Here is a 61469-nt window from a genome sequence, read left to right on the forward strand (position 1 = left end):
AATCATTGCTCTAATTCTTTTAATTGTTTCTCATCATTTACATATGTGTATAGATGTGTGTGTGTATATTTTTATATACATAATGTCTGTATGTAAATACATACAGTACAGGTAGATAAGATAAAACTGCATTCTAACCAGAGAGTCAGCTCTAGCCAAAATACCATGCTCTCTTTGTGCTTCCTACAGTAAATCAGTGGCCATTTAGATCAGGTGCTATGTATGTATGGTGGGTTTTCTCTGATACAACCAAAGTCATCACACCAAACTCAATTCCTGAGTAAATTCACCAATGGGCAAGGCATGTAGAATTGTCTTCATTTGTTCTCATTGCTGAAAAAGTTCAATGGCAGACCTACATCTGGAACTAATTGGTAGATAACTGCTTGTGTTTTTTAAAAAATGCTGCTCTGTTTTCTATGTTAAAATGAAATCAATGTACGTTCCAAACTTAGAAATGCAGGTATTATTTTTTTCCTCAATAAAAGTATTTTTAAAAAGAGGACTGTGTCAACACTCTTTTAAACTATACTGCATGAATAGAGAAAACAGCATCTTACCTCTGTTTATCAGAAGTGGATATCACCTCAGTCTCCTCCTGGGATTACTAAAAATGGCATCAGCTGTCACATCTGGCCCAGCCACTCTGTGATCTTGAAAGCGAAGTTCATGACTACCATTGTCCAGCAGCTACCATTTCTCAGATCCAGGTCTGGCATTTAGGTTATCTTAATAGCTATTGTTTAGCAGACAACAAAAGGAATCACCTTTACTTCACCAGATAGTAAAAAAAAAAAAAACAACCTTCAGAATTCATGCAAAGAACAGGTGCAGAGGAGGAGCCCTCCCCTTACTGTGCTAAGGAAAGAGAGACGTAACAGCTACCCTTAGAGCTTGCATATTTATTGAACAAATCTAAAATAGCTAAAATACATTGGGTACTTGTAGTGCATTATTAAAGATCACATTGTTACAAAAGCCTGCGTTTTCAGCAGTACACAACTGCAACTATACATAAATGCCACAACTGCTGAATATTCTTGCTCTATATACAGCACAGTAGATGTATCTAATCTATTTGAAAATAAAATATACAAGAAAAGGGATACAGAAAGTGGAGGAAGAAAAGAAATCTAGGAAGTGCAGTGCATGCATTGGTTAACAGTCAGAAGCTAAAACAGTTCAGAACAAGGCCTGCCCTATAAAAGGAAGAGCTAAAAGACAGAATTATATAAAAAATTAAGGTGGGCTTTCAGACTGTGTCTAACACAACAACACTCCATGAGTAGATGATACTGTTAAGTTTTGTGTTTTGTCTTGTTTTGCATTTAAAGTAGTCAGGGAGCAAGAACAAAAATGTAAAGTCTACATGTTGACTGTGGAACTGTACTCTTTCCCCTTTAGGACTTCTTCTAGAAATTTGATGTGTTTTTCTAACTATATCCCCTATTTTATGAATTTGAAGAGGACATGAAAACTTGTCCCTTTTCTAAAAAAAAGGTCTTAAAAAATAAAAAAGACAAAAATAAAAAGATATTTTTGAGAGGTTGGTGGAAAATTATTGCTCATCTTTCTCCATTAGGTGGATAGGAGTCAGAAAGAGGATTTTATGTAAATTACAGTTTTGTGATTGCTCCCACTATAACTGTATGTTTGTGAGTGGACCCTTACAGGGAATCAGTTCCTCACTTGTACACTATAAGTAGTTTCTTACCTACAGCACTGAATAAGAAAGCCACACTGAAGACACAAGTAAACAAATCAGTCCAGTCCAAAGAACAACATTCAGAAAAACAAAGTACCAACACCTTCTCAGAACATGGAAATAAAAAATAACTCCATCAGAGCTACCTTGCCAAGGAGCATATTTAAAGTCCAAAATAGCACCATTCATCAGTGTCTCAAATCCCGTGGCAGCATCACAATCACTTACCACAAGGAAACCATGAGTTTCATACTACTTCTATACATCAAAAGAGTACATGGATAAAATATTGAGATACACAGACAAACAATGAAAATAAACTACTAGTCTTGTTACATCTAAATGAAAAAAAGGGGGACTCTCAGCCTCTGCAAGAAGCAGTTTGGAACTGTGGAAATGGAGAGAGAGGTTTACCTTTTGCATGTGAGCAGTGGAGTTTGAGTAGTGGAAGACACTGCTGTGGTAGAACTAGGCCTGAGGGCCCACCTGTAATGTTTGTAAACATGGATTCACAGTGTGAAATTCTGAGAGCTTTTGCTTGAGTCAGAATGTTAAAAACTATTTTTTATGGTACATATTTGTCCACTGTTATTCTCTAAAGCAAGGCTCAGAGTCCCATAGTTTCTTCTTACACTTGATGATTTACACAGAAACAATTCCCGATATATGACACCATGACCTCATAAACTCCATACACCATATGTAACACAAATGGAGAAATTATGACTAAAAAGAGCAGAAGTGTTTGATTTTGGTGAAATGGTGTCCGTAGCCATTTACTGGAACCAGGCTTGCCCCTTCTGCCTCACTTTTTTTCTTGCGATTTACTTCTTTTGAGATGGGGAGACTTCCCTGCAGAAAGGAAAAGCAGGATTAGCTGTGCTTCAGTGAAGCCTCTTTCACTGGTGGGGCCCTCCTCCAATCCTACCTTTCCATAGTTCCCTAGCTTTAGTTCAGAAGTAAACATCTACTAAACACTGCTGGATCGATTGTAAATACCAATGCCACATGCAGCAGAGGATTGTTTAAAAACCAGCCAAGCCTTGCAGCATCTGAGAAAAGCTCTTCATCTGGGGATAAAGGAGTGTGCTCCAATACAGCCAAAATGCAGAAGAGTTGAGCCAACAACTGTCCTCCACTGCTGAACTGGAGAATTTAGACATCTGTTGCAGCTGGGGAGACCCCAACCCTCCCAGTAATGTTACAGGGGAAGAGCCACACAGAGTGACAATCTTTTCACCTCCAGCTGTACATCCTTACACTGTTCCTTAAAATTATTTTTCTCACTCCTTCCCAACCAAGCCATTTCTGTGCCCTTCATAATAGCTGGGACAGGTCACATCTAAACCTACACCTGCAGATGGTGTGTGTGCAATAGTTCTGATATACAAATATGGCTGAAAATGATCAATTACCTGTGAAGCACAGAAGGCAGACACAATGTTTCAGTGTTATGAGTTCAAAACTCATAGCTACAAAAAACAAATGGCACCAAGCCCCTTTGAAAATACAACTCAGTACCAGCTTGGGTACCCAAAAAACTGATGCTAATAAGTTTACCTATAAATTTCTATTATTACCTATAAATTCATTTGCTTGCTTTCTTAAACCCCAAGCTCTAATTTACAGTTCCACTTGGCCTACAACATAAAAATGCATCTCAGCTATGAAAGGTCATATTATTATGAGAATCTTTTACGGTGTAGACCTCTCATCCTTTAAACACTATACAGCTTAAACAGCTAGCACATGCTAATAAGTGACTTCATTGAAAACTGCACTCTGAAGACTGCTGTGTGTTACTTGCCCCTAGACAAGTAAGGAGATGGTGTGCCATATCAGCCAGCTGCCTCAGATAGATTTTTATTAACCATACTTAACCATTCATTGGCTGAAGTCTATGCCTATTCAGCAAAGCATTTAACTTTTTGTTTCAGTTTAAGCCTCAGAAGGAAGCCTAAAGACTATGCCCATGCTTAAAGTACTTTGCTGACACTACATCACTATGGGATCGTAAAAAAAAAAGATTGTTTAGCTAGTAATATATTGTAAATTATGGCAAAGATCTGTGGGGTTTGTGATCAAAAGATCTGAACTGAAGAGGTATTTTATTGCTTTTATTCCTAGGACATGTTTGTCATATAAGCAGAATGCTTTCAGTTTGTGTAAGAAGTTGAAGTTATCTTCTCCATGTTCAATTTCTCTGATTTGAGAGTTGTGAGTTTCTGAATTAAGAATTAAAACCAGTTTCAGAACTACCAAGAAAGTGCTATTTTCAGCAATTTTCCTTTCCTGGCTCTTCAAAGCCGTAATTTTCACTGGAATGTCTTTATTTGCTACATTTACTTGTTCTGGGAATGAAGCCACCCCATGGCTCTCCCACTGTCTTTATCAAAATTTACAGGGTAAATTCTGCTTTCAGGTAGATGAACTCCCCAAGCCCCAGGGTTCTGCGGTACACACAGCAAGGAGCAGTTTTCAGGCTGAACACAGAGTAAAATCCTTTCCTAGGGACAAATGGTGTCTTCTCCTGTTTGGGCATCAAGAAATGGAGAAACTGAGCAGACTTCAAATGCAGAAGGGATCTGAAAATCAGGGGAAGAAATATGAGCAGAAACATACCTTGCCTTTGCTAGAGACAAATCAGGGATTTTTTTAAGAGACAATTTCAGAATGAAAATATTACATTTAAATTCTAGGGCTGCACAAACATGTTTCTTCACAGGACTTTAGAAAATTCCATCCTCATGATAATTTTTTTTTTTTTTTCTATATTTGTTACTTGTTTATCACTACAGGATGTGAGAAGAAAACCATAACCTTACACATACAAACAGGCACACAACACAGACCAAAGGTCTGGGCAAATTTCCAAAAGCATTGTGTTGGGCAGTTCCTTTCCAGCTGTGAAAACAATTTGAGTCCTAAAATTCTGCCATACAATCACTAGATAAAAAGTCCTATATGACCCTTCTAGGTCTGGAAATAAATTGTGTTTAAGAGATGTATCCTTCTGTATTTGTTGGTCGCATGAAAACAAAAAAGCATTTTTATCTGAAATAAGTTTCAAAAAATCTTTTAATTTCACTTTATTCTTTCAGTAGTACAAGCTGTTTAACATTGAGCTGTAGGACTGAGCACAGTCTGCAATCTTCTTCAGCAATTTCCCTGATTAATTGTATAGGATGTCTGAAAAAATATAGATTCCAAAGACACCCTTTTCTGTTAAGGCTGATACTCTGCTGGAAGCTGCATTGTGTGCAGCTTATATTCAAGTTGCTTTTGGAGATCAATCATAAAATAAAATTTGGACCCAGTTCTAAAAACTGATCCTTGTAAGCATATGCCAAATATCTTTTGAAGAATTATATGAAGGCTAGAAAAATGCATTTTATTTAAATAGCAGAAATACATTCACTTTAAAGGAAAAAAAGTGTAATACTTTTTGACCAGTTGAGAAACAATTATCCCTTTTATAAAACTTTTTTTTTTAAGCTATATATAGCATGAAAACATAGTTATTCATAAATCCGGTATAATGCAGCAGTTACTAACTATGCTGTACATAGTTCACAGCTTCATCCCATTGTGTCAGGAGCAACTTCGTTTAATGATTAATGACAAGTTACTGAAAGCTGCAAAGTTAGAATTTTGAATAACAATCATCTAGCCAACACAGAGCTGATTCATAAAATTAGCAAATTAATATAAATATGACCACATATTGCACATTCATTGTAATCTGGCATTGCTATCAGCATACTCAGCTGAACTTTTGAAATACGTTGAATGTTAAGAATGGCAGTGCTGCAGTATATGTTAATTTAAAGATTGGCATGCTGGCACATAAGCCTTCAAAGAGCAGGCTGCAAATATCCCAGTTATAAATTTCAGAAGTCACTTTATAAAGAAAAAGTGTGAAAAATATAGTGGTAACAAGATGAAATAGCAGTTTTGTGAACAGGGAGCTGAAGCCTAGATAATAATTGAAACATATCCAAAACAATTTTCCCTCCTTTACTTACCTGCCATTTTTTGGCCAGATTTTGTGTCATTAATGTAAAGGAAAATAAAAAATAAAACATATACATTCTGTGGTTCTGAGTGATTGTTGCATTTGCCTACTCAAATTTCACATCCAGATTCACATTTATGAAAGCAGCAATGGTAACAAAACAAAATCTTACAAATCTGACAAGCCACATCTTCTGTATTTGTGCTGGGGTACTTGTTAGACAAAAACTGCCATGCTTTGATGCTTGTTACTCAAGCCAGGTAAAGCACAAGCAGTAAACTTAACAAAAGAAAAAGAAAACCACACCACTTTCTTCCTCTTCCTCCTCCTGCATTATCACTGACCTTTTCATCTGCACTGCTAAGAGAATTGCCAAAATCAAGCATTCAAAACTCAGACATCCAGCTTGTAAAATTATGAGACAGGCTTAAAAAAACATGAACTCCTGAAAATTAGCATGTTTTCCTTCTGGAATGTAGCCAGCAAGAGTCCATTTTCTGCAAGCTTGAAGGCTAAAAACATCATTTTAAAATGAAAGCTGAAATCTCCAGTTAACTGTCTGGCTTAAGGAGCCAGGGCTTTAAGAAAAACAGAATGCCATGAGACTTGTGATGAAATCATGACAGCTGGGTACTCTCTTGAAGCACTCATAAAATAACATCCACTGAACTTTCACTGTGGCATACTTTTTGTTTTGTTTTGTTTTGTTTTTTTAGGGTGGGGGGGTTCTTGTTTGGGGGTTTTCTCACACCCCAAAACTTTCATCTCAGTTAGTTGTTTATTAGATGAAAGAAATTACATAAATAACTTTACCTTTGGAAATCCCCCATCCAATCGGCTGGTGGGAAAGATTTTCTGGCTTACCCAGATCATTGACCTTGGTTGATAAACCTGTAGTGACACAAATATATACAATTTTTTACTAACAAAGATTCATTAAATGCAATCAACTGGTTTTCATGTGACAGACAGCATTACTAAAATGGAGATCCTAATGCCAGTTGAGCTTGGCACAGAGTTGTGTTTTATGCTCAGTACATATTTTTGAGTACCCATGACAACAAGATCTATCCCTAGAGTATTTCAACTATGGGGTTTCAACTATATATATTTCAGCTATAGGATTGTTTATGGCAATCTGCATTCAACAGGCTTTTTTAAAGGACTATAGGATGATTTTTTTAATTTTCTTTTTAAATCTCTTTAAGAAATTCTGTGTAAGAAGATGTCCATATTAATAAACTTACTGAGGATATTATACCACATGCCCATTCTCTTCTGCAAGAAGTCACTGGCAAAAGATTAACGAAGTTTACTGCCTTTGCTGATGATTGCAGGAGACAAGGGCAACACAACTTTGATAATCCTTTCACAATGAGCTGGGAACTAGAACTTACTATTTCCAAGATCATTGACACAGCTATAATTCTGTGTTAGCAGCCTGTATTTTGGACATCAAAGGAATTCTAACATGTTATAAAAGGCATACTGTAAAATAACTGGCAGCAGGATTTAATGGTTAAGGTACTGCCTATGACTGTTAGGGAAAAATTTTCCTATTGAAAAAGGGTAAGATTCAAAGCTGGCCACTGACTACAGTGGGAACTTAGAGTGAATATTTGCCAGGTTAATACATCTCAGTTACGGTGAATCTGAGCTGGAAACCGTCTGTGCTCCATTTCCTCAACTTCTGGATGAAGACCAGAGCATTTCTTCCTCTCGCTCTCATGAAACACTGAAATATTTTGCAGAAGGTACAAGTTACACACAACAATGCAGACCTGAAATTCATTTTCATGCTGGATTTTCCTCCTAGGACTTCGGAGTTTTGTGACTTGAATGCTGCACAATCCATGAATGTCAAACTGTCAGTGTTTTGAGCTCAGCATTATAAATTACACCACTCAAATTTGTTTGTACTTTGGGAATCAAAACTTGCCTTGTCACTTAAATTGCTGGTGGATGAGCTTTACTTACCTGCTTACTACAGTATTGATGTTGAAATCTGAGGAATGTTTTCATTTCTGTGGAGTTGCGTGTTGACTATTGTCACAACCGGACTAGATGTATCTTAGAGAAATTGAATCATCTTTCCAAGAGAAAATCCTGAATTCTACTATAAAGTAGAAAATTCAAAACACAGAGCCTAAGGCAGTGCCTGTTCTGATATACTCTCCCAAGATTTTCTGCAGTACAGATCACAGTGCTTTCTGCTGATTAAAGCATCAGGTTTTATTGTGTATTTTAGATTACTGTATCACCTCAAACAGGACACTTAAGCTGTCTGGGTATGGTTGACATAGCAGCACATTAATTACACATCAGTTAATGTTCACATTGAACATTTGAGGCACCTGAATAAAAGACACCAAGTAACCCCTGAGCTCTCTTGTTGCTGTTTATAATCACTGATTACCCATCCTGCAACTATGCTTTGATTGTACTGTGTAGTTATAATTTTGTATGAAAAGTTATGGTGGAAAATAGTGATAGCAGTTCAGCTCTACCACAGGACATGCATGCTCAAACCAACAAAGTATACAAAAATGTGTATTTTCCTGTAGGAAGGCAGAATAAGCATCGGAATAAAGTATTATTCATTATGAGATGTATTTTCCATGGAATCTGAGATATATTCTGATTACCCTGTAGGCCTTGTCATCCTTATTAGTAATTTAATAGGAATAAAATAAGCACCTGCAACTAAATGGCAATTAAAGGACCCTCAACTTAAATTCTAAAGAATTTAGAGGGACTGCAGTTTGGGGGTTGATTTTGGAAATGGGGTAGGAGGAAAAATGTTTAAATTGTAAGATGCACTCACAACTAAGCTCCAGGGGGAAAAAAACAACCAACCAACCAACCACACAAACAAAAAAAACAAACACCAAAGCAGACCTTTATGACTACGAAAAAATGTGCAAAACACCCCAGCTATCTTTCACAGTACTTTTCTGTGGAGAAAAAAAACCAAAACACAGTAATGTCCTATTTTCTTAGTATCTCTTAAAAAACAACTACTGTGGCCAATATTGGTAGATGGTAAACACGTGGATCTGCTCGACAGCAGTAATTTTCTGATATAATTGTACTAAAGTCCTGAATTGGCAGCAAAGGATTTTTAAGTATCTGCCTTGTGAGCAATGCTGAAAGGCTGGGGAACCATGGTTTGGATCCTGGCTAAGTGGAGGAAGATTCTGCAATGGAAAGAAAATGTCCACTCAGGAATTATTGCAACTCACCAGGAGAAGGAAAAAAAAAAAAAAAAAGGAAAAAAGAAAAGAAAAGGGAGAGAGAAAATAAAAATAAACCCATTAAAAAAAAAAAAAACAAACACACCCCCCCCCCCCCCCCAAAAAAAACAAACAAACCACACCAAAACAAACAAACAGAGGATGTCTTGTCAGGGTACGTGCTTCATAAAATACAGAAATTACTTAGATAGTCAAATCTACTGGTAACTAGGGCATTAGAAAAACACAGCATGAACTTTTAGTCAATTACAGCTGCTCAGAACAACTTATATTAAAGTTGCAAAATGAGCTACAGAGAGAAAAAGTGGAAAGCAATGCTCCATTGAGGAGCAGGATGTAAGACTTACAACATTCCAGCTGTTTGCATGAAGTAAACACTTCTAAATAAATGCTTCCATTGATACACACCATATTTTCATTTCTTAGTACTTCCTGTGTGACTATTACGAGAATACAGGCTTGGCTTAAGAAATGAAAGCACGCGGATTCAGAACAGAATTACTGTACTTTAGGATGGACTGAAAACTAAAGTTACTGCAAGTCTATATGATGGATAAGAGTCATCTGATGACTCAAATGGATAGCCTCAGTATTTGATAATCATTAGGGAAAAAAAAAATCAAGCTAGTAAACTTCATCCATAAATTATCAGAGTGGATCACCTCTAAACATCCAACTGGCAGCATTACCATCCTTGGAAGCATTCCTTCCTGGCAGAGCATGTGATATGCAAACCCATTCACTCCCACCTTGAGAAGTCAGGTGGAAAAGAAACCCACTGATTTGGGAAGTGCCATCTGAAGCAGTGTTCTACAACAGCAAGCAATTTTGCCTGAAACGTCAAGGACAACTTAGAATGGGGAATTATGATCTATGAAGAATATGCTTTCAATTATTTTGCTTCTGTTCTCTTGAAAACATACAAATAATAAAAACTGAGATTAAAAATCAGAAAAAACTAAGGTGGAGAAAAAGAAATGCCTAAATAGAGTAAATAGCATTTACCGGCTCTTTCTGGATCTTACAGAACTACTTACTGTTACTAAACCAGAAAGATTTCTGCAGTAGACCCTTCTTTTCCCCTCTGCCCAACAAACCAAGATACTTTACTGCTAGCAAAGGCTCTGTTTAATCAGCATTTCAAGACTCCAAGGCCTATTCCTCCATTTTAAGCCTCTGTAACAGTAATAGTAGGAGAGGACAAACTTTTGCCCAGCTTTAAAACAGATGCATAAAATAATTTGAACAGACCTGAACTAAATCTACCTTATCAGTCACATTAAAATGATAAAATTCTTGCTACCCACTCTTCATTCCTACTCATTAACAGCATTTTTCAAATATTTAGATACATCCATCAAAACAAACAAAATTAAAAAAAAACACAGAAATTTAAGGCATTAAATTAATAAAATGAACAAATTCCTGTTAATCATCCCCAAGGTTATTACAGTTAAGAAAACAGCAAGAAAGACCACAGAGTTACTTTTTTGCTGTTGTTTTTCCATGTGGATGACAACTGAATTCCTGTTCATCAAGTCTCGTTCAAGACTTAACAGGAATTAAATTCAACTGCAGTCTGGATTTCCAAAATACAAGAGGAAGACCAACTGCCCTGAGAACATCAGCAACCACCTTTTGAGAAATTTCAGATAATTTCTTTATTATATAAACCAATTTGGGGTGGGGTGGGAGGGAGAGAGAAAACAAAAAGGAAATTATGACAACTACCAATTCTGAATAAAAGGTTACCATCTCCAGTAATTCTATACTACCCTACCTAGGACAGCAGAAAAGAAAAAGAAAATAAAACCAAAAAGCTTTACTGTATGGATTAGCAGTCTAACGGCAGACACAGATGTCCATGTGCTGAGGAAAAGCGGAGTAAAATGATACAGGTTTGTGCTACAGAGAATGAAAGGGGCATGCTTTCCCCCTCTGCAGCACTAAGACTGTGCTTGGGCTGTTGTAAGGTCTAGTAGCCCTTTGTGTCTGTAGTGCCTAATCCACCATGTTCTCCTGGAGATGGGCTGTATAGCTGGACAAATAGAGCTGTGTACCTGTATTTCTTTGAAGTACTTCGGGAATTTTTCACCACCATTGCTCTGTGTTGCAATGACACAAATCAATGGTATTGCAGGCCATAGAGGAAAAGTTGTATATTATTTCCTTTGAAGCTGGTCTCAGCATCATTGGAAGTGTCCAGAAGAATTTCTTTGAAATGAAGCCCCGATGCACTTTCTTTTGCAGTAAAATACAAGTTTCCTTTTAAGTGGAAACAGTTATAACTGTTCAATTTTTTAAAAAGTTTCTTAGTTACCAGCTAGAGTGTTAGTGCCTTTTCCCAGCCCATTCTGCCTATCTCTATCCCTCAAATGCCTCCCACTCCAGGAAAACATTCTCTTTGTAACCAGTTACCCACCATCACAATTCGGAGGCATAAGCAGAAAATTTTACTGCACTAGTGCTTGAAGACCAACTAAATGATTCTGCTAAAAAAAGCTAACTCATTTTAAACAAAACCAGAAGGAAAGTTTGTGCTAGGATCAATATATTTACTTAAGTGCAACTGGTAAACTAATGCTTCCATCTGCAGTTGTTTAATGCTGTTTGGGGAACATTTTGAAAACATGCAATGATAATGTCCGCTGTGTTCCAAACGCAGTTCACAGGATTTAATACATACAGCAACTGTGAGCTGCATGGTTGCTGCTACACAAATTTGGTTGGGTGGCAGTCTGCTATCAATCTACTTTGTCCTGTGATTCTTCTGGATAGGCCAATGACAGGCTACATCGAATGCTCATCATGGCTCCTTATTTCAAAGAGCCATTGAAGTTCTGATGAACATCTGGTATCTTTAAGAAGCTGTACTCACGATCAAATGCTGTTGTGATGGGCTGACTCTGTAACAGGCTCAGCAAAGAAGCTTTCCCTATTGAAACATCAGAAACCACAACTTGCCCAAGTTAAAATGCAACTTAATTACCTTGGTTTAATTATTCAAAAATACTGTGAACATGTGGTTTAGCAGGTGTGCGGCCTGCCAACTTTGTGACTTTGCTTTTTTTGTGTGGCTGTCCCATCACAAGTCTGAGCCTCTTGTTGAACTACAGTAACAGTTATCCCAAATAACCTGTCTTCGTGTCTTCAGTACACTGTCAGGGCAGCAGATATTTCTACCTCTTCAGTTTTCCACATCCATGCAGTGGTGTTCAAAATTTGAGAGGGTGGGCAGGCATGAGGAGGATCATTTACAATCATTTCACTTGGATAATACCACACAGCAAATAAAGGTAGATAAATGATTTAAGAGAAATGATGAAGATTTATGCAATCGTTCTCCTCCTGGCTGGGATTGCTCCAAGTGGCTCACCTTCGTGAGGTGATGCTTTACCTGTCATTACTGTAATAATTAACATATGGCAGTGTATCAGAACACAGCAGGAAAACTGCACACCTGAACTTGCTTTTGACTTTTGTGTATCAGCATCTGTTGCTGGCTCTGCTTTTTCATGGGGAAGGTATTACTGCTACTTTTTCTTCCTTCCCATATGATGACTCAAACTCACAACCACATAGAGATGAAAAAGCCTAAATGAGACAAGTATGCTTTTTCTTGCATTCCTCTCTCCATGCTGCACATGAATTAGCAAATTTATTCATCAGGTTTTTTTGCAGTCCTTGTTCATCACTTCTTTAATTTTTATCAGTCTCACAGAATAGGATCAGTCTCACATCATAGGATGTCATCTGCTCCTTCCCTACACAACACTTCCCCTACACAACACTTGGAAGCTGTTTTTATAGATTTTAAGTACAAAACTTCTCATATAAGCCCATCTTCATCCATTGTTTCTTTCATTGTTCTTGAAGCATCTATGATCCAAGTTACACTGAAGTGTCTGCTCCTATGTAGTCTCCTCATTACCAGCTTTTCACTCCTGTCCTCATCCATACTACACAAGTATACATTGCATCTTTTATGTATGTACTTACAATGTCCCATGACACATATAAGAAAATTGTGCTAAAATATGCTTTTATGACTAATGGTATCTACTACTACACAGATCCTTGCTGCAGGAAAGGATGCTGGTTAATTTTAAGCACTTGGAGCAGGCACATTTTTCCAAGTCAATTATATATCTATTAGCCTCTGAAACTGCGCAAGTATGGTGCTGAGGAGGAGAAAAACACAAGTTAATCTAACTTGAGTATATAGTTAGCACACTCCTGACAAGTCCTTTAGGTGGTAAGAACCTTCAAGAGACTTTACCTGTCTTCTGGCAAACATGATTGTATGAGGTTATTCATAGAAGACACTTTCTTTTCCCTGGGAATCATCCCCACATCACCTGAGTGTAATACAATTTCTAAGCAGAATGATCAATTTGCACTTTTCTGCACTAGTCAGAATGAATCTTGCTTGTGTGCTACAAGTGCTCTCATGATGTTTTTTTACTTCATTAATACGCAGAACCATTGCAAAACTATTTACCACGCATATGAAGAGTAAGAGAGAAAGAAATCAAGTGGTATATTGTGAACGTTGTCAAAAAAGCTCATCAACTTCTCACTGAATTAATGAATTTAACAAAGATACTCATTAGCAGTGTATCACACTCCTTGAAAGGAAAAGAAATGCTATTCTAGAACAATAATAAGAAACACGATACATGGAAAATTCCGTTAACCTATAAAATGGATGCAAACTACTTTATTTCACCAGTAAATTTCAGTGCATGGATATGAAATTGTGAAACACTGCAGAAATCAAAATAACTGAACAAGCCCTCCGTAAAACCAAATTCGACACCCAGTGCAACCCAGCACCTTTTCCACTTCATTTTGTTTCCCTCTGAACTGCAATGGTAGCTTTTGTTGTTACTTAGCATGCACACACAGAAAGACAACCATAATAAGCCTGAGAATTAAAGAGTTTTCAGTTACACAGGATTTTGCAATTTGCTCTTCAAATGCAATAAGGTAATGAAAAGTTTAATTAGTAACTATTTGTGTCTACTCCTAATAGCAACTGCAAAACAAGTCTCTTGTTACAAAGTCAGGTGAACACACAGGGTGGGAGCAAAATTCAGGACCAAAGGCTGCATAGTTAAGTTCTTCAGGAGTTTCATACCCAACACTGAGAAGGAAGTAAAGACACATGGTCACAGGCTAACCAAAATGTCCATTAAGCCAGTCTCCTCACTCCACCAAGTTTTGGTCTTAAGGCAGGAACAGTGGCCAGTAGGTGAATCCTGAAGAAAGAATAAGAACAGAGACAGCCCAGAATAATACTTCTCCTGTGTGCTCTCCCAGTTCCCTGCTTCCATTTTTGGGGGTATACAAAATGTATACACCAGGCTCACTTCCAAAACACATTTAATTTTTTTAATTTCCTATAAATTTTCTAAGTTAATAACCTGAATACTGTAACTTATAGTAGACTTAGTATACTGCTTTGGACTAAAACTGTATTGTTTGTTTAATTTTGTTTAAATTTCTCACACATACCAGAAAGATGACTAGAAATCCAACAAGCGATGCTGTTCCCCAAGTGGCGGCAAGCTCACTGCCTTTGCTGACTGCTTTCCTGCAGAGCCCAGCCAGGAAAGCCTTTCCCCCCATGAGATGCCAGCCTCTTGCCCAATCAGTGTATTTCAGGCAAGTATTAGAAGCGCAAGCAGTATTCTTGGAAATGGGAGACAAATCCACACTGTACAGCCAGTACTTACCTCATTAAAAGGGATGTAATGACCACAGCTGATGATACTGTAATGGGTGCTTGAAAGCATTATGGAACATTCATCTGCAGCCACCATATTACCAGCATCTACAATCACTTAATGTAGCTCAACTGCTACTCCAAATACAATACCACAAACTATATCATGAATGTTCTGCAGACTGAAAGTAATAAAGTGAGTTCTCGGACTCATGTAACGAGGAGACACACGGGAAAACAACTTTTCCTGCCAAGTACTGCTTCTGGGTTTTGTTCACATTGATTACTTAGCTGAGAAACTAAGGGTAGGGACATTTACCAATATTTCCATAGGATTTTCTTCTGCCATCAGGAATAGAGTTATTTAAACTCACACTCTTCAATGATGGAGATATTACCACAGTTATAGTCATGTTATAACAAAGAAAGAAAATTTGTTCTCCTCTAGCTTATTCTTTTGAGTAGCTCTATAATGCCAACGTGTGCCTTCTACACATCAGTGCTGTAAGAACCCAGGAGTTATTCTGATAATGTACATATTAAGCTGAGGCTTATACCACCTTTGGTGATCTCTCAACTTTTTTCAATGTAGTCCCACACAGGTATGCTATGCTATTAGAAAGATGGTAAGGTTAATGTTAACAAAATTAATCCAGAAACATTCCTTCCTGAAGGATGAGAAATCACCACCCATTCTGATGTTGGTTTGGCATTTTGGGTGGTTTTGGGTTTTTTTGGGGGGTGGAGGGAAGTTGGTGGGGATTTTGATGCCATATTTGCAGAAGGAAACATCAGGAGTCCTCCCAGGAACATCTACATAGGGTTTCATTCAGTAGTGCTACTCTGAATTTGCCAGACCAACAGTTTGAATTGAATTTCATGTAACACTCAAACAGTGATTCATAGTATTATTCTACATCAAGCATTTGAAAAGAATATTTTTGCACCTTTCCAGATTGCACCCTCAACCAATTTGGTTTAATGAGGTGAATAAATATTTGAAATAAAAACAAAATACAAATATTCAAAAATATTTTTATTGAAATATCCTGTCCCAGTCAATGATAGCAACTGAATTATGTTAATTAAGTTATTCTAGGGCTACTAAGTGTAGTCCCTCTCCCCTCTCTTTAGCCATACACACAAGGACCACAGCTCAGTTGCAGGGAAGCAGCTTTCTGATGGAAAAGAAAAAAAAAAGAAGAAAAAAAAAGAAAATTGTTTTGAGATCCCAGTGACCAATGTCATGACTGTAGTATTACAAGGTGTAGTTTAATTCTTACTTCTGATTTTTGAAGATTTCAGACTTTGTGAAAAAAGCTTGTTAAAGTTTTGTCCTGGCCAAACCATTACATAAACCTCCAATCCTGTGTGTCAACACAGTTCTGTTCAGGTGCTTATTTACAGAATTTTAGCAGCCAGAACAAGCATGTTTGTGACTGGGTATAAACACACATATACAGAGCTTTTGTCTTTCCAACATGTATATGAACTGTACCACTGAAATATCCACAGTATCTACAGCTTTGGACAAAAAATAGCTTGTCCTTCAAATTTTTCTGGTCAGAATCAAGTAAAGATGTTTTTTTTTTTCCTGTGCAGTTGAACATCTGAATTGTCAGAAGTATGGCAAAAGTTAATTATATTTCTGCTTATTTATTTTCTAAGCTGGAAAGGCTTTTAATTCACCCGAAGTTCAGGACCCAAGCAGCACTGAGCAAACTTCACCGAATGTATTCTTCATGCACAGTGTGTAAGCATAATAAAAAAGCACAATATATACATTCCTGCTTAGCTTTCATCCCTCTCAATTATTTCTCTTGACCAAATCCTGCCCATGGCTACACATGAACAGAAGATGATCTAACAGATCTAGAGCAGTTCTCAACTATCCTAAAGGAGATTCCAGTTCCAGTACCAGTCTCAATGATCAACAAAGAAGGACATAATGCTTCATCCTACTATGTAGTTCTTCTTATTCCTCAGGGCATATAAAAGGCTCAAATAATGCCTGGCTCTGTCAGACCAAAATGAGACCAATATGACACTCCATTCTCCACAGATAACCCTAAAGTTAGGAATGGGTATTCCAAATAAAGTGAAGTCATTGTAAGGGCACAGAGTATTATAGAATGTGTAAGGATAGCATATGACTCATTGGAAAAAGGTTTGCAATGGCTAAACTAGGACAAAATCTTAAATATAAGCTTTGCCTCATAAATATCTTCACCTAATTTAAATAACATTATGTATTTCCCTATGAACTGCAAAAAAAAGAAAGAAATGGGACGGTGATCTTTTATTTTTTTTCCTTCAACCAAAGACAGGTTCTCATTTCTCTCTGACTTAATGAAGAAAACCTTTTCCCCCAACTGTTTTCCTTCCAAAAGGCCATAATCCTATTTTCCTCTTTTTTTTCCCCCAAGAAAGACTAGAAAGTGCAGAGAACGTAAATGGTAGAATAACCTCAAAACTGATACAGTTCAGACAAGGATATGCCACAGGAAGTGTTCGACCCAAATGACCTCCTTCAGGGGCCTTTTTCCTTTGGGATGACACAGCACAACACCTAGCCTAGAGATACTACACCACTTGCACTTAAGAAGAAAGTCATCAAAATTCTGATAAATCAGAATTAAACTAATGAGCTACTCCAGAATATCTTCTGTAAATTTTCAGGTAGGTCAAAATTAAATTATTAAGGACGTATTTGTTTAGTGGTACACACTTTTATTAGTGTTACTGGTTTAAATTCCTTAGTATTTCTACTGCAAACTCCCAGAACTAAGCCTGACTTACAGAAATTATCTGCAATGCAGGCAAGATAAGAGGACACACCTGAGTGTTTTAGAAGCAAACAGACCACTTTGTCAGATGTATAAAATATCTTAGATTACTTTCTTTAAAACAAAACATTGACCATTTAAAAAAAAAAAAAGAGCCTTTCCTTGTTTTGCTAAAACTCTTCGACATCACAGAAAATGGAAATTAAAGACTTTTTTACTCTCACTTTTCTGAAAAAAATCCTTTATTTCAATGACTGGATGACACTGGCCAAATCAATTTTAAAACTTTCTTTTTTTTTTTCTTTTCAGTTAGAACTTTTTTTCCTTAATTAGCACTAAAATCTAAATTTGTATTTTATGATATTCAGCGCTTTCCATGAAGGTGGTATACACAAATTCTAGCATTTCAAAGAAAAATAGCAATAAAAATCACCTTATGAATTTATACATTGCACAGAAATATAAAAGGTTCTTTTTCTCTTTATGGTGCCACTTAAAGAAGTGTATTATACAAAAGGAAGGGCAGATCCTCAAATGGCAGCTGCTCTTGTGTAAAATGGCTCAAAATGTCCACAACTTAAATTTTAAGACAAATAGAAAGTACACCCTTCTGCATTTCTATTTCTTTTTAAATTATTGATGATATTATTATAAAGCCCCAAGGAAGATTAATTAACCAGGTATGAGGGAATCCTAATTCCAAGTCTAGGAAAACTAGCATTGAAAACTAGCCTGCTAAGTTATTTGCTTTTAATTGTAAGCAGTTTAAGAAGCATTTTATGGAATAAGTAAGACAGTAAACTTAAATAATTCACTTGTCCTCACTTAACAAATTTATTCTAGTCACTCTTAATTCTACTGTAATCATAACTAAATAATTAATGCTTTTTCCATTTAGCAAAGGAATAAAACATGCCATTTGTCCCCATTTTTTTAAGGTTTGATTCAGCCTGGTGAAAAATAATAGCAAAATTTTCACTGGCCAGTGAGAATAGAATAGAGCCTTTGCCTATGCTGTATGTATTAAAAACAAGGTAAGCACTTTTACAATCATGTATTTCAGTGTAGAAAGTATTGATATGTAAGGAAGTTTTCTTGCAAACCAGAATGGTTAGACACTTGCAATAAATAGAAGAAATATGCCAGACAAGTGCATCCACTACTGCAAAGAAAGTATGTCAGTGGTTTGACTTAAAATGACATTCAGTGTTACTGTGCCAAAAGTGAAAGAAAGGGAAAAAAGGGTGGGGTAGGGGAAAAGATTCTGCCAACTATCACATATTAAGCAACCTTGCAAGCTGGGCAAGTCTTTTTTATATTGACAATTACAGTCACAAAAAAGGTGGAATTAGGCCTTTTCGTAACAAATCAAAAACTTTTCAAAACCAGCCAAGTGAGATTTTTACTTATGTTTCACTGCAAAAGAAACAGGACTAGGCAGGTAGATAACTATATTTTATATTCTTTTGGATAGTTCTAAGTTGCATTGTAAGTTTAAACCACGACACTGGCCCAGACACTGACTTTACAAAACTGATTTCCTTGACTACTACAGGAGCCTTGCTAAATTTACAGAACCATCTACTGGTAAAAATCGCTATTTTATGCCTAACTAAAAATAATCTTTTATTCCATAGATAGGTATATATTGCAAATAACAGCCTGCATATAATCTAAAAATGTGGGCTGATAGTCACCTTGGTGTTGGTAGGAAAAGTTGCTTTATACAATATTCCACAATTGTGTGAACAAAATGTATTTTAACATGATTTCTATTCACAGTTTCAGTGAATCATTTCCCTTTTAATTCCCCACACCCAACTATTCATTTATATACAGATAAGCAAAGCACTTTGATGAAAGTAGGTTCCAGAATAGACTAAAACTCCAGAATGTGCAAGTTTATTTTTGCAGATAGGAATGATATAAAACAAGGAACCAAAAAGGAAAAAAACTTTTATAATGAAGTATTGCTTATTTTAAGCATCCTTCTATTCCTCCTCCCCCAAATCAAAACAACCCCAAGGAACCAGACAAGAACATAATTAATGAAATTAATGTAACATAATCTTAGTATGCCCCCCGAGAACCTCACACTTCAGAAAATAGTCTAAGCTAATGTATACTCTGTGCAATGCTACGTAAGACAAGCTGTTGCCCCATATAAATCAACAGATTTTTGACCATGGTATTATCACATAGCACCCAAAATATATTACATTTTTATCAGTGTATGCTTCAGTGATACTTCTACCTTCAGTCAAGAATGTTTTATGACTACACATCATATAAACTAATTCTGCTTACTTTATGTACTACTGTGAAAACCAATTTTCTTTAGCTTGCTGATTCCAAGACAGTCCTTCTCAGGAATACCATATTTAGAGAATATTTAGATGTAGAATGTTTTATCGTTTTAATTAGGTAGCTGTCAGCAACAGCATAACAAATTGACTTTAATCAGTAAAAATATGAACACAATTTGCACTGAAGGAAACGGGTTATTGTTGAATATGCCCCATCCCTGGAAGTGTCCAAGGCCAGGTTGGATGGGACTTTGAGCAATCTGGTCTAGTGGAAGGTGCCCCTGCCCATGGCAGGGGTGTTGGAAGTAGGTGAGGTTTAAGGTCCCTTCCAACACAAACCAGTCTATGAATACTGAAAAATAAATACATTCCAACTCATTGACTTTTGTGTAAGTATGTTCAGTTAGGCTCAGGCCTAGGCACTTTTTCTGAAGCAGATTTGTATCATAGAATCATAGAATAGTTAGGGTTGGAAAGGACCTTAAAATCATCTAGTGAAGAAAGGCTAACCTTCTGAAAAAATTACCAAACAAGAAAATTTAGTTTGCATCTTATATACTTCCCTGATAGATTAACATTAAACCTGCCTCACTTACTAAGTGCAATGATCTATCTCTTCTTTTAGGGATGAAGGTGTCAGGGTTGAAATTATGGGGTAGTGTTTTGTCTGCATGTATTCCTACATGTGTTATGATGTGTATTTTTCACAGGAAAACATTTCATCTAAACATTTCTTGTTTCAATTAAATAAGCCTTACTGCACAAAGAGGGATTTCAGATTTTTATTCAAATAAAAGCAAGAATATCAAAGACCCGACATATGGAAGTTTTCAGAGTACATCAGTCATCGTATGGCTAATCCCCATTGCCTCAAAGAATAAGTCTTATAAAGGTCATATTTATAAATGTGTATTGGGAATGGGGAAAGAAGGTTTATATTTATAAAATAATATTGAATCTTTGCTAAAGCAACTAATTCTTACCATTTTTTGATTCTGTTAAGTCTTGGGGCTGCAGTTTCTCTCAAGTAGCACAAGGAGAACAATCTGAAAACAATTTAGAAATAAAAAATGAAAAAAAGAAGTAATTCCAACTGTTGCAATATTTAATAGGTTGGGTTTTTTTTGCCAGCATAACAGGGGGTGAGCCAAGTATAAGCTTTAGTGGGTAAGATTTAAGTCATGCAAATTATTCTAACCACATGTATGTTTATATGTCATGTGTCTGCACTTCAGTGGTCTGTAGGCTTAAATATAAGACAAAGAAATCCCTGGTATCTGGATTTCCAGAACTCTTAAGCTATTCTTAGAGCTTGGCAGATCTCTGAAAAGCCCTATACCTAATGGTTAACAGACCCAAAAATCAGACAAAAAGACAAAACCCCATCACCCTGTGCTTACTGTAAAGGTGGTCCATTGTTCCCAGACATACTCCAAAGTGTGCTTTTTTGCAATGACAAAACAAGCGTAATAGCGTCAGGCTTTCACAATGTTATGGCCCAGTGAGTAGGTATTTTTGGAATGGCACTGCATTACATAACCTCCGGTTTTCTCTCTCTCCTTATCCCATACACCCTACTATTTTAAATAGGCAGAAGAAAAATTAAAAAAAAAAAAAAAAAAAAGAAAGTTGGCCCTTCCTCATTTAAATGATATCTTAAATTACAGCTGTCTTAACTGACCAAATTTGTAGCATACCTCTAGTTTTTCATATACTGACAAAAACTAAAGTTCTCCCCTACTGATTATACATGTCTTACCTACAGTGTGTATATATGAAATATGATTAGGTATGAGTCATATGTTTACATACAAATACATGCTACATATTGTATTTAAAACTGCAAACTCTTATCTATAAATGTATAGAGAAATGTCTGAAAAAAAGCACATCATTAAACATTCACCAAAACACACTTGGTTTTGATTATTTTTTTTTCCTTAAAAGAAGTACCCCAAATTTAACTGCTGTACACGCAAAAACGCAAAAAGCTGTTGCAAGAATGACTGCTTTCTAAAAATAAAGCCCAGCAGCCTGAGAGGAATCAGTGTCAGGGAGGAGAAGAGGGAGATTCGTTTTACAAGGGAGAAGATGAGAGATTAAAAACCAATCCTAGAGTCATGCATGCATGCTAAAAAAGCCAAGTGCATTAGGTTCAAAAATGCATTTTGGCGTTTGTGGAGTGCAAAACCAAGGAAAAGGAAACCCTTAAAACAAAATGAAACAAAACCAAACAACGAAACAAAAAAAACAAAACACTTCTCATCTCCCATTTTATGTGTGCAGAAAAATGCCCAGCCTAGAAATCCATCCTAAAAGCATAAAGACAAGGAGTTAAATACATATGCTGCACGTTTTCTCATCTTCTTTAAGAAAGCTTGTTTGGAAATGTGCACCGACAGGGAGGAAAGGCAAGCTGCTGTCCAGCTAAGTAAGGGCAAAAGGAAATTAAAAGAAACAAAGAAAGAGAGAGAAGATTAATAATAATTAAAAAAACCAACAATCTGTGTATTGGAATTGCATATACTTACAGACAAAAGCCCCCGCTCCCTGCTCACTTTCTGTCCTTTCTACATGATCTGAAACAAATGTGGATTAAAAAAGGGCAGCATCCTACAGAAGGGAATTTACAGTTGGGGGAGTGGAGAGAGGGTAGGGGGTGTGGGGAAGAATGACTGCACCTCTTCTAAAGTGCAGCCTAGGAGAAAAAAAGAAAAAGGGGTGGGGGTGGCTGGGGGAAAATCTCTGTCTTCCCCCCACCCCGACTAGGGTTTGGTTGCCAGCTCTGGTTATACTGAACAATGAGCTAATTCTGATGGCAGCTGGCCGGCCGCCAGCTCTCCCCCCTCCCGCCCATTCCCTCCTTACACATACAAGCTCCCCCCGCCTCCCCCAGACCGCCGCTGCAGCACCAGACTGCTTAGTCGGCAATAATCCGCAGTCCCGCGTCCCCCCCTCGCCGTCTGGGAGCCGGGGCAGCGTCCGCGCTCGGCTGGGCAGCGCCGGAGGTTGAAGGGGGCTGTGGGGAGCGACGGGGCGGGTCGCAGCTGTCCCCCCGCGCAGGCGGCGGTCGACCGCTGAGGAGCGGGGAGGGAGAAGGAAGGAAAAAGGAGGGAACAGCCACATACTGTAATAATAACCCTCCGGCAGCAGCAGCAAAGGGCATTTGAGGAGAAGAGGATGGAGGCGGAGGTGGTTGCCTGCGCCTGCGCCTGCCTGGGAGGGAGGAAAATGGTGGGCGGGGGAGGAGAGGGAGCTGCACTACAGGCGGGACAGGCCGCCGGCGGTGAGGGTAGGTGCGGAGTGTCCGCCCGGGGCTAGCTCGCTTCCCCGGCAGCTCCCAGGGCCACCGAGGACCGAAGCAGGACCCGGGAGGGAGGGCAGAGCGGTGGAATGCCGGGCGGTGAGATCACTCAGACGGGGACCGGGCTCGTCCTGGTCCCGCGCTGTGGGCAGTCACAGGCATTGTGAGGGCACCTCGCCCCATCGGAGGCCTCGGTTCCGGCCGGGGCACACAGGGCGAGGGGTGGAATTAGCCAGAAGTTGTGAAGTGTTCAGCTGCACAGGCACCGGGGAAATGGGGCAGCGTGGGAGCACTGCTGCTCTGCTGATGAAGAGCGACAGAGGTAGAACGCTGCTGCACAGTGGCACTCCCTTAAAATTCTAGGCAGGGTTATATGGCCAAAAGAGAAACAAGGGGTAATAAGTAGATTCCCTGCTACCTGGCAGCATATCTCGAACCCTGTGTTCAGTTCTGGGCCTCTCACTGCAAGAGACACATTGTACAAGAGAGGTGGTGGAGTGGGTCCAGAGAAAGGCAATGGAACTGATGCAGAGCCTGGAGCACGAGTATGATGGAGAAAGGCTGAGGCACCTGGGAATGTTTAGTCTGGAGAAGAGAAGATTCGGGGGGGGGGGGGGGGGGGGGGGCTTATTGCTCTCTACAACTACCTGAAAGCCGGTTGTAGTGAGGTGTGGATCGGTCTCCCAAGTAACAAGTGGCCTCAAGCTGCACCAGGGGAGGTTTAAATTGGATATTAGGAGATATTTCTTCACAGAGAGGGAGATCAGGCATCGGTACAGACTACCCAGGGAAGTGGTGGAATCACTGTCCCTGGAAGTATTCAAAAACTGTATAGATGAGGCCCTCAGTGATATGGTTTAGTGGTGGTCTTGGCAGTCCTGGGGTAATGGTTGGGCTTGATGGTCTTAAAGGTCTTTTCCAACCGAGTTGATTCTATGATTCTACGTTTAGGTACCTTTCTCAAGGTTGAAATTCTAGAGGCAAGGGTGATTAAAATGGTATGAAATCGTACATGCTGTAGGCTAAAAGAATCATAGATTGGGTTGGGTTGGAAAGGACCTTAGAGATCATTTAGTTCCAACCTACCAGCCACCTGCAGAGACAGCCACCAGACACACTGGTAGCAGAGGATGCTTAGGAGGTTAAGCGCTCTCTCTTAGGCCTAGATTTTGAGCAGCTAACCTTGTTTTTCAGATTCACTTTCATTTAACTCCCTATGAAATTGCATATTTTTGTGGTCCACATAGGAATTTCCGTTTGTTGAGTGGAACTGACCTGCTAGCATGTCTCTGTACCTTCCTGCACAGCTACTGTATCTCTGGGAATGCTTTGCAAGCCTGTCAGTTTAAAGGAAAGTTTGGCAGCTGGAAGGGAGAATGTGAGATGTAAGTAGACCCTGTTATTTAAACCCCTGGTGAACTGCAATAGTAATTCTAACTTCGGTGCATTAGAATCAGAACATTAGCCTCAGAAAGTTACTGCTGCTTGTGTCTCCTCCTGTCTGTCTTCCACAGGTTGTCACTGATCAACTGATAGGAGTGAAGCACGTTAGAGGTTGTACATTTAAACTTTGAGATAGTGATACTTTTGCTGAATAACAGATACTGGCCCAGTGCAGGTAGCAGCCCTTCACATATGCTCCAGTAAAAGTAATGTTTTCCCTTTGGCTTAAGTTTATGTTCTAACCTGGGGAAAATGCGTCCTAGCTGGTAAATCAGTTGTAGAGGTTTCACACTGGGGAATGAAACTAGATACCAAAGGCGTAACTGGGGGAGGTGAAAGCTTGCATTAATGAAGCCTCTGAGAACCTGAAGTGGGCAATGCTGTCATCCAGCCTTGAGGGGACAGGCAAAGATTTTAGGGATCTTTGGCAAAATGATGGCAGCACTAAATTGCAGTTACAATTAAAGCTTTATATTCTTACCAGGGTATTATGATTAGAATGGCACGAAGTTTCTACAAGCAGAATCCATAAAGTACAACCTATAAATAGTATAATATGGAATTTATAGTACAACTTAACTTAAAATTTCTCACCACCTAGATCCTATCTTAACCCATAACTTCTAATCACCCAGACCCTTTGCAGATAGGGTCAGATCTTAGTGCATTGTTTGCAGTATCAGTATAATAATCATATTCCAGACTCCAAAAAACATAAAAGAATACTCATCACTCAGTCCTCAGAGGAAGCAGAGGATGCTGGCCACGGGGGGGGTCACAGCCTTCATTTTCTTCCTACTGACCTGGTTTCTTACCCCAGGTAAGCAACCTGGTTTGCTGTGCTGTTTGTGCTTGACCGTATCTGGAAAGTCCTACCTGTTTATTGCCTGTGACAAGCTAAGTTACTAGGATCTGTTCAGAGTCTGCACTTTCTAGTTTGGCTGTGGTATCTTGAATTTGATTTTCCTTAGCTAGCTGCTGTTTGCAGCTCTAATGGAAACCAGGCAATGAAGGTTTTGCCAGTAAGAGGAATAAGAGGGCAAAAGCCTGTGGGGGAGAAGGAGGCAATCCAGCCTCCCTCATTGGGACAATGAGGTGCAAACCAAGAAATGTAAAAGAACCGATTTGAGCAACCTGTTAAGATTGAACTGAAAATAACTTTGAAAAACACTTTACTGAAATTAGTAGTCAATAAATGCAACAAAAGAAATACATTTTTTAGTATGCCTTTGTAAAGTGCTAAAGAGCATTGGGATACTGACAAAATAGGTGACCAGCCTAGGGGAAAATAGTACCCTTTTGAAAATGCTACATTGTGAGGAAGTCAAAATCTTTTTTTCCATCTGCAGCTGAACATACAGCCTTCTCTCCATCTCTGATCACTCATATAAAATTTCATTATTACAAACACAGTATTCTGGTAAATTGTCCCGTTCTCTTCAGGAAATAGATTTAGCCCCAAGACAGTTTTTATTCCACAGTCAGTTGTAGAGGGGAAGGAAAAGTTTGTTCCTTCTGCTATATCTCATCTATAATGATTTCTTTTGATGCTTTTTCCCTTTATTTCCCTCTTTGGCCTGACCTATAAACCCTAAAGTAGATAAAGCACTGAGCTACAAATCATTGTGATTATACAAGTAGCCTAAAATGGGCTTGCAAAGCAGACAGAGCAGAACAAGCCCTTACAGCTGAGGGGAAGGTAAAAGCAGCAGAACAAAGATTTACTGTTAATAAACCAGCAGCTGGGAAAGTCCATAGCTTGTAGTGAGTAGACATAAAATAGTTAAAAGAGAATCCTCTGAAATTATCCTTCTCAGTTCTGACAAGGAGCAAAGAAGCTGTTTCCTACACTATTTGACACAATTCTCACTCATTTTCTTATCTCCATCCTTCTGCCATCCAGTTCCAACAGTGTGTACAACACGAGTCTAACAAGACTCTGGTCTGGAAATGGGTTGGATTCAAGCCTGATGGAGGTAGTGCAGAGAGCTACCCGGTCACATAATAAATTGGTTACGGATTGCCTGAAATAAGAAGGTGGTTGCAAGGCACACAAATGCTGAGTGTTTTGGCAGCTGGAGCCAGGTCACAGGCAACTTATTGTGAAACCATCCAAAACTCCAAATTCAGTTATATTTCTTTCCAGCTTTTGTGACTATACAGCTTCCATTAATGGAAGCACTGCACCACTGCAGTTCTTTCATGGGTGTATCCTAAAACCACCACATAGCACCACAAAGAAATTCACCATGTAGGCATGAAGATACAGCATATAATAACAGCTTTCCTTTCCTGCAAATTCTTCTGCTTCTTGCTCTGTTCCTACTCTTAAGTGCTATTCATCAGTAAATTAATTCAAGGAAGAAAGTGGGTAATAGCATTCCTGAATAAAAATCTTCAACAGATTTTCATAGCATTAAATGGGGCAATGTAGATTATAAACCAGGTATAAGAAAGTGTGATGTTTCTTTGGCAGCTAGATTGAAGTTAGAGGGGAAGATAATTCATTAACTGATTTTTTAAGAAGACATAAACTGTGGATTTTACTTCCAGTTTGGTGTTCTGCGGCTGGATTCAGAGGGTTTCTTTTTCCCATTTATCTCCAAATCTATGAGAAGTTTGTTTTTATTTATTTTTATTACCAAACTAAATGAGCTAAGCATACATAACTGATGAAACCAAGTTATCTGGAAGGTTTCCAGTTAAGATTAGTTTGTCATTAAATAAACCAAATGTTAAGGATTTTTTTACAGATGCTCCAACAGAGGACAGCTTGCCTACAGTGGCTTGCTTGCCTGGCATTCTTTCCCTGTGCATGCTCTTCCCAGATCCTAATTCAAGGGTTGTCCCTGGAAACATGCTGCCTTTGTGATCCGGTTAACTCCATCAAGCCCCAGTCATGTTTAAATTACAGCAGACTGCCTTTTTAAAATTGTGGCTATTTGTATGAAAAAAAAAGACCTATAATACAGAAATGGACCGTTATCTAAATTAGTGAATCATGAAACAAAACCTAGAACCTGTTGGCCTGCATAATTTCTCTTTTGAGGACATATGCAATTTACTTCTGGGACACTTTGATTTACTTGCTATGAACTCCATTCATACAAATATTGGTACCAAAATACTAAACACTGATAGATCAAAAGGCATTTGTGGCCAGTGGATTAAATTTTGAAGAAGCTTTGCATGCTAACAAGGGTTGCTTGACAAAATGTTTAGAACTTGGTTTGAGTTCAACCTTGCGTTTTCCTACAAAATCAGTAAGTCCTCCAGTTGTACAACTGGAATGCCAAAATATTCAATATCTACATGTAGGGAACACAGAATCTCCTGAGTTCAGAAGAAGACTTTTAGGTGTCTTTCAGGTGTCACTCTCAAGCATGGGGCTTTATTTGTTGTATGACATTGCCATTTTAGTGTGTGAATTTTAAAGACGCCATTAACCAAAGTTCTGTGAATATGCATGACATATACTTCATTGGCAAATTTTCTTGTAAGGAAAATATGATATACTACTTAAACAAAACAGAAAAATGCAGCAACTTGGAAAATAGTTTATATCTTGGGTTTGACTCATTGCATACTCAGGTGCTTTAGTGTGGAAAACAGCATCAAAACATAAAATTCTGAATGAGTGACCAGGAAGTGCTGGTTCTGCCAGCTAGGATAAAGAATTAGTGTGTCCTCCCTGGAAAGAGAGATGGAGAGCAGGCAGGGGAAACAGCAGAGAAAGTCTTAGACATTATCAGACTTCAGAAGAAAGGTTAAAATGCAAATCACAGGATTTGTTGTTGGTAAGTTGCCAACTATTCAAAGCAGGCTGCAGTTTTAATGGTATGTGTACTTTGTTCCAACCAATATGAGATGTTTCCTCACTTACAGTGGCGCTCCATGAATGTCATTCTGATATATATAGTAGCAATGTTATCATACTTGCATTGTTTAAGAGACACCCTCACCTCTAAAATAGCATTTATTCACACTAGTTGTTGCTCAGAAGACAGTATGTTAAGTGCTGTTCCAAATAGTGGTTCAAGAAATAAGCCTTTCTGTTGAAGTCAGTTAAACAAACACAGTATGCTTAATTTAAATGCATGAGAATTCATATAATTAAAAAAAACCCTGCAGTTTTTCTACTATGGGCCATGCATTCAATTATCCTCAGAAATTTAGTCAGAACCTGCAAGGTTAACTTAGTCAACACTTGATGAGTTTAAGCCCATCTTAAGTTTAGCTATAAAACTGAATTTAAGATGAATTTGACTGGAATGCAAAATCAGAGGATCAGTTGTTGCAAGTTCACCAGTTCTTGAAAGCAGGATTAGAAGATAGGAGTTCCATTTGAATCTATTCTATCAGTTTATTTCCAAATGTCTGGATTTTTTTTTTTTTTTCTTACTACAATGGGAGTAAACACATTCAATCAAGCAGATTTGATTCTAGATTAAGTACAAAAAGACTGCCAATCAAGCTGACTCTTTCAATGATGTAGGCACACTACATTACAACAAAAACATATTAGAAAACAGTTAAATATCCCTGAAATTTCTGCACCCAGACCTGGAAAGCAGGGTCTGTAAAAGTTATCATAAAAGGGAACACAGTTTGAGGCAAACACAAACATAAATATTTGTGTTTGGGAAATATATAAAGGAAAAAAAAAAAAATGCGCCTGTTTACCCAAATGTGCTTACAGAATAAGTGAAATTGCTACAGCTCAGAGACCCCTTAATCCTGTATTATAGGCCATAACATTTCCTTTAGAGTGTTTCAGGACTTGTATGAAGGAAATGTGAAGCTGTGGAGGTGATGAGTACAGGATTAATTCATTTTTGGGGGCTAGCTTCATATACTTAAAACCAAAAATTAAATTTTCCTTCTAACCATAATGAGTTATAAATTCCTCACTTCAGAAAGAGATGGTCAGAATTTGATTGCCTCTATGCTATCTATTGCAAACTATGTTATTGTTTACTTTTTTCCTCTTTCAAATGCCTGCAAGGTGTATCTGAAACTTTACTTAAAGCTATATTGTTTTACTTTGCAAAAAAGTCACGACTTTATTCACCAACAACACATCTCCCATTCATTTTTAAGAGTATAAGCTTCAGTCCATTATTCTTCATCTAATAAGTCTTTTTTTTTCCTAGTATTTTTCAATAGTGACCAAGAACCAGGCAGTAAAATATTTAAGTTAGAAGAAGGTAGAAGGTAAAAGATCCCTTTTCTTTTCTTGTACATGTGTTGTGTTCCCCATCCTCCTGCTTTGCCACTGTCAGAGACAGTGTGGGGTTAAATGGACTTTGGATCTGAGACCAGAACACTGCAGTCACTCTTTCATTCTTAATGTTATAACATAGCCATAAAACTACAATATGCTGCTTCCTCCAATCTACTGGTTTATTTTTAACTGCGCAGTATTTTTATCACAATAATCATGGTTAGTTCTTCTTAAAACCAGCACTTTCTCCTCAAACAACTGCAGTTGAAATAATTTAAACCATGTGCAAGTGATGAAGAACTTATTACAGAAGGTCACTGTATGCCTAGGCTGCTGCACATCCAAAGTGTAGTCACCTCTGCAGATGACAATGGTGACTTGCTATTAAGAAGTTAAGCGTTTCAGGTAGCTTTTGGTGGAAGCTTTATAGGTTTGTATCTGACAGTGCTTAAAAAGAGCTTTATTCATTATTGTTCTTTTGGTCAATTACATAAAGCTGTTCCAGAAGCAAACCTAAACTCTGACAAGAGCTCAAAGCTATTATTTACCACTATCCCCAATACCCTCCTCCCCCACTTCCCCCCCCCCAAAAAAAAAAAAAAATTTCACCTTAAAACAAAAAAAACAACAAGCAAAACGAAACAGGACATTTTTATGAGAAAGTTTAGGGTGGGAATGCAAAAGAACAGCCTCAGACCTGTGAAACATTTAACAAGCAATAGGAAAGGTTCCAGTTAAATGCTGGATGTTAGTGATGTTCAGTTTCCTCCTTTGGCCCTACTCAGTCATGCATACATAGCATGTCTGACAAGGATGCTATCTTTGTGAACACTCTGTGATTACATTATAGAGTTTGTATCACTTGCAAAAACGCATACCCGGAGCTAAACCGAGTCCAGCAGCAATAGTGAAGGGTTCCAGAAGTCTGAGTGTGATTTTTGTGAAGAGCAAATGAGAAACACATTGGAGGAACTATAAGCCCTTTTAAAAAACGCCTTTAAAAATACCAGACTTTCTCCCAAATTAAAAACGTATGTCCTTTCAAAATCCTAAAACTCAAAATCATCTTGTCAAATTAATTTCCAACCTTTCTTGGGGAAATGCATCTTGGGTCAGAAGTGAATTGTTTCTTATTTCCATGAGAAACCAAGAACAAAGGAGTTTTTTAAAAGGTGATGTAGTCAATATCAGGCTTGTCATGAAAAATAATTACTATTCTCTGCTAAGATGCTGACTGCAGAATTTTCAGTCCAGCTGTGGACTCCACAAAGCTGAGCTTCCCTTCAGTTTTGTGGTTTTTAAGTGGCTACTTTTAGTAATAATTTATACTTAAAAAATGGAGGCACAGAGATGCAAGCTGGCAAAGAAGAGTAACAGTGTTTTGTGGTGGATTTTTCTGTGGTGTCCAAAGGCTCTTGGTTCCTGTGCTGCCTCTGAAGGGACATGGGGACTTGAAGCAGTGGAGAAAAGCCAGAGGTGAGGGGCATGGCTGTCACCAGCCTCTCCTTGCAGCACTGTGTAGAGCAGGACAAACTCCTCTGCTAAGAAGCCAACATGGGAACAGCTGATTAGACTGAAAAGCAATTTTCTCAATTGAATTAACCAGTGGAAATAACAATTGGAGGGTCTGAAGTTACACACCTGCAAAGTTACTTGATTTGTAAAGGCAATGAACATACCATTCTACTTCATTAAAAACTATGTTTTTTTTCTGTCTTTGAAAATTGATGCACATCTTGATCTAGTTATGCCCAATGAAGGAATTAGGTTCCTGATTCTAATTAACAGTTGAGTACTTTGTGCATTTCTAAAGCAGGCATTACTGACACTGATGTCAAGGTCTATTTATACTGCCAGAGAAGTAAACTGTTGCCTTGCATATGGTAACTTGATAAAGTTGTTTGACTCAGACTACAAGTTTGGCTGATAAATAAAGTTGATGCACTGACTTCTGTTTGGTGTTTGACTTGGTGCTCATAAAGTTTTGATTAAAAAGTAAGAGAAATGCAAAATCCCATCCCCATGACCTACACAAAACCCCAGCTAACTACTAGCAATCAAAATGTAACTGTGCACAGATAAATGGGTATGTACCGAAAAGTGATGTGGCTGTTGGCCTTTCACAGCCTAACATGGATCAGAGATTTTCCTATCTAGAACTAGAAGACATGCTGTTAACATTTGCAGGGAGTGGTGCATAAATGCAGGGAAGCATCTGCCAAGCAGAGTGCTGCAGCTCGTCATTCCCCCAGTGTTGTATCTCTAATTGACAAAGAAATACAGGATTAAGCCACTTTGATGACAGTCAGTGCTCTGTCTAAACCTTAGTAAGAAGAGTCTCAAGGAAGATGCTGGTATCTGAGTAGCTGGAAGGTACTCTTTTCAAATATTAGTGTGGGTTGATGTAAGAGACAGAGGGCTCAGCTGCTGACAGATTTGGGTTACACAGACAAGCTCACCATCTACTCTTACAACACCTGCTGGAAGCAGAAAACTTGCTGTACAACTGACCAAGGTGATGGTGGTGCGATTGCCAAATTCACCATGTCTGCCAAATGCAGCAAGTGCTGAAGGAAGGAGAAGGCAGCTTTCTAATAGGCTGTCTTGTCATGCTGATGAGACGAAATGCAAGGAGTGAGGAAAGAAGGAAGCCCTGCTTACCTCTCCTGTGACTGAGAAGGCCACTGTCCTGACCAGCTAATCAAACATACTCCCAGCATCTAATGGGCAAGTTGCTGTAGTCCTGGTGTGTAGTTATGAATGTAAATATGGCACTACCTCAGTCAAGTCCTATAGCCTGTGTAATATAAGAGGTTCAGATAGTTGATTTTAATAGCTCTTTCTGTTGCTATTATATTTCCTTTAAATCAAGTATTTGGGCTAGCATTGATTGATTTTAGGACCTTGAACCTTCGAATGCCTTATGTAATCTTGAAGAATCCACTTTATAACTTAACACTGAGCTAGCTATTTAATGAGGACCCTGTCATGTCTTTTAGCTACTTGCTGATTTTTGTTTACTCCCCTTCTGATTTAAAATCTGACCTCTGGCTGTAAAAAAAAACACCAAGAAAACAAACAAAAAAAAAAACCAAAGAGGAGTTTTATCTGATACGTTCTTTATTGTCACCACTTCCCTGAGCAGCCTTTTTTAATGCCTGACTACCCTTTCAGTGAAGAATTTTTTCCTAATATCAGATCTAAATGTGCCCTCATACAATTTGAAGCAATTATCTCTTGTCCTATTCCTTGCTACTTGGGAGAAGAGACCGACCCCCACCTCACTACAACCTCCCTACAATCTCCTTTCAGATAGTTGTAGAGAGCAATAAGGTCCCCCCTGAGTCACTTCTCATTAGACTTGTACTCCAGGCCCTTCACTAGCTCCATTGCCCTTTTCTGGACCCACTCCAGCACCTCAATGTCTGTCTCTGTTGTAGTGAGGGGCCCAGAACTGAGCACAGGATTCGAGGTGCAGCCTCACCAGTGCCAACTACAGGGGGATGATCGCAGCCCTGGCCTGGCTGGCCATACTACTGCTAATGGAGACCAGGATGCTGTTGGCCTTCTTGGGTGCCTGGGCACTAGCTGGCTTGTGTTCAGCTCTATCGATCAGTACCCCCAGCTCCTTTTCCAGCGAGCAGCTTTCCATCCACTCTTCCTCCAGCCTGTAGCATTGCATGTGGTTGTTGTGTCCCAAGTGCAGGACCTGGCAAACCTAGCATTTTGCCTTGTTGAACCTCATACCGTTGGCCGCAGTCCATTGATCCAGCCTGTCCAGATCCCTCTGCAGAGCCTTCCTACCCTCAGACAGATCAACACTCCCACCCAACTTGGTGTTATCTGCAGATTTACTGAGGGTGCACCCAATCCCTCATCTAGATTGTCAGTGAAGATATTAAACAACACTAGCCCAAATACTGAGCCCTGGGGGACACCACTAGTAACCAGTCACGACACAGATGTGACACCATTCACCACTGCTCCCTAGGCTGTTCCATCCAGCCAGTTTTTTACTCAGCAGAGAATACACCTATGCAGGCCATGAACAGACAAATTCTCCATGTTTGTGTCTTAAGGCCAAAGTGCCAGATTTTAAAGTAAATTTTGTGTTTGGGGTTAAAAAGAGGGAAATTGAAAGGCAAGGAGGGTGAAGAAAGAGAAGAAAAAATAAACCAAGCAGCGAAGTCTGGTATTTTACCATAGGTTATGGAAGTCTTCAGTATATTACACTTCTTGAATCTAGCCAAACTGTCATCCAACACAAGGTTAACAGCTGAGTGTGAAAGACTTGGTGGATCAGCTTAGTTCATAATTGATGTTCTTTCACACAGTGGTTGCAATCAGAAGTAACTGTAATTCTCATTTCCTGACACAGTAAGAAGGTGTTGGACTAAAAAGCAATGCAGACAAATGGAAAAAGTCCCTTCAGGTCAGTGGTGTGACACTTTGTCAGCTGTATGGAGGGACATGTATACTATGTGCCTTTTGCTATCGTATTGTCTCCTTTCACTTTTACTGCTAATATTTGTTTTATATAAGTGTTTAAATAAGCATCCATCACTGTCCGTATTCTCCTGCTTAATCCTATGGTGAAGTCATAATTCTGAATTTACATCATCGTCTTCTGTTGTCCTGGAAATGACTGATGACAAAGTTCAGACTTCATACCACCCCACAGTTTAAAGATAGATTCTATAGATTAAAATTACATTTTATGTGTTTAACAATCATGCTTTCTCCATTAAACATCTTTAGAATGACAAGAAAAACAGTGTGTAAAATCATAGATTCATAAGGAACATTCAGACTTAAATTACCATTTAATTTAAGGTCCCAAGTTAAAAAGTGAGTTACAATCATCTGTGCATTTTCTAAGTTCAGCTTGAAAGTAGTAACAGTATAGTTGCAATATTTTTGAAAGTCAGGTTCTTTCTATGATTGTTGAGAGGTTCTGTGTAATAGTTTTCAAAGTAATAGTTTTCAACCCAGGACAGTTGGCAAAACTGTATTTGAAAAAAAAAAACCCAAAACTCCAAAACATTTTGATTCGATACATTCTACATCTAATAAGATAAAGTGTGAAAAAAAACTTAATATTTTTATGTTTAAACAATCTAACCTAACTCTTACATTTCCATCTGACTTTTTTCCTTGCAGGTTTTAACTGTATGTGGTAAGACCTCAAAGAGCATGTTTTTTTCCAAAATGCATCACAGTTCATACTGATTAAGTACAGATTTATTTGTCACAGATTTGCACCCCTCATATTCCTCATTTAATCTGGAATTAGTTCTATGATTAGGGAAAAGGTACTGAGCGGTTTGTCCTACAGTACTTTCATTGTGGTGACGCTCTTGTCTGACAGCTTAATGCAGCATCAGCAGAACTCAGTGGGGCTTTCAATAAAGCCCTTAGTCTCATCTTCAGCAAAACAGCTCGAGGTCTCTGCTTTCCAACTGCCTGAGAATGACAGGTGCTGAGCTGCAAAATACTTAGCTCGAATTCACCTCATATAAAATGGATGTCATGCAACCTGATCGGTAGAGTAATGTATATCTGCTCAACTAATGATGGACACATTAGTCTCATCTCAGAGGTTTGCAGACCCAGGATTTTACTGTAATAATAACTATAGCTTGGATTCAAAGGTGACTTTAAGTGCTTCAATGTATTTATGAGCCAAGAGACAGACTTACCCCAAAATGGTCACCTTAATGCACTCCTGTAGCTCTGTCTTATTGGACTGCAATGTATTTTGCCATTAATTACATTTGGGAAAGAGCTAAAGGCTTCAGACATTGTTTACTGTAGCAGCTCACCTCTGGCCTGGAGTAGACTTACGTCTTTCCCCACTTCTTATATTCAGTGGCCTGTAAGTTTTGGCAAGATTAGAATTTCTGCAAGTATTGATTCCTTCAGAAACGTTTCCTTATCTATGTGTTTCTTGCCTGTGGGATGATGACCAAAGTGTGTTTGGTTTTTTCTGTTCAAAGAGAAATATTCAAAAGTAGATTGTGTATATGTTCACAACAGAATGATCATGCCATGCAAACTGCTTTCATATCTGGATGGCACCATCATAATGTGTCCGCCAGGGCATGGTGAGGCCATGTGATTAATAGAACATTTCTCTTACCAGCCTGGCAGGTGGAAGGGATCAGTTTTCTGGTAGCAGGTGATTCTTTCATAGCTATGAAGTCATGGCTTATTTTTTTATTGGATCACATAATTGCAAAATAATTCAGACTGGAAGGGACCTCAAGAGGTCTTCAGTGCATCCTCCTGCTCCAAACAGTGTCAGTGTCTGAAGTCAGACAGCGTCACTCAGGGCCTTCTCCAGTCAGGGCTCAAAATTCTCCAAAGACAAGCACTGCACAGCATCTTTGGCTGAGCTCTGCCAGTGCCTCACTGTCCTCCTGGAGAGAAAGTTTTTCTCCAATCCAGTGTGAACCACGTATTTCAGCTCATGTACATTGTTTCTCATCCTTTTCCCATATACCACTGCGAAGAACATGGCTCCATCTAATTTGATTGTTTACTCAGCCCTGAAACATCATATACATTTTACAATGGGCAAAGGAAACCAGCAGTGTCGAAATCAGAATTCTAGTGTGCCAGCAGCACCAGAACTCACACTATCAGCCAATCAATGAAAAAATATTTTGTAAAGCAATATTACAGCAAGCCATAGATTTTATTACTGAGCTCATCCTAACTCATGCTATCTGAAGCTTATGTGATCTGTAAACTTCTGAAGCATTTTTAGTCAACTTGAGGACTTCCAGTTTTTTGTCTTGTTCCAACACTGTGTAGTTCAACACGAAACTGTCACACTGCAGAAGAGACAGACACTAGTTTTAATGTCAGAAGAGAGAGCTGATCTTTTTGGTGCTTCTATAGATAAATAATTCATGCTAGAACCATAGTTAGCCACAACACATAGCATTAGCCATCTCTAAGCAAGTGGAAGAGAAAAATGATTTTCAGAGTTGTTTCTACAGATTAAATAGTTTTTTTTTGGAAAAGCTCACTGTTGTGACTCCTCCTGGAACTGACTCCCCCAGGGGTGGAAACGCAGCCCTGCCATCTGCCATGACTGATCCAGACTGCACTGGAACAGGGGCAAGCTCCAGAACACCTGCAATACGTTGATGACATTACCGTGTGGGGCGATACAGCGGAAGAAGTCTTTGAGAAAGGGAGGAAAATAATCCAAATCCTGCTGAAAGCCGGTTTTGCAATAAAATGGAGTTAGGTCAAGGGACCTGCACAGGAGATTCAATTTTTGGGAATAAAATGGCAAGATGGATGTCACCAGAACCCCACAGATTTAATCAACAAGATAACAGCAGTGTCTCCACCAACTAATAGAAACACAAGCTTTCCTGGGTGCTGAGGTTCTGGAGAATGCACATCCCAAATTGTAGTTTGATTGTAAGCCCTATCGTGTGACCCAGAAGAATGATTTTAAATGGGGCCCTGAGCAACAACAAGCCTTTGAGCAAATCAAACATGAGACAGTTCATGCAGTAGCCCCTGGACCAGTCCGGACCGGGCTGTACACCGCAGCTGGGGAGAATGGTTCTACCTGGAGCCTCTGGCAGAAAGCTCAGGGGAGACGTGAGATCAACCCCTCGGCTTTTGGAGTTGGGGATACAAAGGATCTGAGGCCAGCTGTACCCCAACTGAGAAAGAGATACTGGCAGCCTATGAAGGGGGTTGAGCTGCTTCAGAAGTGATTTGCACTGAAGCACAGCTCCTCCTGGCACCCCAGTTGCCCATGCTGGGCTGGATGTTCAAAGGCTGGATGTTCCTCTACACATCATGCAACTGATGCTACATGGAGTAAGTGGGCTGCCCTAATTACACAACGAGCTCATATAGGGAATCCCAGTTGTCCAGGAATTCTGGAAGTCATCATGGACTGGCCAGAGGGCAAAGATTTCGGAATGTCACCAGAGGAGGAGGTGATGCGTGCTGAAGAGGCCCCACCATACAATAAACTGTCAGAAAGTGAAAAGCAGTATGCCTTGTTTACTGATGGCTCTTGCTGTATTGTGGGAAAGCATCAGAGATGGGAGGCAGCTGTATGGAGTCCTGGACGACAAGTTGCAGAAACTGCTGAAGGAGAGGGTGAATCGAGTCAGTTTGCCGAGGTGAAAGCCATCCAGCTGGCCCTGGACATTGCTGAACGAGAAAAGTGGCCTGTACTCTACCTCTATACTGACTCCTGGATGGTGGCAAATGCCCTGTGGGGGTGGTTGCAGCAATGGAAGCAGAGCAACTGGCAACGCAGAGGTAAACCCATCTGGGCTGCTGCACTGTGGCAAGATATCCATGCCCGAGTGCAGAGCGTGGTGGTGAAGGTATGCCATGTAAACGCTCATTTACCCAAGAGTCAGGCCACTGAGGAGCACCAGAACAACCAACAAGTGGATAAAGCGGCTAAGATTGAAGTGGCTCAGATGGATTTAGATTGGCAACATAAGGGTGAATTATTTTTGGCCCGGTGGGCCCATGACACCTCAGGCCATCAAGGCAGAGATGCAGCATACAGGTGGGCTCGTGATTGAGGTGTTTACTTAACAATGGACACTATTGCCCAGGTTATTCATGAGTGTGAAACGTGCTGCAATTAAACAAGCCAAGCGGTTAAAGCCTCTCTGGTATGGAATACGATGGCTGAAGTACAAATATGGGGAGGCCTGGCAGATTGACTATATCACACTGCCACCAACCCGCCAAGGCAAGCGCCATGTGCTTACCATGGTGGAAGCAACCACCGGATGGCTGGAAACACACTGTGCCCCATGCCACTGCCCGGAACACTATCCTGGGCCTTGAGAAACAGATTTTGTGGCAACACGGCACCCCAGAGAGAATTGAGTCAGACTCATTTCCAGAACAACCTATTAGACACTTGGGCCAAAGAACATGACATTGAGTGGGTATATCACATCCCCTACCATGCACCTGCCTCTGGGAAAATCGAATGGCATGATGGGCTGTTAAAAAACTACACTGAGAGCAATGGGTGGTGGGACTTTCAAACATTGGGATGCACACTTGCCAAAACCCAACTGGTTGGTCAACACCAGAGGATCTGCCAACAGCTGTGCCCCAACCCAGAAGTCAGAACTTCTACATACTGTAGAAGGGGACAAAGTTCCTGTGGTGACCATAAAGAATTTGCTGGGGAAGACAATCTGGGTTATTCCTGCTTCGGGTAAAGACAAACCCACTCGTGGGATTGCTTTTTCTCAGAGACACAGATTTACAAGGTGGGTAATGCGGGATGATGGGGAAGTCCAATGTGTACCTCAGGGGGATTTGATTTTAGGGGCAAACAGCCAATGAACTCAATTGTATGCTATTGCCTGCTATGTAGCACTTTTATAGCCCACCAACCATATCTCTTCAGGTCACCAGTGACTGGCCCTGACTTCCCTCCGACCATGATCCCAACAAAGAATGAACTTTGATGAAACCAGATAAGTTCTGTGCCAAAGGAACAATTAGCACCAACAGGCAATGATCCAACACTGCACACAGCCTCTCCTGCCCTGAAAGACTGTTACAAGAGATGGAGCCAGACATCTTGGACCAGACGGACTCAGCAGCTTTATAGGGACTGGGCCATGGACTAACGAATAATCTGTGTCTCTGTGTGTGTGTGTGTGTGTGTGTGTGTGTGTGTGTGTGTGTGTATGTATATATATATGTATATATATGAGACAAGAGTGATGGTATATTGAAAAAGTGGGATCTGAGCATGATGTGAATGGCATGGAATAAAGTGTGGATACTATCCTGGGTTCAGCAGTAGCAGTCATTTTTCTCCCTCTTAGTCGCTGGTGCAGTGCTGTGGTTTTGACTTTCAGACTGGGAACAGTGCTGATAACACCGATGTTTTTAGTTGTTGCTCAATAATGTTTACTCTGACCAAGGACTTTGTGAGTCTCATGCTGTGCCAGGAAGGAGGAAGCAGAGACAGAACACCTGACCCAAGCTAGCCAAAGAGATATTCCATACCACAGCACGTCATGCCCACTATATAAACTGGTGGCAGTTTCCCGGAAGGGTCACTGCTCAGGTAGGGCTGGGTATCGGTCAGCAGGTGGTGAGTGGTTGTGTTCTCTTCCCTTGTTATTTCCCTTATCATTATTATTATTGGTGGTAGCAGCAGTGGTTTATGTTATACCTTACTTACTGGACTGTTCTTATCTCAACCCATGAGCGTTACATTCTTTCGATTCTCCTCCCCATCCCTCTGGGAGCGGGGGGTAGGAAGGCAGGTGGAGTGAGATTGCGGCTGCATGTTTCTGAGTTACAGCTGGGCTTAAACCGCGATATATATATAAAGGATTATATGTAAAGCAAGGCAGATGGGATTTTTAGGAAGCATACCAGGTCTCTACCATAACAATTGATTTACATGGAACCATTCTATATATTTAGAAGTGTATACTGTATTTGTGTTTCTCTGAAGTAAATTCCTGTTTCTTTTCTTCTTCTCTGAAAACCAATCAGTGCTAAATTAAGCAATCCAGTAAAACTTGTCTTAAGTGTTTACTACATACCATTTCTGGCAGCAGTACCGGTGTTGGGATAAACCAGCCCATAATTTAAGAATACACAGGAACTACAGCACCTTCTCCAGACATACATGTAAAGATGCTCAGTAAAACTATGGTCATCTTAATTTATTGAATAATAATACTTTTCATCTTAATTTATTGAATAATTTTTGTTTCACCTTGTGTACCTAACCTGAAATTCATGTGAGCTGGTGTTATGTTAAAAGTAAGATAAGACAATTTGACAGAAAATAAACCCTTTTGTGTTCCAACTGGTTCTCAGATAATAGGCTGGGTGCAGCTGGGCTTAGATTCTGGGTGATGCCCATTTTACCACTGGCAGTCCTGTCACATTCGATACGTTGAACAATCACAATTCCGGATGCACTAATAGCGCACTGCACCTTTGGCCTAATCGTGCTCATGAACTAACATGGCCACACTGAAGGATTTGGTTGCATTCAAAGAGAACACTGTTATGATTAGCTACTTAAACAGTGCAGTTTATTGAAGCAACAGATACAGGTTCCTCTGGATTGCCAGTGGTAAATACACTGTCTGCAAATGCATGTGCAAATAATAGGTTATACAAATGCATGATAAAGTTATGAATAATACAGCCTGGCTTTGAAATGTAAAAGTAAAAGTAAAAAGTAACTCTATATACCGATTCCTAATTTTCCCAGAGAAGCACTTAATACAGTGCAAGTCTTACCCAAAGGCATCCCTATGGTGGGGGAGAAAAGTCCAGCCCGTCAACTGGCCCCAGGAGTCAAGGGTAATCTGCTGATGGAACCTTCCTTGACTTGTCCATGATGATGTCTTCCCTAATATTCCCCCTTCCTTGGACCATTTTATACTATTTTTCACCTTTAAGGTGGAGCTTGAATGGCTCTAGTCATACATACCTTCATTATTACCGATGTAAAATTCTCTCTCTTCACTTTTAAAGATATATACCATGAAGAATTCAAAGAGCATGCTCAAAGAGGGGTGGTCTCACTCTGAAGGTGGATAGCATTAGAGATGGGGGAGTATTTTTGTATTATAATGTATTAAAATGCATTATAATGAAGCAAAGTTTGCACAAAGGAAAACATTTTGTCGAAAGATGACAGACTGTTGGCTCAAGGTAGCAAGTATGTAGTGTATCAGTCTCTAATACCACTTAGTTCTCATCTCTGCTGGTGTTAGGACAGAGTGTGACCACAGAATCTCCACCCTGATCCATCCTCCATCAATGCTGCCATGGGAACCGCTGTGGATTGTGATTCCTGGCATATCAAGTGTAGCCACGTCTTCCCCTGAAAGTCCATTTTGCCTTTATGTGTGAACAATGCTACATTTTAAATACAGGTTTAACTTCTAATTATTCCACATATTCCACCCCATGACTAAAGTCACTCAAGCTTCATGATACTTAGAAGGAATTGGGAATATCCCATATATTCTTTGAGTGAGGATTGTCAAGTACATATATACGTTGTGGGAATACCAAATGAGTTACACATTTCATCACAATCAGAAGTCTAACATATAACGCAATTGTCAAAGCAAAACATAATACAGTGAGCACTAGCAAAACCACAACAGGCTGGCCAGCTTCTTGATGACTTCAATAACTTGGGATGAAACATTTGGACATCATTACATTTTGCGTACCTGAGAGTACTCTTCTTTTCTCTTGCAGAACTGCAAGAAAAATAAACTGAGTTCCGAAACAGGTTATCCAAGCAGATGAAAAACCTACCTGAAAATAGTCTAGGTTGGGGAAAATAATCATTCTTTTGTTGATAATATTCTTGAAGAAAGACGTCTTAGAAACTTTGTGGAAATTATGTAGAAACTGTTGTAATTGTATTATGAAAGGCAATCAAAATGTGTTGCTTCTATTTCCACTTCTGCTGAAAAAAGAAATAAATCAATTTATCTTAGGCTGTAATAAATTATAATCTGAATCTTAGAAGCCAAAGAAGGATCATTTAAAAGACTGTAAATTCTAGTGAAGGTAAGTAAAATACACTCACAAACCAATACTTTGTACTGAGTAATGTACATTGTACAATACTCAGCACACGTACTGAGAAATATACATATAAATAAATACGTTGACAAACCAAGTGTACCTAAAATACTACTGTATTGTTCAAATTTAGTAACATGCTGAAATCTGGGGCATCCATAAGGAATTTTTTTTTGTAAAATTCTCAGCATAGGTCAAACCTGAGGCCTTTTACATTGATGTTTCACATATTGTACAAAATCAGCTTATGAACAGCTTCAAAAATCAGAATCTGTGGAGCCTTGAAAATAAGGCTTTGATGTATACTATAAACACATAATCCAGGAATCCCCCTGCAGTGTTCACTACTCATAATGATGGAGCTATGCCTTGAACAGGGGTATGTAACAGTTCAGTAGGAACACTGACAATTCATTTGACATACTCCTGAGGGAAACATCCTTAACTTCCAAGTTTGCCTAACCCTGCAGCAGTGGACCTGAGCCAATGTGCCAAGTCTCAGTTCTGTCTATTCATATCGAGTTTTGAGATGGGAGCCACACCAGCAAGTTTTAGCCGTGTAACTACATTGGCCAGGAGCCAAGAAAATATGCATACCTCATCACCAGTGCTGTGGCAGCAGGAGGATTTTACAGGTTCAGTTCACCTGCTGCAAAAGGTTTTTTCAGTGATGCAAGCTGGTGCTCCTCAGGGACCTGGTTTAGGGTATACTGGGAAAAGTACTGCCTTTGCTACAATCAGCTATGGTACTTCCTCCACATCTCACTCTACCCACAAGCCTTCTTAAATGGACACCAAAAATAGTAAACTTTTGACACCAGTCAAAAGTTAACATAAGGAAAGAGTAATCTCTAATAGTACTCATTTGATCCCAGTTGGCAATCAAACACTAATAAAAATAGATTTGTGGATGGGCAAATATTGATACTAATATGTCTACTAATCAGCATCTTCACTACTTTTGCTAATTTTAAATCTTTTTGTATTGAAATATTTGTAAATATAATTATGACCGAACAACCTATTTGTTAGTCTGTTTCCTGGAATTTTCAGGTGATTTATAATACCTTTAATTCTCTTTTTGAAGTAAAACTTCCAGAAATGGTTATCTTATTCACATTTACTTGAAGTAATCAAACAGTATTGAGGTCAAGTATACACCTCAGCAGGAGGGGTCTGGGCTTCTATGTGTATTTTTGCTCCTGAAATCTGTGAGCCCAGAAATCTGCCTGTCCCTGAAATGGAGAAAAGGTCCACTACATGGATGAAAAATCTGGGACTGAGACTAAATGCTGCAATTTAATATTTGTGCCAACTTGTTCTATTAGAAGAATATTTTCCCTGTGTCTTGCAGCTCATAAGCTTGTGTATTACTAACATATACGTTAAAATACACAGCTTAGCTATGTCTAACAGTCTGATATAAAGCATAATGCAAAAAGGATGAAGAGAAAAGGAACACACAAGCATCCTGTAATACCATCTGAAATGCTGCTTCCTTGCTTTATTACCTCTAAGCACATTTCTGTTGTAATATTTTTCTCTTCAATGCAGCATATTTCTGGAATTTCAGATGAAAACCAAAAAAAAAAGGCATACCATGTGAACATTCTTGGTTTTCTTTACAGCCAAAAAGGGTTTACAATGAATCCCGTGACACCCTGTGTGGGGCAAGAAGGGGGTGCAGGGCATGTAGGGGCTGCAGCAGTGCCATGTCGCAGGCACCACTATGGCAGGGGCAGCAGCGGACCAAGAGCTGGCATCACGTGCTACTGCTTTGGGAGCATTTTCCCTCCCCCTTGGTAGCCTACAAATGGATTGCTGCAACTCAGCTTCTTCCATGAGAAAGGAGAGGTGGTTTTGTCTTTGTATTATGAAATACAGTGAAAAATTGAAAGATTTTTTCACTAGAGTCTTTGCTGCAGAGAGAAAAATCTCGTGGTTTCTCTTGGAGCCTGCCCCAGTGATTCCCCAGCACTGCTGTTTCGGTCACAAATGTTGTGAAAGCCAGAAAGGGCTTTCTGGGCCCCTCTAACAATGGAAAAACTGACACCTGGTAAGCTAAAACTTCAGTATAAACTTCAGACGTTAACATAAGAGCAGCATATGATACAAGGTTATGCTTTATAACAAACAGAAACTGAAATATTGCAAACTTAGTCATCTTTGCATTCAGGATCAGTTTGAGGCTGTTACTTCAAAACTCTTATTTTTCACCTTTGTTGTATAATAGAAGGGTCTAGTCCTTAATCAACTGTATCACCTTCTGTTTATAACTCTTCTGCTAATATTTGATACAGAGTTGCTATTTCTTACACTGTTAATTCACCCTGGCATCACCACTAAGTTGTGAAGTATAAATTAATTGCTGCCTCGTTTTCAGCTATAAGACCTTATTTGTTCATCACTATGGCAACTGCTGCCCAGCCCAGCTTAATAGGGCTTTTGTCTAAACAGTGTTAAACATATCTGCACCTATGCATCTCTAGTTTTTACAGCCAGTTGTGCAAAGGTGCAGTGGAGGGACGAGAGGCAACAGAAAAGGAATGAGAAAGAGTAAAAGCATTTCAGAAGCCACCACACTTTAGATGCCACTTTTTGATTCTGGAGACCTTTCCCAGGATGCAGTGTTAAAACGTGCTCCTCACTGAGGACACACCGACTTACAGGTGGACATGAAAGGATGCCAAACTGATTTCTAACCGACCTGAGTGAGGGCCACCATGTCTGTGGGCTCCTTCGGGAACAGAGGTATCTCTCAGGGCAGAAGTCCATTTCACAGTTCCCATGGAGAAGCATGATGTGTCTGGAACTCATTGAGATCCGCAGGTCCTGTGGAAGGTCTTAGTTCTGATTCAGATCTGCTGGCTGGATCTTGGGGAAAACAAAATAAAGCACCACAGCACTGTCCACCGCACTGTCCACCTCCCTGTCACAGGAGGTCCCAATGGAAAGAGACAGTTTCCTCACAAGCAGTGGAGCAACTGACCCTGTGTAGACCAAGAGATCTGTACAACTTCGGCTGGGTGCCATCTATTTAAGCAGAGTTTATTCCCCTAAATATGGCACTTCAGTCACTGAAATGTTTACAGTATGTGCCCATCCTAGCAAGTACCTTTCATGCAATAAAAGAGACCCATATTTTAGCATTAACTTCACAGTGAGAGAGGGCATAGCCTGGTGGTGAGTTAGGAGGATGTGGGAGACACAGACTTGATTTTTCAATCTTCCCCCTCCCAGAAAATAACTCAGAGAGCATGCTAAGGCAAGGCATGTGTGAGCATGCTGAACCATTGGTGTGTACTTTTTGAAACTGTCCTTACTTCAGTACATTAACACAGACCAGACCAGGTCCAGCTGACTTCCAGATATTCACCAACCAAAGCCTCCTCCCAACCAAAACCTAAGCAGGCATCCTTCCATCTCTCCTGTTCACACTCTGCATGATACAATCCAATACTCACTGAGCTATAACGTGTTCTTCCGGAAGACTCTAAAATACCCCTGATAGAGGCAAGAGTTGAAGTAGCTCTCCCAGTCCTGGAAGTGGGAAGCAACACCATGAATCTAACTCTTCATTCCTTTTTATTATTTTCTGCAAGAGTCCGAAAAACATGACACTTTTTTCCATTCTAAACAAAGCAAATGTATTAGGGGGAAGAACAGTGAGAAGGCAAGGGAGAAAAGCAATAAAAATTAAGTGGTAGGAGTCAGTCTTAATTTTTATGAACTAAAAAGCACTTAATTATTCATACTGTTTAGTCAATGACCCTCATACTCCTACTTGGACAATATATAATTTTTTTGCTCCCCTATGATGCATAAATAATATGCATGCATTCCTGTGAGAAGCACCTAAGATAGGACAATTGTGTGGCACTAGGAGCTAAATGTAACATTTAGCAAACTGCAAAGTGCAGCACAGAGGTGCCTGCACTCTTTAATCTTTATCATTAATCATTAATTGTTATCTGTTAACTAGGGATTTTCTCAATACTTAACCCCTAATTGTGCCCTTATTATAAGTTAAAGATAGCAGAAAAGTACATACAAACCAGGCCAACATATAAACGCTGTATTTCAGCCACAATTTATGAGTATACCAGCAGATAAAAATGCTACCAATAATACTTACATTTTCTTTTTTTTTAACTGAGAGGAAAATTGCTGTGGTGTTTGTTGGCAGGCATTAACCTTTTAGCTGGCACTAGGTGACAGGGAAACATGGAAGTGCACAGAATCTGTTCAGGGATGATGCCAGCTGGTGAGCAGGCTCATCATCAGAAAACCCAGTTATGGGTGTTGCAGCTGCCTGTGATGCCAACACAGCGCTTGAGTATTGCAGGGTTGGCTGGTTGCCAGAACTGTTCAAAAAGTGGACATCTCCCTTTGAAGAGAAGACATTTAAGATTGTTGGTAGAGATATATATTCAGCATGGTACCAATGCCACCTTGTCTAGACAGGCTGTTACTGAATCCACGAGAAAATGCTCTTCTTGTGGAAACACTAGTCACTAGCTCACACCACCAAGTCCTTCTCATTTGGCACACCGTACAAGACAAGGAAGTGCAGTTTGCTCTTTCTGAAATGCACTGAGCAGGTTGAGAGCAAAGGCTGAAAAGGTCAGCTTTTAGCTAAAAGAGCATTATGTGACCATGTGTTCAGTTATCTGGCTAGATCCACTGCAACACAGCCATTTGCCCTTTTATAGCTGTCCCAAACTCATACTCACAAGGTCATATCATGCATTGTATGTTACATGCCAGTATCCCCATGCCAGTATCTGACATCTGCAGTTATCTTATACCCTTCCCAGTGCTTGGCTCAGTATCATCTACATTGAAGAATTTGATAATTCCAGAAAAGGATATTCTTGTAACACGTTCATTCATTCCATAAATATGAGGAAATAGTAAGCAAAACATGTATACATCTTATTTTGTAGTTGAAAAATATCACTACAATCTCTCTTGCTAAATACGCTGTCTTGAAAACCAAGTATTTTTCACTTGAATTCACACTACAGTGTGCGATATGGCATGATTTTTACTGATGTGTGTAATTACATTGCATTGGCCTTTCCTACCCAAAAGATTCCCTTTATTTTTACATTGCAACACGACTATGCCAGCCCAGGTGTCACTGGGGGGTGGGCATTGACCATCTGTTTATCATATAATACTAATAAATCTAATGGCTTGGTATTAGAAAAATCTCTTATATACTTAATGCTCTACCAAAGCTGTAGAATAAGAGTGTCCACCTGGTATAAGTCGTTCTAATACAGCCAAATTAATTACCTGTAGCTGCTTGAAAATGATTGAATTCTCTGAAACCCAATGCTATTTTGCTTTGGGGCTGCAATTAAGCCCTTGACAAGCTTGATGAGAGCAGTAGCATGTACGGGGGTACTTCTGGTAACCATCTGTGTGCAGGGTCATATCAGCTCAGTCCCAGCAGTTCCCATATAGAATAGACACAATGCTTTCTGCTTAAACTTCCTGAGTTTCCCTTGTTTAAACATTCTTGGGAGAACAAAATATCTTCCAGAGATGCCAAGTGCTCAAGCTAAAGCATTACTTGTAAGAGCTTAATATTCCCCATCAAGAAGCCAGACTGCTGGTGACTGCCAATAACTGATAAAATGTAGAAGGGATAGTATATGAGTGTGGATTTAATCTCAGTGTTAGCATTGCCCCTAGGAAAATTACCATCTGTGTTTAATAAAGGATGTAACTCACTGATGGGATATGACTTTAGTGTGAGTGAAGCCTCATGTTTGTTCAGCATCAGTTCCATTTCTGAGGCAAACTGAACTATCAGGATTCTTCCTACTCTTTGGCAAAAAGTGCAGATGAGGAGGCATAGTTCAAGTACTGGAAGAATGACATGTATTATACATACAGATGCCCCAGGAAGTTTATTGGTTTTCTAACCAGAAATGAGGCCCAAATGTTCAAAACTGGCTTTTGGCTTACTGTCAGCTATTTCTCTCACGGGGTTGCTGGGCATGCAGGAGTGGGTGATGGTGCCTATGCCTCTATGCAATGGAAATACTGTATTCATATTGGATGAAGACAGCCTGAGAAAATTGGGGCTGCTCAGCCTGGAGAAGAGAAGGCTGTGTAGAGACCACATAGCAGCCTTCTAGTACCTGAAGGGGGCCTACAACGATGTGGAGAGGGACTCTTCATCAGGGACTGTAGCGATAGGACAAGGGGTAATGGGTTTAAACTTAAACAGGGGAAGTTTAGGTTAGATATAAGGAAGAAGTTCTTTACTGTGAGGGTGGTGAGGCACTGAAATGGGTTGCCCAAAGAAGTGGTAAATGCGCCATCCCTGGCAGTGTTCAAGGCCAGGCTGGACGGGCCCTGGGCAACCTAGTATAGCAGGAGGTGTCCCTGTCGATGGCAGGGGGATTGGAACTAGATGATCTTAGGGTCCTTTCCAACCTAAACTATTCTGTGATTTAAACATTTGCTTTAGAATATTAGGAGCACAGACTACTTGACTGGACTGATAAAGGAGTGCTAGATAGCATTTGTATTTAATAGCAATTAATAAATATATTTTTGTTTTCTATAATGCAAAATGTGAATTTAAATAGATGCTGTTCTTTGTGAGTCATAGTATAGCCATGGCTGTACTATACATTTGATTGCATACTAAGGTAAAAGTAATTGTGGTCACTGCACTCTTCAAAAAGAGCATTACATTTGTTGAAAAGATAGAGGCAGACAAATAATTTACAGATTATAACAGTAAAAACAAAATCCTATTAACAATTTCATATTAGAAATTATGGAAATCTATCACATTGCGCAGTTCAACAGAAAAGCAGATATTTTTTTCCCTTAATTTCTTGCTGTAATTGCCAAAAAAGCAATGCCCTCAAAATTTTACAACTGAGACAAGCAGGGGACACAAAATTACAAAATGGAATATATAAATCTTTAGGATCAGTTTTAAGTAATGCTAAGTTTGATGGCTTTGTAACAGCAGCAGTGGAAAATTACTGAGGTGCATGATACACAGAAAAAAAAAAGTAGAATACAGCTAGAGAGCATACTGAGAATTCTTGTACAAGATAAATTGTTATAGTTGACATAGTTTTAAGAAAAACAGTCCAGAAGAGCAGGACACAGGGATAAGGAGTATCTGCGAATGGCAGGTGCCCAGGATGGGTTACAGTTACACCAACTGATAAGTAGGAGGACAGGAGGATTATTATGTCTGTGGCGCTAACGAGCCAATTAAGCTGGTATAAGCATCTACTGCGTGCTTCAAAGGCTGCCAGAAGTGATGAAGATTATTGGAAGTAGTAAACAACCCTCAGAGACCACCACCGCATTTCTGTACGCATGTGGGGAACTTTCTGGAAAATGATGTAATCCATATGTAGCCTCATGAATATGTATGTATGCCCAGGGGGTATATAAGGACGGCTTGTACAGCAATACAGGGACACACGTTAGGAGGAGCTATCCCCCTATCCCCCGTGTCTCCCAGCGCCGCAATAAAGAATAGCTGCTTGTCAGCTTGAAAATTTTGTTGGCAAGTTTGTTCCTGGAGTTTTCTCCAACTCACAACTTTCCAGGCAACATTTTAAAAAAAAACAAACAACAAAAAACAACCAAACAAAATCCAAACCCAATCACCTTTGTTTAACTCCTCTGTGTACAAAGCGATGATCCTTTCTGCTTTTGCAGCATCATTCCCATTTCTGCGTTGTTGCTTGAGAGACAGAGGTTTGTAATATTTTCAAAGAGTTTTCAAGCTAGGACCTTATTTGGCTTTGAAGCTTTTCTGGTATTTGCTATTTTTATTCCTTTTTAGCATGCTTACCTCTTCTTTCGTCATGCCAAGTCGTATCTAGGAAGATTCACTAAAATGGCAGCTAGGCTAAGTGGACTAATTGGAAGAAGAAGGGAGTTCTGGATGCCTTGAAGATTTCTCTGGATACCTTGTAAATCTCTCTGATGTGTGGTTTTATCAAATAAATGTTGATAAAGTTGTCCTGATAAAAATCCTGATAAAAGGCAACATCCCTTGTTACCAACATAATGGGAGCTTCTTTCAGTGGGAAAAGGATTTGGCCCATCTGTATGTTTTTACTAACAATCTTGAACACATGCACAGAGTATTTAAAGTAGTTTTCAGAGACTGACATCTTATTTCTATAAACTTTGTACAGTTGCAGTTGCTCATCTATGCCTCTGTTGTGCTTAGCTTGAAAATCAGTTCTCAGTTGAAACTCAATCGTGCAAACTGTAAAAACATAAAATGTTATGCATTTGCCAGCCGAAGTAGTAAAATAGTACTTGGTATAGATGCTACTTGATTATAACTAAGAAGTAATGGAAATATTATCTTTGCTGCTCTAATGTGAAAAGCTGTATATCTTCCATGGTGCTGATCTTGGTGTCAGATTCTTGTTCCAGCTGTAGTCTAATAAATCCTGGGAAAGAGAGGAAGTGCTGTGCAAATGTAATTGAAAGCAGAAACCTGGTTTTGCTCATTATTTAACCACAGCTGTCACTTTTGTATGTTATGGATTTGCATGGTGAACTTCATCTTACACATAATGAAACAGCATAGTGGATGTAGCTGTCTATACCTATTTTGAGGGCTGCCCGGGGCAGACAAACATTATTCCAAATTTGTGCTACAACACCATAGATGTCATGTGCCAGAATTGGAATGTGTGATGTTATAACCTGCAAGCTACATTATGATTCAGCCTTAATTGTAATAAAGAAACTACATGAAACATGCAGAAGAAAATTGCTCCTTGTAGGCCAATGGCCGCATAAAGCATCTACAGTCTTCAGCCTCCAGAGACACCAAGTTCTGTGGGAAAACCAAAATAGGCCTTCCCATCCTGCTTTTTTCTCATGCTTCTACTGCAATCTCCTCTGGAGAAGAAAGGGCTGAAGTTTAAATATTCCTCCAGCAGCAGAACCCACAAGCTGAAAGACCTTTCTGGCATGTTGCTCGCCAGAATAGACTGAACACGCAGGGCAGAATCTGGCTTTTATACTTCTATTTTAGTTTCAGCATCAGCATTAATGAAGCATGTCAGTTTGCCTTCATTCCAGTTCAGTGACAGCCTTGTTATACAATGTACTTTGATATACAGTAGTCTATTCCCTATTATGTTGGGAGACAAAATCATATTGCAACACAGAATCTGATAATTTATCTCAGGAGCACGAAGGTTACAGCTAAAATGTGGAAGGTCATTACATAGGTGACTATTAACAGGATTTTTTTTTTTTTTTTAACGTTGGTGTTTGAAATCTGGTGTGGTAAGTCTCTGCATAATCGTGCAGGTTTGTCTCTGCAGCATCAGTAGCAGTTTGGCCTCTCAGCGTAGTATTTGTAGAAAGAAGAGGGAAATGCCAAAGGGAAGAAACACTGAACCTTGAGTATAAATAGAGTAAAACATTAAGTGATGGCTGCTGAATCTGACTGGCTTTCAGAAATTGAAACATAAGCATCGCTCATTTCTCCTCGGTCAATGCTGTTACAGAGTAGCATTTTATTTTCAGTGTTCACTGAGAAATTGAAAACATTTCCTTAGAAAGATGGAGACAGAGGCCCTCAGTCACTTAGCTAATTGTCCTTGGGGAAAATTAAATATCATTGAAACCAAAAGTGATGAAAATATGTTCCTTAGGACTAAGATCTAATCAGTAGAGTTCTTGTAATTAACCTCAAACTGGCTTTAATTTTGATACACAAGTATCTTACTCTTTAGCCTTTCTATCTAGGAAGGGATTTGAGAATCTTTGTCAAGTCAGACCTGAACCTCCTTAACAAGTGATCACAGAATATTGTATCAAAAATCAGAAAAAAAAAAAAATCATTTCAATAATATCTTATTGTAATGGGAAGAAATTAAGATAACAGAGAATTTCTTTCTCTACTGTATTGGCAGAACCAGCCAGAGATGCAAACAATAGGATCTCAGTTGCCAAAAGAACCAACAGAATGAAACAACCTTCATGGACCTTCAGATGTCCATGCAAAAATAAAAAATAGTGCAACATGAGCTCTTTGCCCAGGTATGATGCAAAGAAAGTTCTAAGAATTAAAATGCACTTTTCCTTATTAAGCTGCCCTGAGGGCACAAAGAATGTATTTTACCCATTAGCTTTGTTGATGTTGATCTCAAGGTCCTTTTCAACCCTAATTATTCTATGATTCTATGATTCTGTGTGCTCTTATCACAGAATACTAGAATGGTTTGAGTTGAAAAGGACTGTTAAAGATCATCTGGTTCCAATCCCTCCATGTACAGAAACATCAAAGCCCCTTACAACCTGTCCTTGAACCCTGGGCTTCCAGGGATGGTGCATCCACAATTTCTCAGGGCAACCTGTGCCAGGATCTTGCCACCCTCATTATAAAATGTTTCTTCCTTATATGTAACCTAAGTCTACCCTCTTCCCATTTAAAACCCATCACCCTTTGCCCTCTAACTATAGGCCCTGGTAAAACAGCTCTTTCCGTCATTCTTATAAGCCCCTGTCATAGTTTAAGCCTGGCTGGTAACTCAGCACTATACAGCCACTCACACCACCCTTCCTCTCTTCCCAGGAGGGATGGGGAGAAGAATCAAAAGAATATAAACCCCATGGGTTGAGATAAAAACAGTCTAGTAACTAAGGTACCATACAAAACTACTACTGCTACCACCAGTAATAATGATTAGGGAAATAACAAGGGGAGAGAACATAAAGCTAAAATGGGAAAAGAAAAGAAAAGAAAAGAAAAGAAAGAAAAGAAAAGAAAAGAAAAGAAAAGAAAAGAAAAGAAAAGAAAAGAAAAGAAAAGAAAGGAAAAGGGAAGCGAAGGGAAGGGAAAGGAAGAGAAGAGAAGAGAAGAGAAGAGAAGAGAAGAGAAGAGAAGAGAAGAGAAGAGAAGAGAAAAAAGAAAAGAAAAAAGAAAACAAGAGAAAAGAAAAAAGAAAAGGAAAAGAAAAGAAAAGAAAAGAAAAGAAAAGAAAAGAAAAGAAAAGAAAGGAAAAGGGAAGCGAAGGGAAGGGAAAGGAAGAGAAGAGAAGAGAAGAGAAGAGAAGAGAAGAGAAGAGAAGAGAAGAGAAGAGAAGAGAAGAGAAGAGAAGAGAAAAAAGAAAAGAAAAAAGAAAACAAGAGAGAAGAAAAAAGAAAAGAAAAGAGAAAAGGAAAAGAAAAGAAAAAAAAGAAAAGAAAAGAGAAAAGAAAAGAAAAGAAAAGAAAAGAAAAGAAAAGAAAAGAAAAGAAAAGAAAAGAAAAGAAAAGAAAAGAAAAGAAAAGAAAAGAAAAGAAAAGAAAAGAAAAGAAAAGAAAAAAGAAAAGAAAGGAAAAGAGAAAAGAATAAACACAAGTGATACACAATGCAATTACTCACCACCCACTGACCGATACCCAGGCCAACCCAAGTAGGGATCTGGGCCTCCTGGCTGACTCCCCCCAGGGCATGACGTGCTGTGGTATGGAACACCCCTTTGGCTAATTTGAGTCAGGAGTCCTGTCTCTGCTTCCTCCCATCTTCTTGTACCCCTCCTCACTGGCGGAGCATGAGAGACTGAAAAGTCCTTGATCAGGGTAAACATTACTTAGCAACAACCAAAACATCAGAGTGTTATCAGCACTGTTCTCAGACTAAAGCCAAAACACTCTGTCAGCTACTAGAAAGAAGTAAAAAATGTTAACAGCTGAAACTAGGACAGCCCTCCGTAAGTATTCAAAGGACACAATAATGCCTCCTCAGAGCCTTCTCTTCTCCAGGCTGAATAGCCCCAGCTCTCTCAGCCTTTCCTGTTGAGAAGTGCTCCAGTCCTCTGATCTTCTTTGTGGCCTTTTGCTGGACTTGCTCCAGTAGCGCCATGTCTTTCTTGTCCTGAGATCTCTAGAGCTGAAAACAGTACTGTAGGTGGGGTCTCACCAGAGAGGAGAGGAGAAACATTACTGAGATTCTGCTTCATAGCACACCACAACCCTCCACCCCTCATAACACCACATCATCAGCATTAAGGCCTGACTGCATATTTTTATATATTAGTGAAAGCCACCGGTATGAAGTTGGTTGCAATTAAACACATAGGGAGTCCTGAAGATGTGACCACAGGGAGCAGGAGAAATCAGAAAAGCTGGGAGAGGAAGGTCTCCATGCAAGACTGGGCAGGCAGCATCTCACTTTCCCAGCCCATTCTTCCTTTGCCACAAAAGTCTTCTGTGCATTTAATTTCCAGAAAGGGCGTATGCCATATTTCACCGAACTTTAATTAGGGAGGAAACAGTGGATGAAATGAGTGTAACACAACAGTGCATGCTGACAAGTATTTGCATCTTATTTGCTCATGCAAATGAAACAACTGGGCTCATGGCCCAAATTATGAGCTGAGTCAAAAACTTCAGCTACCCTAAGCAAGCAGCCATGTAGGCAGCAGTGATGGAAACCTCTGTCTCTGTCCTGAAAGCAGCAGCCTCTATCACCTTCCCAGCAAGAAATGCTAGTCCTGAAACTCCACAGACAGATTTGCACAGCCTGAAGGAACTGTGCCTAGAGATGAGGTCCTGCATGCCTTTTTCAAGGAGCAATTGCAGGGCTTCATGAGGCCAAAATTGCTATTGAAACAGTTTTGCTCACCTGAAATCTTAGATGAGTCTTAATTCACTCACTGGAAGTCTGCCCTCTGAAGTCTAGCAGTCAGGACATCCGTTTGTCCGTGGTGTCTAGCTCCCACTGTCTTTTGGGGTGGCTGACAGTGAGTTAATTAACAACTCTTTCTAGTTGTAGGCCCAAATGTGACTTAGACCACAGGAGACACCTGCCAGATGCTGCACTGGGAAATAAATCTCACTTTATCTGCTCCCCTCCCTGCACTTTTGGTTCAGGAGGTGAAAATCACACTGGATCTATGACTTTGGACCTCAATACTGAAATATTTGGATAAGAAAGTATACAAAGATGATTTCCACCCAGTATGGTCAGAAGGCTTCTAGGTTTCTTAAGGGACACTTTGCTGATGTCCAATACTGGGAAACCACCTGCAAATTTCAGGCAGTGGGTTTTAACACGAAAATTGTATTTTGATGAGAGATGGCAATGAAAAGTCCTAAAAATGAGCAACGTGACACAGAGAAAAATGCTTTTAATTTTATTGCACATAGTCTAGACCCTGACACGGGACCTGAGTGTAAGGCTCATATAGATCACAATCAAGACATATCATCATATCACATATCACAGACATCAGTCTGTTCAAATCTTCTTTGTGGTACAAAGACTATTTCTTTGAATGAAGGTTAAATAAACACAATTTTGCCATTGAATTTGTATCCAGCAGATACAAATACATCATTTACAATTCTATATGCTTTACTATAATCCCCAGTTGTGCTGAGGATTCTTCTCATTGTGCCTTACCAATACTTGCTGCAAGTAAGAGGTTGGCAGAGTTGTCCTCTGCTGCCAGGCCTCTTGCTCCTCACCATATTTCATTATACATCACCACCCCAAACAGCAGGAGATCACAAGAGGTCATCTAACTTTTGAAGACCATTGTCCCAGAGCTGTTGTCAAATACCTAGTTCCACACTTTACTGTACATGATACCATACAGTAGGCTGTATAAGTAGACCGACAAAGGAGTGCAACACCAATTATTTGCTCAAACTATTCTAGTGAGGCTGGCGGGGGTTTTTTCCTCACAGTTCATAGAAAGTACGGAGAAAGGTTGCAGTGGTCTGTAAAATATTGTATTTACCTGCAATACTAACATGGAACTGCCTGATCCAGTATTCAGTGGAAAACAATTTCTCTGTGAAGAATTTTAGTGGGATTGCTGCCAGAGGAGAATGTCAGTTTAGGCAACAGAGCCTTGAATGAAATGTGGCTGTCATGAATCCTGGCTGGAGGATGCCAAACTACACTTTAAATTTTGAGGCATTGCAGAATGGGCCAACTCCTTCTTACTCACCTTCAACGAGTTAGATCATTGACTACTTTGCGTGTCACATTTCTTTGATCGTGAATCTCAGTAAAAAGATTATGAGCAGGTTCACACATCCATGGGAAAGTCCTTCACATTCTCCTCTTGAAGCTTATTTTATAACCTTCTGTAGAAGAAGCTGTCACTAAGATTTTCCATAAAGGAGTTCTGGATCATTTCATTATTACTGGAAAGACAGTCAAGGGAAGAAGGCCATCTGGAGTGTATTTTTGACAGCCTTCCATCATATGGTGACACACAATTGCTGACATTTATATTCTTGCTTAAATTCTGATATTTCTTTCCTTCTTTCCCTTCATTAAATTATATCCCAAGGAAGAATTCATGTCTGAACTCCTGTGGAACAGTTATATCTATCATCTTGTGATTCTGCAACAACCATTTGTTTTTTTTTCTCTTTGGTCTTAAGAAATAATGTAGCTTTCAGGAGAGCACAAGGTTAGTGAGAAGTGGTAAAGGTAGAATGCTTACCTCATTTTTGCTAAACAAAACCCAATCTTCACTCTTTCAGACCACGTCAGAAAGCTAGGCTTATCAGAAGCTGCATAAAGCTTTTTATCAAAAGCTTGACCTAATAAAGTTGTTTGTAGAAGGCACTTTGTCTTGGTTAGTTGGAAACAGAGGTCAGAAGCTGTGAGTTCAGCCAGTGATTCAGGTACAGCCTATGTAATCAAAATGGACATTTTGGTCAAGAAAAAGAAGTGACTGGAGCCTGATAGTCACAGCTTGGTGTAAATTTAATGGAACTGGTGCCTCAATACTTTTTTTTTAATACTTTTAAACTGTAGTGATTATGAAACATGCAGTCTTCTGGCTAGCTCAGAAGGGGCAGTGCACCTCTCACTCCCCAGGCAAAAGCACAAGTCAGAAGCTTCCACATCAATAGATTTCATCTCTAATTTTGTAAAACCATTTCCAGGTGTTCAGTTTTTCATTTTATTACTACTTATATTGTGAACAAGACTCTCAGTCACTGCCAAATCTTTGTTTAGTGTTAACCAGACTTGCATGGTCCAAGCGTAGTCCAGGGTTCCTAGGGAAATCCTAGGTGTGACAGGATACAGCCTTAAGGAATGATTTTGATTCAGCTTTACAAGGAAAATAATTGCATTCAGGGACTTCAGATGCTGTTAGGAATCTTGTGTTAAGATCTGCTGATATGCAGATGTCCAAGAATACAACAGCTGCAAATAATGAATCACAGTCATTTCCAATGATACCTATATAATTTTTTTTTAAATTGTCAGATTTGTTTTGTAAAGCTCAGGATTAAAGTTGGGAAACATATGAAGAAAGTGGAGTTGAGGAGAACATGAAGAAAAAGCACTTTCTGAAAGTCCAGCAACTGAAAGGCAATTATGAAAGTCAGCACTACCATGGGAATTATTGAAGCTGTTTATTAGGAGTAAAGCAGAGGTGCAGAATGTAAGTACTGGTACCACATTTCCATGCTTTCATCTCTGAGACAATCTTCACATTTCCAAATTAATACATAATGAGAACGCTGTGTTCCACCGTATTGATTCTCCAGACATGCTTAAGAGATGGGAAGTGTCAGATAAAGGTAGTATCTTAATAACAGTTAATGGTTCAAATAGGGTCAAAGCAAGAATTTTCTCAAGGACCCTTTGGATATAAAACACAAAATTAAAGCACTTATACATTCCAGGCAAAGGTCTGTTCTGTTTCCTCTCAGGAGATCTAGGTAGGAGTAGGAGGAAAAAGAAGAGTACATGTAAAAGCAGCAAAGTAGGCTAATGGAACAGTCGCTAGTTCCAAGAAATTTTTGCAGCTTTTCACCCTAATGCTAATGCTTTATGTTGACAAGGAGTAGGAGTAAAGCAGTCCTACAAATATTTTTCTTCTCTCTATTATCAGCAGAACAAACAGTTATAATGCTTAATCTTGCTCCACTCCTTTCACCAGACAAAATAGTGGTAAAGAGAACCATGAAAATATCTTGCTGCAAGATAAACTAATGGTAACTCTGGAAAACCTGCTTTCTGTCTTGCATATTGATGTGCGTTCCCCTGGGAGGCAGTTCCAAGTGATAAGGGGATCCTTAACATGATTGAGTTTTCCGTCTTTTCATGGAACTCGTTGTGGTCATAACTTTGTTAATGCCCACAGCTGAAGTATACAATTAAAACAACTATTGGTTATCTTCCATTCTTTGCTTTGTAAAATTTATATCAGCTTCTGTCATAACACCATTGATTGATTGAAACAAAAATGCAGTTGCAGAGTATAAGCTTTTATGAGGCCTCATACTATTGTCCATAAAATAAAGGACTCATCAAGACAAATTTACATGCAACCTTAACCCTTCCACCATGTATATCTATTATAAATACTCAAGCTTTTTAGGAGCGAAAACATCTTTATTAGCTAGCTGATATAGTTAGAAAAAGTCAGATAAGCTCACACAGCCTCTTCATTAAGCTACAGACAAAGACCAAAATCCATGCCAAACAGATGTTGGAAATGATCTGTGTCTACATCGGTTTTCCTATTGCCTCATGGGCAGTAATATGTCTTCTGCTGGATTGTAACTTGCTTCAAAGAAAAAGTGACATTTTATCCCACAATAACTTTCTGGAATAAAGCAGTACAGAAGTTAAGTTCGTTAATCATTGTTTTTGATATTGTTGGTATCTGCTTCCAAACGTGAAATACCTGAATCACACATATCAGTCCATGATTCAGTTGTCCATGTACGTATGAAAGAAAAGGAAGTATTTGAGAAAACAATGACCTCTTCAGACTTGCAAGGCACTATCTAACCCAGTAGCCACAGAAAAAGGAAAATTCTTAGCACTTTGCAGGTTGCATATTAAAAATATCACACCTTTTTTTCTGGGAAAGGAAGAAAGAACCTTTCTGCAAATGGAATTAAAACTCTACCTGTTTACTAGATTAAAAAATCCTTAGACCCTGTATTAAAAAAAAAAAAAAGTCTTGAAAACATGGTGGTATATTCAAGGAATGAAACTGTCTTCCACCTGTTGCAGTAGGCAGTACAAAACTATGCAAGAGAAAACCTCCTACTCATTTAGCATTCGTAGAATTTTTCAGTATGGATTATATATTCATGCATCTCAGCCCCACCAACAGATTTAACAGATTTAACAGATGAAGTGTTTGTGTCCCCCTCCCATCCTTTCTGAGGAGGTAGGCAGGCAAGGAATATCGAGGGAAACAAGAAAGAAAAAAGGACAATGTTCTACCTAGCATAACCTTGCCCTTGACATGCAGAATCTCCTCTAGCTGGGAAGACGCTTTGGGGGTGGTCCTTCACCATGAAAAGTTTGTAAGCAGCTATTCTGTTCCTAAAGCAGGCAGTTGTTCTTCCTTCTCCTGTTGTCACTTGTGTGGGCTCTTCTGAAGAGCTCATTAAGGCATTAAGGTTTAGGTGAAAGAAACATCTGTCATTTATTGGAAGACATAATTGCAAACCTGAAGTTAAGGTCTTAGAAGGGTTATAAAAAAATCTTCCATCTCCTTGGGAAAAAAAACTATTATTCCATTAAGAAGGGCAAGATTGCTATTTCAGCTAGTTTTCCTGTACAATTCATAAACATTGCCTGTTATCTTCACCAAAATCTTCACCCAGACAAACTCCTGAGCAAATGGAATTTTGCCCAAGAAAGTACTGAATAAGGTCTCCTGCAGTTAACTCTGTGAGCCTAGCACTGAAGGACTTGTCGGGATAATGCTACCTATTCTGACAAGGTGGGAAGAGCCACAGAGGTTATATTTTTTTATATGTTGATCCTTGAACATTTGTGTAGCCTGGGAATTCAATGGTCATCAAATAGTCGCAATGCATACAATAGTCCGGTCAAATTTGTATTTACCCTCCAGACACCTGTAATTTTGCATCCTTTTCCATCATTCGTGTGCTAGATAAGGATACAAATGCAAATTTTTTTTTGGTAACTGTCGACTTTCTTGCAATTTGTAGTTCTCCTAAAAACAGAACACTATTGACAATAGCTTTGCTTTCCTTAACTGCCTTTTACGGGTTCTTTAGAGGCATTCTTTAAAACTTTCTGGATCAGAAAGCTGAAAACCATTGCTAAACTTAAATTATTTCCTTTTAAGTGCTGAAGCTGTTGACACATACAGTACACAGCCTAAGTAATTTTTTTAATTTGACAGCCAAAGGCAGGATTCTGATGTTCTTACTTCCCCTTTGACAAGAAGCTTTTCTGTAGTGGGTCTACACCTGCAATGAAGTACTACAAGGTATTATGAAGCAGCTTCTAATAACTGGTCTTCCTTATCAACACTGTGTGCACAAAACAGTTATTAGCTGTATTGTCTTGGAGCAGAGCAGGACCTTGAAAGTGCCCTGACCTGTATTTTACTGCTACTGGGTAAATTCCCACTATTATTCCTCACAAATGAATTACACAGATTGTGTTCACTCTCTGTAGGAGGCACAGTGCTATGTGTTATTGTAATGTGTAATGCCACCGTTTGCTTGGGATAAAAACAGATAAAATTAAACTGGTTGAGATTAACCTAACACAATTCAACTTTACAGGTCCACGTGACTGCCATAAGTAGTAATGGTGAAAGAAAGTATATCTAAGTGGTTTGGATGTAGATAATTCAGCTTAAATTCTCTGAGAGAACTCAATTTCCATTTCACTCATAGAAGAGGTGTCTTAGTCAGAGTCCAATTCAGTTAACTGCATGAAGTCCAATTATTCCTTAAGACATGAACAAGAAGATACTATTTGGATGATCTAATATTGCAATGAGTATAATGTAAAATCCAGAGCAGAGTGACCTCTCTGACACCTGAAGCCATGCATCTAAATCATGAATATGAGATCTATTTACCTTTTCTCTGCATTATGAAGGAGTCAGGCTAATTTCTGCACTGATCTAGAGCCATGAGGACAGCATTCATGCTGCTCTGTGCAAGCTAAAACATAGTCATACCATTCTCTTTCAGTGGCACTTAAAAAGGAGTGTGAATATTTCAAAATAGAAGGCCTAAAATTATACTTAGCAACCCAAATGAGTGGCTCAATTTTCAAATTAATTGAACGTTTGAAAGTTCTCATTCAGCTGTTGCTATTAAGGA

At 39.2% G+C, this 61469-nt stretch overlaps 1 protein-coding gene across 3 annotated transcripts; it reads right to left on the reverse strand.

The window, feature by feature from the left end:
- Positions 1–887: 887 nt before the first annotated feature.
- On the reverse strand, positions 888–22862 carry NREP (neuronal regeneration related protein). 3 transcript variants are annotated; one of them, XM_061443076.1, is made up of 5 exons: positions 22707–22862; positions 22326–22373; positions 20778–20840; positions 6534–6611; positions 888–2557 (listed from the first exon to the last, which is right to left on the reverse strand). In XM_061443076.1, the coding sequence occupies exons 3-5, from the start codon at positions 20778–20780 to the stop codon at positions 2432–2434; spliced, it is 207 nt and encodes a 68-aa protein (XP_061299060.1). In that variant the 5' UTR covers positions 20781–20840; positions 22326–22373; positions 22707–22862; the 3' UTR covers positions 888–2431. The 3 variants fall into 3 exon arrangements, with proteins under 3 accessions (XP_061299060.1, XP_061299058.1, XP_061299059.1); XM_061443074.1 differs by lacking the exon at positions 22707–22862 and adding an exon at positions 22663–22681; XM_061443075.1 differs by lacking the exon at positions 22707–22862 and adding an exon at positions 22476–22603.
- Positions 22863–61469: the final 38607 nt, after the last annotated feature.

This window comes from Pezoporus flaviventris, unplaced genomic scaffold (genome assembly GCF_033815535.1).
Source record: "Pezoporus flaviventris isolate CSIRO_AGI_PZ_B2104156 unplaced genomic scaffold, CSIRO_AGI_Pfla_v1 ptg000285l, whole genome shotgun sequence".
Classification (NCBI taxonomy): Eukaryota; Metazoa; Chordata; class Aves; order Psittaciformes; family Psittacidae; genus Pezoporus; species Pezoporus flaviventris.

Excerpts from the sequence above, each read along its gene's own strand:
- NREP (XM_061443076.1), bottom strand. Across the intron at positions 2,558-6,533 it reads TGGATGGGGGATTTCCAAAG|GGAAGTCTCCCCATCTCAAA; the intron begins GTAAAGTTATTT and ends TCCTTTCTGCAG.